The 72089-nt window shown below is 44.1% G+C and overlaps 4 non-coding genes and 1 pseudogene across 4 annotated transcripts; 3 read left to right on the top strand and 2 right to left on the bottom strand.

Moving 5' to 3' along the window:
• Positions 1-7434: 7434 nt before the first annotated feature.
• Positions 7435-14210, top strand: LOC144697997 (uncharacterized; annotated as a pseudogene).
• A 23458-nt stretch (positions 14211-37668) lies between these two features.
• Positions 37669-37742, top strand: trnan-guu (transfer RNA asparagine (anticodon GUU)). Its single transcript has one exon. It is a non-coding gene; the product is annotated as a tRNA-Asn (tRNA).
• A 2882-nt stretch (positions 37743-40624) lies between these two features.
• Positions 40625-40697, bottom strand: trnat-agu (transfer RNA threonine (anticodon AGU)). Its single transcript has one exon. It is a non-coding gene; the product is annotated as a tRNA-Thr (tRNA).
• A 4405-nt stretch (positions 40698-45102) lies between these two features.
• Positions 45103-45184, bottom strand: trnas-uga (transfer RNA serine (anticodon UGA)). Its single transcript has one exon. It is a non-coding gene; the product is annotated as a tRNA-Ser (tRNA).
• Positions 45185-54646: 9462 nt separating this feature from the next.
• On the top strand, positions 54647-54718 carry trnae-cuc (transfer RNA glutamic acid (anticodon CUC)). Its single transcript has one exon. It is a non-coding gene; the product is annotated as a tRNA-Glu (tRNA).
• The last annotated feature ends 17371 nt before the right edge of the window (positions 54719-72089 follow it).

Raw genomic sequence — 72089 nt, 5'->3', positions numbered from 1 at the left:
CGTTCCTATTCCATATGTTCTTATGGTGTCTCTCCAGTGTGAATTCGCTGGTGTGTTCGCAGCCTGGATGACTCAGTGAATTCCTTTCCACACTTGGAGCAGGTCTCATGTGGGATGGCTGAGTGAATCCCTTCCCACACACGGAGCAAGTGAACGATGTATCTCCAGCGTGAATTCGCTGGTGTTTTTGCAGGTGGGATGACTGAGTGAAACCCTCCCACATTCAGAGCAGGTGAACGGCTTCTTCCCACTGTGAACTCGGTGGTGTCTTAGCAGCTCAGATGACTGAGTGAATCCCTTCCCACATTCGGAGCAAGTGAATGGTCTCTCCTCAGTGTGAATTCGCTGGTGTGTTCGCCGGTTGGCTGACAGAGTGAATCCCTTCCCACACTCGGAGCAGGTGAACGGCCTCTCCCCAGTGTGACTGCGTCGATGGATTTCCAGCTGGGATGGGTAATTGAATCCTTTCCCACAGTCCTCACATTTCAACAGTTTTTCCATGGTTCAAGTGTCCCTGTGTCTCTCCAGGTTTGATGATCATTTGAATCTTTGTCCACACATAGAACACGTGTACAATTTCCCCCTGCTGTGAATGGTGTGATGTTATTTCAGGCTGTGTAACTGGTTAAAGCTCTTTCCACTGTCAGTTCACTGGAACACTCTCATTCGGGTGTGTGTGTGTCTCGGTGCTTTTCCAGTCACACTGATGTTTGAAATCTTTTCCCACAGACAGAACAGACAAATATTTCTCCTTCCACATTCAAAGATGATAGTATTCACGTCCTGATGAATCGAGTGACTCTGTCAGATCTTGATGTGATGTTTGGTTTGAGTTCCCCCTCTGTAAATCCTCCCCTTCCGATACCCTGTAAAAGGAGTTTACAAAAGTGATCACTGTAAGAACAGGATAGAAATTCAGAGCAGACAATTCTCAATTCTATGGAACATTACTTCCTGTCTTCTTCTCCCAAAGCTGCAAAACGCTGTCCCACACACTCTCCCTCCTCCCTGTGCTGAAGCCAGACAGAGTTTTGGATAATTCTTCCTGTATCTTTTTAACAAATTTGTCCAAATGAAGATAACAATATGTTTGATCATTCAATTCAGTCATTACTCATGACCAAATCATTAATCTGAAACCCCCTGTCCGACCATACAGAATAGCAGATGTTAACCTTGTGTCCAGTGTGGAGATTTAATGAGTGATTGTGAAGATGGTTTCTCCAAACCTCCCAGGGTTTCCTTCCTTCCTTCCTTCCTTCTCTCCCTCTCTAACTAAGTTAAACCTGGGATCAGTCTCACGGTCCATTCTGGTTACTGCTTCTCTTCCTGATGACTATTTAACTCCAATTGAACACTGAGAAGACTGAAGACACTGTTTTCAGTCCCTGCTCCAATCTCCAATCTCTGGATACCAACTCCATCCTTCTCCATGGGAACAGTCTGAGATTAAACCAGTCTGTTCATAACCTCGGTGTTACATTTGATCTCAATCTGTGCCGTCACTAAGATCGCCTCTGCAACATCATCCGCCCTCACCCCGTCTCAGTGCATCTGCTGCTGAAACCCTAATCACTGCCGTTGTTACCTCCAGACTTGAACGACTATCCCAACACACTCCTGGCTGGTCTCCCACATTCTAATCTCCGTAAATGTGAAGCCATCCAAAAGTCTGCTGTCCATGTCTTCACTCATAGCAAATCCTGTTCCTCTATCACCTATTTGCTTCCTGACCTGCCTTGGATCCCGGTCAAGCAACAGCTTGATTTTAAAATTCTCATCCTTGTTTTCAAATCCCTCCATGGCCTCACCCTTCCTTATCTCTGTAATCTCCTCCAGCCCCACAACCCTCTGAGATATCTGCACTGCTTTTCTCTTGTACTCATCAGGACAGACGCAAGAACATCAAATTTCAAAGATTATCAGTCGGGCTCATAGTGTGGCTCACTTTTGCTTGCTAGAAGCTACATATATTCATACACAGGGAACTGCCCACTGCAGACAGAAGGGACATGTCCAGGGATGGGACCGTTTGTTGAATTAAACAAAAGCATGGAGGATGATAGCTCTTTGGTGCATTCTCCATGGTAATGCCTTGACCAATTAGAGCTGACTGGCCAACCAGTCAACACCCTTTCCTTGTGCAGCATAAATTGTTGTTCGCTGAGAAATTTGGTTTTTTTGCATCTGTCCAGAGGAGTGCAACATGAAATATGAGCAATATGTCTCCCTTTTTCAGCAATACTTAAATTCTGTACTGCTGAGTGACTGTGGGTTTATAATTCTATTGTTGCTGATCTAAAACTCCTGGTGAACACACATTTTTTGAACGTCTCCCTCGGGCTGTTGCTCATTGTTCCCGTGAGGATGGAGGCCGCGCATGCGCCCTGTAGCACTTTGGCCAATCAAGATGGCCGCGCATGCGCCCATCCTCACATTGCCCCTATAAAGATGGCGGCCGATAACTCGGGCCTTTCTCCCACAGCGCCGAGCAAACCCAGGACCGGTGGCTCTTTATTGAGGGTTTGGGGCCGACACCGTGAGTTTATGAAGCTTCCAAAATCACCTGTCAGCCCTATCTCCGTTCACGGGTTCTGTATTCGCACTCGGCCTTTTTTAAACCCGCATTTTAAATTCGCTGGTTGGAGCTCCCTTACCGCCTGTCACCACGGACTGCGCATGTTCCGACTCCGAATGATTGGCGGCAGCTCCGGACCAATAGGAAGAAGGGGCGGGATTGGAGGACCGAGCGGGAGCAGCTGATCCTCCAGCCAATCGGAGTGAGAGGGGCGGAGCCTGCAGGGAGTGGAGCATGCGCCGTGTGGGCGGGGGACCGGGACGAAGGCAGTGGAATATTTTTCCCAATAATTGATATAGATTTTTCTTTTCCCACCTATTTCCATTATTTTTAAATGTATTTCCATCCATTGTTTTATCTCTAACTTTTAGCCTATTTCAATCCCTTCACCCCACCCCCACTAGGTCTATCTGTACCTTGCTCGTCCTGCTTTCTACCCTTAATTAGCACATTCCTTAGATAATATCACCACCTTCAACACCTCTTTGACCTTTTGTCTGTGACATCTTTTGGTTATCTGCACCTATCACTGGCCCTCTATCCAGATCGACTTGTCCCACCCCCCCCTTAAACCAGCTTATATTTCACCTCTTTTCTATTTTTACTTAGTTCTGTTGAAGAGTCATATGGATTCGAGACGTTAACTGTGTTCCTCTCAGCAGATGCTGTCAGACCAGCTGAGTTTTTCCAGGTATTTTTCTTTTTGTTGCGGTGGAATTTAAAGTCCAGCGGGTGAGAAAGGGCCGAGTGCAGGAGAGGAATGGAGCCGGAGGGTGGACTGGGAGGATTCACAAACACCCGGTGTAGGACTCCAAACCCGGATTAGAAACTCCCGGAGCCCAGTTTATACCGAGTGTTTGGAAACTCCTTTTACAGGGGGTTAGAAGGGGAGGATTTACACACAGCAAACTCAAACTGAGGGAAATATTTGTCTCTTTGGATTGACCTGCTGAAACATATTGAATTCTCACTGGCGAGAGGCTGTTCAGTTGCTCACAGTGTGGTAAGAGGTTCAGGACATCATCCCACCTGCTGGGACACCATTCACACTGACAAGAGACCTTTTAATTTAAGTGTGAGAAGTGCTTTAAAAGGTGTGAGGAACCATGCGTGGAAATTTGCTAGTGCTGTCGGTGGGCTCTTAAACTAATTTGGTATGGGGGTGGGATACTGAGTGGAGGTATAGTAGGGGGTGATGTACAGACAAGTATATAAGAAAAAACAAGTCAGTCTGGAAGGCAGAGTGTACAAAGTCAAGTTAAGGCACAAGGCAACATGGCAAGGCTGGATGACATTTATTTTAATGTAAGGAGTGTTGTGAGTAAGGCAGATGAGTTGCAGATGCTGATTAACACATGGGGATATGATATCATTGCTATCACGGTGACATGGCTGTGGGAGGGGCAGGACTGGCAGCTCAATATTCTGAGGTATAGAATCTTCGGGTGAGACAGGAAGGGGGCAGAGGTTGTAAAAGAGATGGTGGTGTCACAATATTGATCAAGGAGTCAATTACTGCAGTAAGGAGGGATGGTATCTTAGAAGGTTCCTTAAATCAGGCCGTATAGGTAGAACTTAAAAACAGAAAGGGGGCAATCACATTGTTGTGAGCATACTATAGACCCCCAAACAGTCAGGGAGAGATAGAAGGGCAGATATGTAGGCAAATCTCAGAAGTGTTAAAATAATAGGGTAATAATAATCGGGGATTTCAACTTCCCCAATATTAACTGGGATAGACAAAGTGTGAAAGACTTTGAGGTGGCAGAATTCTTCAAATGTATCCAGGCGAGATTTTGAAGCCAGCACATAGAAAGTCCTACAAGAGAGGTGCTGGACCTATTAGAGAACAAAGCTGGGCAAGTTGTAGAAGTATCAGTGGGGGAGCAGTTCAGTGATAATGACCATAACTCAGTAAGATTTAAGTAGTTATGGAAAAGGACAAAGATGGATAGAAAATAAGGGTTTTGAATTGGGGAAGGCCAAGTTCAATATGATAAGACGGGACCTGGCCAATGTGGACTGGGAGCAGCTACTTGTAGGAAAATCAACATCAGAGCAGTGGGAGTCATTCAAAAAGGAAATAGTGAGAGTACAGGGCCAACATTTTCCCACAAAGGACCAACAAGTCCAGAGAAACTGGGATGTTGAGGAATTGACAGGATTAGATAAGGGGGGAAAAAAAGGGAAGCTTATGGTACATACCGAGGGCTTAAAACAGCAGGAGCCCTTGATGGGTACAGAACGTGTAGGGGGTTAAAGAAGAAATTAGGAAAGCGAAGAGGGGGCATGAAAAACACAGCTGGGTGAAATAAGTTAAAATCCAAAGGCATTTTATAAGTATATTCAGGGCAAGAGGATAACCAGGGAGAGATTAGGGGCCATCAGGGACCAAAATGGCAATCTGTGTGAGGAGCTGGAAGATGTAGATGAGGTTTTAAATGAGTACTTTGCATCTGTATTAACTATACAGAAAGACGATGTAGGTATAGAAATCAGGGAGGGGAACTGTGATATACTTGAACAAATGAGTATTGAGAGGGAGGAGGTATTAGCGGTTTTATTGGGCCTTAAAAGTCTATTAATCCCCAGGCCCAGATGAGATGTATCCCAGGTGCTGTGGGGGGCAAGGGAGGAGCTTTCAGGGGCCCTGACATTAATTTTCAAATCCTCTCTGGCCACAGGAGAAGTACCAGAGGACTGGAGGACAGCTAATGTGGTATCATTATTAAAGAAGAATGGTGGGGATAAACAGGGAGCTAATAGGCCAGTGAGTCCAACATCACTGGTAGGGTAACTTTTGGAAATGTTCTGAGGGACAGAATTAATCCCCATGAGGAGAGGCAAGAATTAATCAAGGATAGTCAGCATGGCTTTGTCGGTGAGAGATCATGTCTAACAAATTTGATTGAATTTTTCGAGGAGTTGACGAGGTGTGTAGATGAGGGTAGTTCAATTGATGTAGTCCACATGGAATTCTCTAAGGCTTTTGACAAGGTCTGGCATGGGAGACAGGTCCAGAAGGTAAGAGCCCATGTGATCCAGGGCAATTTGGCAAATTGGATCCAGAATTAGCTCAGTGTCAGGAGGCAGAGGGTGATGGTCAAAGGTTGTTTTTGTGACTGGAAGCATGTGTCCAGTGGCGTACTGCAGGGTTTGGTGCTGGGTCCCTTGTTGTTTTTCGTGGACATTAATGATGTAGACATGAATGTAGGAGGTATGATCAGTAAGTTCACAGGTAACACAAAAAAATCACTAGTGTGGTAAATAGCGAGGAGGAAACCCTTAGACATCTCGACAGGCTGGTCAGATGGGCAGAACAGTGGAAAATGGAATTTAATCCCAGAAAGTGTGAGGTGATGCATTTTTGGAGGACTAACTGGGCAAGGGAGTACATGATGAATGGTAGGACCCGAGGAAGTACAGACCCTTGGTGTGCATGTCCATACATCCTTGAACATAAGAACATAAGAACTAGGAGCAGGAGTGGGCAATTCAGCCCCTCGAGCCTGCCCCACCATTCATTATGATCATGGCTGATCTCATTTTGGCCTCAACTCCAATTTCCCTCCCTCTCCCCATAACCTTTCAACCCATTACTAATTAAATCCATGTGGTGAAGGTGCTCGCACAATGCTGGTAGGTAAGGAACTACAGGTTATTCACCCAGTGATGAGGAAGGGACATTGATATATGTCCAAATCAACAACAACAATTTGTGTTTATATCACACATTTATTGTTATATAGTTTAGCAAGACATTTCACAGAAATGTTAGAAACCAAGGAGATACTCGGGCAGGTGGCCAATAATTTGGTCAAAGAGGTCGGTCTGAAGGAATATCTTAAAGGAAGCAAATGAGGTAGAGAGGCGGAGAGGTTTAGGGAGGGAATTCTAGAGTCTTGGAAACTGACAGAATGGCAACCAGTGATGGAATTATAAAAATCAGTTATTCTCGAATTCAAGAAGAGCAGATATCTCGGGAGGATTGTGAGGCTGGAGGAGGTTACAGAGATAGGAATGATCACAACCATGGAGGAAAACAAGGATGAGAATGTGAAAATTTAGGTGCTGCTTAAATGAGTGCCTTCAAATCATTTGTATAGTTTGTGAATGGCTGTGGGCCAAGCACTGATCCTTGCAGTATCCCACAAAAACAGCCTGTCATCCTGAGAATGAGACATTTATTCCGACTCTCTGTTTTCTGTCTTTTCACCAATTCTCAAACTATAACAGGATATTACCCCAATCCCATGCACTTGAATTATGTTTATTGACATCCTGTGCTTTGTTTAGTAACCTTCTTTCTCTGTCTCTCCCATTTCTCTCTCTCTTTCTCTCTCTGTCACATTGTATTCTCCAGCCCAGCGAGTTGTGGATGCTCCATCATGGAATATATTTCCGGCTGAGATGGACAGATTTTTGGGGTCTCAGGGAGTCGAGGGATATGGGGAGTGGGTGGGAAAGTGGAGTTGAAGCCCAAGATCAGCCACGATCGTATTGAATGGTGGAGCAGGCTCGACAGGGTGTTAGGACTTCTCTTGTTCCTATTTCGTATGTTCTTATAGAGGCCAGAGTCTTGTGTAGGCCCAGACCGGGTGGCAGGTTCCCTCCCCTGAAGGACATTAGTGAACCAGTTGGGTTTTTATGACGATCCAGCAGTTTTCATGGTCACTTTTTCCTAGTGCCGGCCCCACAAATTCCCAGATTCATTCAGCACAATTTCACAACCTGCCTTTGTGTTTTTGTGGGTTCTCTCTCACTCCCCTTTTCCTGTTTTAAATCAATTCCACAGGGGATTAGAGGGGGAGGATTTGCATTCGGGAAACTGAAACCAAACATCACATCAGGATCTGATGGAATCGCTTAATTTATCTTAAACTGAGTATCTTCAGATTTTCAACATGGAAGGAAAAAACACCGTTCACAATGGGGAGAAACCGTACACGTGTTCTGTGTGTGGACGAGGCTTCATCCAATCATCTGACCTGACGGAGCATAAATGCAGTCACAATGGAGAGAAACCATGGAAATGTGGGGACTGTGGGAAGAGATTCAAATCCCCATTGGAACTGGGATCTCATTGGTGCACTCACACTGGGGAGAGACCATTCACTTGCTTTGAGCGTGGGAAGGGATTCACTCAATTAGCCAACCTCATGGGACACCAGCAAGTTAACACAAATGAGAGACCTTTTAAATGCCCACAGTGTGAGACGTGCTTCAAAAGTTCTGTGGAACTAAAGTCCCATCAATGTTTTCACAATGATGAGAGACCATTCAGGTGCTCTCACTGTGGGACTGGGTTCAGGCAATCATCTCATCTCATCGCACACCAGCGAGTCCACACTGGAGAGAGACCGTTCACATGCTCCGAATGTGGGAAGGGATTCAGTCAGTCATCCGGCCTGCTGAGACACCAGAGAGTTCACACTGGAGAGAGGCCATTCACCTGCTCCGAATGTGGGAAGGGATTCAGTCAGTCATCCGGCCTGCTGCTGCACCAGAGAGTTCACACTGGAGAGAGGCCATTTACCTGCTCCGAATGTGGGAAGGGATTCAGTCAGTCATCCCATCGGCTAAGACACCAGCAAGTTCACAAGTAACTGTCGTGATGGGATTTTGCTCTTAATAACATTCAGGACTGAAGTATGTTCATTATAGTGTGTTTCTGTAGCCATTAATAAACTCCAGCCCGCTTTGATAAAAGTCAAATAAATCAGCATTGTGTTAAAAACAATGTGTTGAACCTTTTTACTATTTTTAACAAGTTAGTTGCTTTTTGATGTTAATAAACTCCAGCCCAGTTACAGATTCTGTATAAAATTGGAATAAATCAGCTTTTCGATGAACAGTTGAGTCGTTTTGATATTTCTAGCACAAGTTAGTTCCTTTTGAAGGGCTCTCCCTCTCCCCTGTCTCCTCCATCCTCACCTCCAGCAACAAGTGTGAGGAGCTCATGGAGCTTCTTTGTCACTAAGATGGAGACAATCTGATCAGCTGCCTCTGCTGCTTCCCTCCCTTCCACTAGCCCACTGGGACAAACTATCTGTAAAGATCCCCCTTGTCCGAGCCTGAACTCATGATTAAAGGACAAAGGGGATGATGGTGCAAGGCAGCATTGGGTGATAATGAGACAAGGAAATAAACTAACGGGACAAGTGGAGAAACAACACAGGCCCAGAGGAGGGATAAATGGTAAAAGAAGAACCATTATAGCACCTACTGTCAGAAAAAATGTGAGCAGTGGTTATGATCTGAAATTGTCAAAATGAATGTTGAGTCTAGAAGGATGTAAGGTGTCCAATGAAAGATGGGCTGCTGTTCCTCGAGCTTCCATTGATAATCATAGGAACAGTGCAGGAGGCCGAGGTCAAAGTGGGAGTGGGTGGAGAATAAACTGGTAAATGACCAGAACCTCAGGAACACACTTGGAGACTGAAAGGTGATGTTCCACACAGCAGTTACCCAATTGGGATTTAATCTCCTCAAAGTAGAGAAAACCGCACTGGGGTCAGTGAATAGACGATACTGAATAGCAAGAAGTACCAGTAAATCACTGTGCCCCTTGGAAAGTGTTTGGGGCCCTGGAATGTGGGAAGGGAGGAGGTGGACGGGTGCTGCTGCATCTGCTGTGCTTGAATGGAAATGATTCACACTGATGTTCATAAGAACACAAGAAATAGGAGCAGGGTTGGACCAAAAGGCCCCTTGAGCCTGCTCCACCATTAAATGTTCTTCCAGCTCAACTCCACTTTCCCATCCTATCACCATATCCCTTAGTGCCCAAATATGTTGGACAAGATGGAAATCCATAAATATCAAGATGGAGAACAACAGACTCAGTGCGACTATTAATCTGGGAAATGCACAAGCAAGGTGCATGTGAATTACAAATTCACCTCTTCACTGCTTGGTAATCATGTTAAATGAGCTTTACACTGGCCCCATGCTGAAATATAGTCATTCTCTGACAGGTATTCTTAATGGTATAATTAGCAAATTTAGAATGAAAAATACCCTCTGCCTCACTGTAAGGCTGAGAGACAACTTTGTAATTGATTCATCATGTCACAGACTGGCTCATTAGATCTGCTCATTTCATCTAATCTTATTTTCAGCTAATGGGAGAATGGCTGAAACAGGGGGTGGTGAATATCAGCTCGAAACCACATTCCCTCTCCCACTGCCAGAATGATCCTTACAACATACAGGAATTTGGGACAATGTGACTTTGATGCTCAGATTAGCTCTGCCTCCATATTATAGGAAGGAGTGAAGCACTGGGGATGGTGCAAAAATGATTTACTGGAATGATGCCAGAATTGGAAAATATGTCAAATTCACAAAGATTTAACAGATTGAAAAGTTTTCCTCTGGAAACGAAAGTGAGGGATGACTTGACTAAGGCCTTTAAGATAATGAATGGGGTTGACAGGGTAGACAAGTGGAAGAGTTTTCCACTTGTAGATGGTTGAGAATAAATATACGTTAGGCATCAATAAATCTAATGCACAATTCATATGCAACTTCTTCAATCAGAGATAAAAGCAGAAAATCATGGAAATACTCTGCACATGCAGGAGAATTTGTGAATTGAGAAATAGAGTTAAGTTTTCAAGTCTGCTCACTGATGCAGTGCAGTTCTGATAGAAAGTCACAGCCCTGAAATTTAAATACATCTTTCACTCTCCACAGACACTGCCAGATCTGCTGAAAATTCCAATATTTTGTTTTTTTATTTCAGATTTACAGCACCACCTTTCTCTAACTGTGGTTGAGAATGTAGAGCACATCCTTAGAAGGGTTTGAGATCCCAGTGTGAGCTGAAACTCATGTTGCAAAATCACACCATGAAATCACACCAGCTGAATGTGGAAATGGATTCACCTCGTTATTCCATTTTCTGACACAGCAGCACAGTCATACCTGTGGGAGACCATTCAGATACTTCATGTGTGCAACCCTTTGCTCACTGCCCACCTGCTAACACTCCAATTTGAGAAGGTCAAAGGATTAGATCCACAATTGCTACATTCCAGCTGACAAAACAGAGTTTCAGTAGTCAGAATATGGGAAGAAAAATCACTTGTCTGCGCCGTTGCTGAGACTCCAGTGAGTTCAGATCTAACTGTCAGGGTTTGTTCTGTTGTTAATTACACCCAGGACAGAACTAAGGTTGCCATATCAATATTAATAATTTTATTTATTGGCCCTATGGTGCCAATCATCATCGGATCATAAAACATAATTATCTTATAGAAAAGGCCTTTCAATGGCGGTACGTTTACCCAGCATTCAGTGGGGGGCAGAATGTGCTCTATCATCACGACAGGCGGTCTTCGCGCAGGCGCAGTAGCTGGCAGTGACTGGTACATGCGCATTGCGATCTCTGACTGGTGCATGCGCAGTACCATGTGTACCTGGAGCTGGTGGAAGACGCTGAGAAATAGCGAACGCAGGCGAGTAAAAGGAGTCGGTGAGTGGGGGAGGGATGGAGGCGGCGGAGTGGGCGGGGAGGCTTCATGAAGACCTTGTGAAGGTCTGAAATCTTGAATAAGAAGTTACCGGTCCTGCGGTTACACCGAATGGAGAGGGGACAACTCTGACCTCGCGTCTCCTCTCGGAGACAGGCCCGAGTTAACAACCGCCATCTTCACAGGGGTAATGTGCAGCAGGGCGCATGCGCGGTCATCCTGGTCCAGGTAGCAGGAGGAGAGAATATTGGGCATTTCTATCCTTGACTGACAGGGGTGGATTTTGGAAACTCCTTTTACAGGGGGTTAGAAGGGGAGGATTTACACACAGAAAACTCAAACCAAGAGTAATGTTTGTCTCTTCTCAATTTCTATCTTGTACTGACGGTTAGTGTTTTTGTAAATTTCTGATACTGGATCTTAGAAGTGGAGAGTTGACAGATGGGAAACTCAAATCAAACATCAATTCTGATCTGGCAGAGTCACTCAATTCGTGAGGATCTGAATATCATTGGCCTTTAAATCTGGAAGGTAAACAGTTTGCCTGTCTGTCTGTTGGCAAAGGTTACTTGTAGGAGAAAGAATAATTAACTAGGGAAAGCCAACTTCAAGAGGTTGAGAATGGATCTTACCCAGTGAAGTGGAATCAAAGGTTGGCAGGAGAAACTGTAATTGAGGAATGTGCTGCCTTAAAGAGGAAATAGATCAGACATAGTAATGACATATTCTTATAAATGAGGAAGGTGTGGCTAACATATCCACAGCTCACTAAATAAGAGAAGAGATTAAGATGAAGATGAATAAGTCTGCTAACAGAGATATCAGGTGGCTAATACAACCGAGAGACAGGATAAAGAAGAATATTCAGAGAGAAATTGGAAAAAGGAAGTAAGAGAAGCAAAGAGAGAGTATGAGAAGAGACTGGCAGCTAACATGGCAGGAAATCAAAATGCTTTCTTTGTCTTATACCTAGTAACAGTGTGGTAAAAGGAGAAAGGGGCTGATTAGGGATTTTAAAAAAGGTGATTTACCCATTGGGACAGTGGGTATGGATGAGGTATAAATGAATATTTGGCATCTGTCTTTACCAAAGAAGATGATGCTGCACAGGTCATGGTTAAAGAGGAGGTAGTTCAAACACTTGTGGTGTTTAATATTGATAAGGAGAAGGTATTATATAGGCAGTCTGATAAAGTTGACAAGACACCAGGATTGGATGAGATGTATCCAAGGATACTGAGGGAATTCAGAGTGGAAATTGTGGAGGCACTGACCATATTATTCCAAACTTCTTCGGACCCATGAGTGGTGACAGAGGACAGGAGAATTGCAAATCATACACCTTTGTTCAAAAAGGGTGTAATGATCAGCCCAACAACTACCAGACCAGTCAGTTTAGCCTTGGGAGTGATAATTCTGGACAAAATTAATAGTCACTTAAGCAAATGTGGGCTAATTCAGGAAAGCCAGCACAAGTTTGTTAAGGGAAAATCATGTTAAACTAACTTGCTTAAGGTTTTTCAAGAGTTAACAGTGTAGTTGATAAGGGTAATGCTGTTAATGTGGTGTACATAGTCTTCCAAATGGCATGAGGTAAAGTGCTACATAACAGACTTGTGAGCAAAGTTATAGCTCATAGAACAAAATGGGCAGCAGCAACATGGGTACAAAATTAACTGAATGACAGGAAACAGAGAGTAATGATTTTTCAGAATGGAGGAAGGTTGAAAGTGGATTTCCCCAGGAGTCAGTGTTAGGACTCCTGTTCCTATGACCTCGACCTTAGTGTTCAGGCACAATTTTGAAATTTATGGGCACAGACTGTGTAGAAGGTCCTTTCCCTGGTGGACCTTAGTGAACCAGTTGAGTTTTTGTGACAATCCAGCATCTTTCGTGGTCACTTTTTCCTCGTGCCGGCCCCACAAATTCCCAGATTCATTCAGCTCAATTTCACAACCTGCCTTTGTGTCTTTGTGGGTTCTCTCTCACTCCCTCTTTCTGTTTTAAATCAATTCCACAGGATATTAGAAGGGGAGGATTTGCAGTCGGGAAACTGAAACCAAACATCACATCAGGATCTGATGGAGTTGCACAGTTTATCGTAGCCTGAATATCATCGGATTTTGAACATGGCAGGAAAAAGCACCGTTCACAGTGGGGAGAAACCATACACGTGTTGTGTGTGTGGACAAGGCTTCAGCCAATCATCTAATCTGGCAGGACATAAATGCAGTCCCAACAGGGAGAAACCGTGGAAATGTGGGGACTGTGGGAAGGGATTCAATTGCATGGAAAGACATCGGTGCAGTCAAACAGCAGAGAGACCATTCATCTGCTCCGAGTGTGGGATGGGATTCACTGGTTCATCCTACCTACTGAAACACCAGCGAGTTCACACTGACGAGAGACCTTTTAAATGCTTGGACTGTGGGAAGTGCTACAAAAGTTCCTGGGAACTGATGTCCCATCAACGCGTTCACACTGACGAGCTACTGTTCAGCTGCTGTCACTGTGGGACTGGGTTCAGGCGATCATCTCATCTGACTATGCACCAACAAATTCACACTGGGGAGAAGCCATTTATCTGTTCCAAGTGTGGGAAGGGATTCACACAGTCATCCAACCTGCTGAGACACCAGCATGGTCACACTGGAGAGAGGCATTTCACCTGTTCAGAATGTGGGAAGGGATTCACTGATTCATCCCATCTGTTGACGCACCAGCGAGTTCACAGTGAGGAGAGACCTTTTCAATGTCCAGACTGTGGGAAGTGCTGTAAAAGTTCCGGGGACCTGATGTCCCATCAACGTGTTCACACTGACGAGAGACCGTTCAGATGCTCTCACTGTTGGACTGGGTTCAGGCGATCAGCTAATCTTATTTCACACCAGCGAGTTCACACTGGGGAGAGACCTTTCACCTGCTCCGTGTGTGGGATGGGATTTACTCCATCATCCAACCTCCTGAAACACCGAGTTCACACTGGGGAGAGACCTTTCACCTGCTCCGTGTGTGGGATGGGATTTACTCAGTCATCCAACCTCCTGAAACACCAGCGAGTTCACACTGGGGAGAGACCGTTCACCTGCTTTGAGTGTGCGAAAGGATCCACTCAGTCATCCAACCAGCTGAGACACCAGCAGGTTCACGAGTAACTACAGCGATTGAGTTTTGCAACTGAACCATGTTTCACTGGGGTCTGTTTCTGCTGATGTTAGTAAACTCCAGCCCAGTTATAGGTGTTAATGTTCTGGATAAAAATAAAATCATTAAGCTTTCTATTAAATAGATGATGTTGAATCTTTTTACTATCCCTAAGACATTAGTTCCTTTCGAAGGGCTCTCCCTCTCCCCTGCCTCCTCCATCTTCACCTCCAGCAACAAGTGTGAGGAGCTCATGGAGCTTCTTTGTCACTAAGATTGAGACAATCCGATCAGCTGCCTCTGCTGCTTTCTTCCCTTCCACTAGCCCATCGGGACAAACTTTCTCTAAAGATCCCCCACGTCCGAGCTCTGAACCCACATCTTTCTCCAGTTTCTCTCCCATCTCCCCTTCCTGCCCTCTCAGAGCTCACTTTGCCCATGAGACCCACCTCCTGCTCCATCGACCCTATTCCCGCTAAACTGCTGATCACCCAACTTCCCCATGTTCACTGATATTAACGGTTCTCTCTCTCCTGGTACTGCCCATCTCTCCTTCAAATCTGCCATCATCACCTGATCTCAATAAAACCAACACTTGACCCCACTATCCTATTAAACTCCCGCTCCGGCTCCCACCTCCTTTCGCTCTCCAAAGTCCTGATTACCTCCCAAATCCATTACCACATTTCCCAGAACTCCATGTTTAAATCCCTCCAATAAGATCTCTGTCCCTGTCACGGTATCGAAATAGCTCTTCCCAAAGTCACCAATGACACCCGATGTGAATGTGACAAAGGAAAACTCCCTCATTGTCCTTCTCGGCCTGTCTGCAGCCTCTAACAACATTGTCCAAACCGTCCTCCTCCAATGCCTCTGCACTGGTGGCCAGCTGAGTGGGACATGATGAAACAATGTACAAACAATTCAAGGGCTGACTGACTTCAAGAAATAACCGGGCAGACAGGGAATGTCACCGTTACAACAAGGAGAGTCCGTGGTTTCAGTGAATGAACCGACAGAAGGGTGTTGTGGAGTATCTTAGACACTCGGCATGAGTCAGCTGTGTGATGGAAAAGCAACACTAACAACAAATATGGGGATACAGGAGAGCCCCAAAGACATCTCATCAGTACAAGTTTCTCCCGTACGTTTGGAGCATTTTGTAGACATTACAGCATTGATCATGATTACAGAATGAACCATGTGCCCTTGTTTATAATTTCGCTCCTGTACATTCATGCCTCTGTAAAAATGGTCTGCACCCATACCTGGTTCCTCTGTTATTCCCCTCCCACCCCACACCACAAGTGCACTTCCTCTGACCTCCTTGACTTTCTAGCTCCTTCTCACTGTCTCTCTTTCCATCAAAAATCAGCAAATTGTTAAAAAAATGAATGTAAAAATAATGTCTAACCTTGTAATCCCGACATTAGCAAGAAGTCCCCTTATGTCCCCGTTGGACATCTGTCCATTTGACCATACCCTAATCCTTCTGTTAGTCCTAAATTAATTATGTCAGTCAGACTAAGCAGAATTACTAACTTGAAGCATATATTTGTTAATGACACATTCCCCCCTTTCAAGGGTTATGACAGGTTAGGAAGAAGGTTCATATTGTCATCATTCAGAACAACCCAGATTACAAAGGAACAACTGATCTCAAAGACGACCTCTTGTAGTATGTGTGGAGGAGGTGTGCTGAATCAGGTTTAAATGAGTTAAATGATATATGTTTTCTATATTAGACAATCACATTAAAATCTGGAACTCAGATGGGGCTATGGATTTGTGTTAGGTGGGAAGATCTGGATCAGTGTATTACTCCAGGGAGCCTGAAGATCAGAGGGACAGTATTTCAGAACTGATTCCTGTGATAGCAGCAATCCCATTGCTCTCTGTGAAAAAGACGATGGAAATATTTAAAGTGGAAACCATTGGCGTGTTGGAGGATGATGTACACAAGGAATTTGTGAATTATCTAAGGATAATGGTGAGAGGAAAGGAATGGATCTGGAAAGCAGCAGACACTTCATGTTGCTCCAGGAGAAGTGGGGCCTGGTTGTATAGATGTCAGGTTTTACACAGCACACAGTCAGCCTGTGGTTTCACCCTGGATGAAGGATCTCCGAATCATACCATTCACATCACTGGATGGGATTCTCAGGAGCCATGTTGTCTGCTTGGAGAGGAAGGTTTGTGTTATAGCTAATGAGAAGCAGCACAGACAACCACACACAGAGACTCATGCACACATTCTCCCTCTGTCTCACACACTCAGACAACATCTCCACACCCACACACACTTCCACACTCAGGGACACACCCGCACTCATACAAGCAGACACATGAGGACACATCCTGTCCTATCAGGTGGACAACACCGACCAAAGTGACTAATACTGGGGATAAAGTATTGGTGCCTATGAAGAACACTGTTTTTGGCACATTCAAGTCAACATCACCCTCCATAGCCTGTGAGCGGTTTTGACCATCCAATCTCACCTCTTTCTCTGAACATTAAATCTACATCGAACTACATCTGGGACAGAGGCTACAACACAATTAGAACAATGAGCTGTCTATTGCCAGCTTTGGTGACAGTGGGAGGTTGTAAAATTTCAGAACAACATCCCTGGATAATTACAGCCTCTAATTCCCTCTTGGAATGACTGAAAATGTCAATTCCTCTCATGTTGATGGTCTGTTTGATGAAAGAATTCTGAGACAGATCACATGGTGAAAGAATATAATGTTGTTTTGACTCAGTATCCAATATTCCGCTGTGTTTGTTCATTGCTGCCCCAATGTCCTGACACATGTTCCTATGTTCAAAAGGAACTAATTTGTGTTAGAAATATTAAAAAAGACTTAATACACCATGTGTTTAACACAAATCTGATTGTTATACAGAATATAAATCCCTATAACTGGGCTGGAGTTTATTACCATCAGCAGAAACAGATCCCAATGAACATGGTTCAGACCTGGATGTGATTCACAGCAAAATCCAATCACCTGTTAATTGTGAACTCGCTAGTGTCTCAGCAGGTTAGTGACTGAGTGAATCCCTTCCCACACTCGGAGCAGCTGAACGGCCTCTCTCCAGTGTGAATTCGCTGGTGTACAGTGAGTTGAGATGACCACCTGAACCCAGTCCCACAGTGAGAGCACCTGAACTGTCGTCAGTGTGAACACGTTGATGGGACATCAGTTCACTGGAATTTCAAAGCACTTCTCGCAGTCTGGGCATTTAAAAGTCCACTCGGCAGTGTGAATTTGTTGATGTGTCTGTAGGTGAGATGACTGAGTAAATCTCTTGCCACACTCAGAGCAGCTGAACAACTTCTCTCAAGTGTGAACTTGCTAGTGTCTCACAAGGTTGTTTGAATGGGTGAATCTTTTCCCACACTCGGAGCAGCTCAATGGCCTCCCCTCAGTGTGAGTTTGTTCAGGCTGGATAACTAAGTGAATCCCTTCCCACACTCCGTACAGGTGAATGGCCTCTCCCCGATGTGAGTGTTCTGGTGAGTTCTGATAAATATATGCTTTCTTTACCACCTGATCCACCTTTAGGGACCAGTGGACATGGACTCCAAGGTCTCTCACTTTATCTACCCCTCCCAATATTCTCCTGTTTATTGTGTATTCTCCAGCTTTGTTTGCCCTCCCCAAATGCATTAGCATGAATTTTCTTTCTCTTTTACAGCTGATTTAAAGTTGCAGATTTTGCTCCAAAGATTAAATTGGGATTGATATTCAAAGTTAACAATTCAACTGCAGCAACAACTTCAGCTGGGAGCCAGTGAATTCAGAGGTAAGATCCCAGCCAGTGGTTCTTCAAGGTACACTGCAGGCCCGACAGCTCACTCAGCTCCACTCTCAGCTCAGGAGAGCTCAACAACTCCACATCCTGTCCACAGGGGAGTTCTCCTGGTGCAGTGGGACCAACATTCGTGCTTTAACTAACACCACCAAGAAAACTAGATTAATCAGTTAGTCTGATTGCTGTTTGTGGAATCTTACTGTGCACAAACTGGCTGTCATGAAACAGGAACAACTTATATAAAACATCCCAAGGTGCTTCAGAGGAGTTTCATAAAGAAAAAACTGACAAGTCACAGAGGGCGATATTAGGGTCAATGGACAAAGCCGTGATTGAAGAGGTAAATTTTAACCAACATCTTTAATCAGGAGAGAGAGGTGGAGGGTTGGAGAAGTTGAGGGAGAGAATTTCAAAGCTTCACACCAGGCACAGCCATCAGTGGTGGAGTAATTAAAGTCAGGGATGCTAAAGAGGCCAGGAGGATGAGTGCTGAAATCTAGGAGGGTTGTAGGACTGGAGATTAGAGAGATAGAGAGGGCTGAGGCCATGGAGGGATTTGAAACAAGTATGCAATTTTAAAATGGAGACATTGCTTGACCAGGAGCCAATGTGGGTCAATGAGCACAGGGGTGATGGGTGAACGGGATTTGAGGTGAGAACACACAGGCACAGAGCTTTGGATGATCTCATGATTCCGTGTGGGACGGGGTGAATGTGAGAGCCCGGCCAGGAATGTATTGGAATCATCAAGTCTAAAGGTAACACGGACATGGATGAGGGTTTGAGCAGCAGATGAGCTGGGGGTGGGGTGGAGACAGGCGACATTATGGAGATTGAAATATCTGGTGTTAGTGATGGTGTGGATATGTGGTCAGAAACTCATCTTGGAGCCAAATATGACATCAAGATTGTGAACAGTGTGGTTCAGCCTCAGACAGTTCCCAGGGAGAGGGATGGACTCGGTAGTTAGGGAACGGAATTTCTAGTGGTGACCAAAGACAATGGCTTTGGTCTTCCCAATTTTTAATTGGTAGAAATTTCTGCTCATCCAGTACTGGATATGGGATAAGCAGTTTGATAATTTAGTAACAGTGGAGGAATGGAGAGGGATGCTGGTGAGGTAGAGCTGGGTGTTGTTAGTGTACATGTGAAAACTAACACGGTGCTTTTGGATGATGTCACCGAGTGGCAGCATGTAGATGAGAAATAGGAGGGGCCAAGGATAGATCCTCAGGGGTCACCAAGGACAAGGACTTTAGAGAGGAAAGGGAGGTTGGAGATGGGGCGGCAGTTTGTGAAGACAATGGGGGATCAGAGATTGTTTTTTTAGGATGGGTGATGATGGTGCATTGAAAGGTGAAGAGGGACAGTCCCAGGAGAGAGAGAGAACCATTAATAATATCAGCTACATGGAGAAATTAGATAATCAGTTTAGTGGGAATAGGATCGATGGGGCAGGAGGTGGGTCTCATGGACAAGATGAGCGCTGAGAGGGCAGGAGGGGAGATGGGAAAGAAACTGGAGGAAGATGCGAGTTCAGGGTTCAGACAAGGGGGATCTTTAGAGACAGTTTGTCCTGGTGGGTTAGTGGGAGGGAGGGAAGCAGCAGAGGCAGCTGATCGGATTGTCTCAATCTTAGTGACAAAGAAGCTCCATGAGCTCCTCACACTTGTTGTTGGAGGTGAGGATGGAGGAGGCAGGGGAGAGGGAGGGTCCTTCAAAATGAACTAACTTGTGTTAGAGCCACTAAAAAGATACAACTCACTGTATTTCATACAAAGCTGATTTATTTGACTTTATCATATGATATACTTTTTTAATATTAACACCTATAACTGGGCTGAAATTTACTAACATCAGCAGAAACAGACCCCAATGTACATGGTTCAGTCCTGGATGTGACTAACAGCAAAATCTAATCAATGTTCTGAGTTACTTGTGAACTTGCTGGTGCCTCAGCAGGCTGGATCACCGAGTGAATCCCTTCCCACACTTGGAGCAGGTGAACAGTTTCTCCCCAGTGTGAGTTCACTGGTGTACAGTGAGTTGAGATGATTCCCTGAACCCAGTCCCACAGTGAGAGCAGCTGAACGGTCTCTCGTCAGTGTGAACACGTTGATGGTCTGTCAGGTTCCCGGAGCTTTTGTAGCATTTCCCACAGCCTGGTCATTTAAAAGGTCTCTTGTCAGTGTGAACTCGCTGATGTCTCAGCAGATGTGATAATTGAATGAATCCCTTCCCACACTGGGAGCAGGTGAACGGTCTCTCCCCTGTGTGAAGTTGCTGGTGTTGATGCAGCCCTGATGATCGGGTGAACTCCTGCCCACACTCGGGACAGGTGAACGGCTTCTCCCCAGTGTGAACTCGCTGGTGTCTCAGCAGGCTGGACGATCGAGCGAATCCCTTCCCACATAAGGAGCAGGTGAATGGTCTCTCCCCAGTGTGAGTGCGCCGATGAGTTTCCAGCTCAGACGGGAATCTGAATCCCATTCCACAATCCCCACATTTCCACGGTTTCTCCCCACTGTGAACGGTGCTTTGTCCGTCCATGTTCAATAGGGCGACTCCGTCAGATCCTGATGTGATGTTTGGTTTCAGTTTCCCGACTGCAAATCCTCCCCTTCTAATACCCTGTGAAATTGATTTAAAACAGAAAAAAAGGAGTGAGAGAGAACCCACAAAAACACAAAGGCAGGTTGTGAAATTGAGCTGAATGAATCTGGGCATTTGTGGGGCCGGCACTAGGAAAAAGTGACCATGAAAACTGCTGGATCGTCATAAAAACCCAACTGGTTCACTAATGTCCATCAGGGAAGGGAACCTGCCACCCGGTCTGGGCCTACACAAGACTCTGGTCTCTTTAGGAGCATAAGTAGTGATCAAGAGAAGTCCTGACACCCCGTCGAGCCTGCTCCACCATTCAATACGATCGTGGCTGAATTTGGGCTTCAACTGCACTTTCCCGCCCACTCCCCATATCCCTCGACTCCCTGAGAGACCAAAAATCTCCCCATCTCAGCCTGAAACATATTCAATGATGGAGCATCCACAACTTGCTGGGCTGGAGAATTCTATGTGACAGAGAGAGAAAGAGAGAGAAGGGGAGTGGGAGAGACAGAGAGAGAAGGGGAGTGGGTGAGGTAGGGAGAGAAGGGGAGTGGGAGAGGCAGAGAGAGAAGGGGAGTGGGAGAGAAAGAGAGACAAGGGGAGTAGGAGAGGCAGAGAGAGAAGGGGAGTGGGAGAGGCAGAGAGAGAAGGGGAGTTGGAGAGGCAGAGAGAGAAGGGGAGTGGGAGAGGCAGAGAGAGAAGGGGAGTGGGAGAGGCAGAGAGAGAAGGGGAGTGGGAGAGGCAGGGAGAGAAGGGGAGTGGGAGAGGCAGAGAGAGAAGGGGAGTGGGAGAGGAAGAGGATGAGGGGAGGGTTGTTACAGATCTGCAACTAAACCAGAACTTTGACAAAACTTCCCAAACCCTCAACCTCCACCACCCAGAAGGACCAGGGTAGCAGGTGTATGTGAACACCATCACCTCCAAGTTCCCCTCCAAGTCACAAACCATCCTGACTTGTCTGACATCCAGTACTGGATGTACAGAAATTTCCTCCATTTAAATATTGAGAAGACTGAAGCCATTGTCTTCAGTCCCCGCTACAAACTCCACTCCCTATCCACCGACTCCATCCCTCTCCTGACAACTGTCTGAGGCTGAACCAGACTGTTCACAACCATGGTGAAATATTTCACCCCAAGATGAGCTTCCAACCACAGATCCACATCATCACCAAGACCGCCTTTTTCCACCTCAGTAACATCGCCCGACCCCAGCCCAGTCTCAGCTCATCTGCTGTTGAAACTCTCATCCATTCCTTTGTTACCTGTGGACTTAACTATCCTAACACACTCACTGCCGGCCTCCCACATTCACCCTCCCTGTAATCTTGAGGTCATCCAAAACTCTGCTGCCCGTGTGCTTACTCTCACCAAGTCTTGTTCACCCATCACCCCTGTGCTCACCGACCTACAAAGGCTCCAGGATAAGAAGCAAACTTTTTAATTTCTCATCCGTCTTTTCAAATCCCTCCAGGGTCTCACCCTCCCTATCTCTGTAATCCAGCCTCACAACCCTCTGAGGTATCTCAGCTCCTCTAATTCCGGCCTCCTGAGAATTCCTGATTTTAATCACTCCACCATTGGTGACCATTCTTTCATTTGCCTTGGCCACAAGCTCTGGAATTTCCTCCCTAAACTTCTCCACCTCTTTTTCTCCCCTTTGAGATACTCCTTAAAACCGACCCATATGACCAAGCTTTTGGTCACCTGCCCTAATATCTCCTCATGTGGCTCAGTGTCAAACCTTGTTTTGCAACACTTCTGTGAAATGCCTTGGAACATTGTGTTTCTGTAGCACTTTCCGTGTAAGACAAATTGTTGTTGATTTGGAGATATATCACTGTTCCTTCATCATCACTGGGTGAATAACCTGTAACTCCTTGCCTAACAGCATTGTGGGAGCACCTTCACCACACGGACTGCAGCGGTTCAAGAAGATCAAACATCATCTTCCCCACAGGCAACTGGGGATTGGCAATATTTGCTGGTATCTGTGGAGAGAGAAACAGAGTTATCATTTCAGGCCATGCAGAATGGATTACAGAGAATAAAAATTACACAGAATTTGATGGTCAATATAAGCTCAGAAGTGGAAGAGAAATGGACTATAGTGCAGGAAAAACTATTCCTGATTATGAAAGATGGGAATGTAAAGCTGGGAAGTCATCAGCACACCGTCAGGGTTGGGGAGTGATGGAAACTTCATTTAGACACTGTCGGCAGAAGTAACAGTAAAATCCTAAATGGAGCTAAAATACACCCATTATTAGAGACAGAGGAAGTTAGACAATGGCAGAGAGGTGATCAGGGAGGGCAGAGGTGAAACAGAGGAATGGATGAACATGGATTTAGATCCGCAGTAAAGAAGTCACACCAGCCCCTGAGGCATGAAACCTCTTACAGATAACAGGGCACAGCACTAAAGGTCTCGATTGTAGAAGAATGGTCAAAAACATGCAGCTCTGAAATAAGTTCAGAGTTTGCAATGTTAAAACTCTCCTGCTGGATCCTGCAGCTGGAAAGATATCAGAAGCACTGGAGTCAGAGAAAAATCTCCCAGTTGAGGAAATACATGGGGAACGGGGTGATGTCACCATGTAATTGTCGATGTGTGATGATGTCACAGTGTAATTGTTGATGTGTGATGATGTCACAGACAAACACAGAACATCTGGGTCTGTGCAAACCAGTGATCACCACACTTTATGAAGGATGTGGAGGGTCCTCGAGAGAGGGCAGAGGAGATTTACCAGAATGGGTCGAGGGATGAGGGATGTTAGTTGTATGGTTAGTTTGGAGAAACTGGGGTTGTTCTCCTTGGAACAAAGTAGATTGAGGGAAGATTTGATAGAGGTGTATCAGTTTATAATTGGCTTACATAACATAGTTAAAGAAAAGCTGTTCACAGTATCTGATTGTAAAAGGATTACAGGACTACAGATTTAAGGGATTACAGATTTAAGATCTACAGGGAGCTTGTGAGGAAAAAATTTTACACAGCGAGTGGCAATGACCTGGAACTCAATGCTTACCCTTAGAGGCCGATAATATCCAAGTTCCGATGAATCAAGTCATTCTGTCAGATTTTAATGTGATGTTTGGTTTCTGTTTCCAATCTGCAAATCCTTCCCATTTAATATACCAGGATGTTGCCTGGGATGAAACATTTAAGTTTATGAAGAGAGGTTGGATAGACTTGGGTTGTTTTCGCTGGAGCAGAGAAGACTGAGGGGTGACCTGATCGAGGTGTACAAGATTATGAAGGGCATGGACAGGGTGGATAGGGAGCAGCTGTTCCCCTTAGTTGAAGGGTAAGTCACCAGGGGGCATAAGTTCAAAGTGAGGGGCAGGAGGTTTAGGGGGAATGTGAGGGAAAACTTTTTTACCCAGAGGGTGGTGATGGTCTGGAATGAGCTGCCTGGGAGGGTGGTGGAGGCAGGTTGCCTCACATCCTTTAAAAGGTACCTGGATGAGCAGTTGGCACGTCATAACATTCAAGGCTATGGGCCAATTACTGGTAAATGGGATTAGGGAGGTAGGTCAGGTGTTTCTCACGTGTCGGTGCAGATTCGATAGGCGGAAGGGCCTCTTCAGCACTGTGTGATTCAGTGATTCTGTGAAAAAGGAGTTTACAAACAATCCATCACTCTCAATCCAGGACATAAATTGAGAAGAGACAAACATTTCTCTTGGTCTGAGTTTGCTGTGTGTAAATCCTCCCCTTCTAACCTCGTGTAAAAGGAGTTTCCAAAATCCATCCCTGTGACTCCAGTATCGAAATCCACAACATTCTCTCCTCCTGCTACCTGGACCAGGATGACCGCGCATGCGCCCTACTGCACATCCCCCCCACCCCCACTATAAAGATGGCGGCCGTTACCCCGGGCCTGACGAAGGGAGAAATCCAGACTTTTTCGGCCCGTTCTCTGCAACCGCAACACCCGTACCTTGTTAATTGGGGTCTCAAACCTGCACTGTGTCTTTATAAACCTTTTCTTCCCACTGCGCTGGCTCCATTCCTCCTCACACTCCCACTAACTCTGTTAGTTTGCTCCACTCTATAATTTCTCAACCACTCTGAGCAGCTTCAGTCACAGACCAGCAGTGCGCATGCTCATGAAGCAAACCGCAATGCGCACGCTCCAAGCACATACAACAATGCGCATGTGCCAGGAACTGCTGTCGTGAGAATAGGGCACATTCTGTCCCGCAGTGAATGCTGGGTGAGCACTCCGCCATTGAAGGGCGAAAATGTAGGCAATCAACCTATGTCCTGTAATCAGATACGATGAATGCCATTGAGGCAAGGCATAAAATTGTTCAATCAATTGATACAGCGACCAAATTGCTCTGGGCTCCACCATAATTCTCTCCTGTGTGCAATGAACAGCAGAACAAACCCCTGGAGTTAGATCTGAACTCAGCGGAATCTCAGCAGATGGGATGAGTTGGTGGCTTTTAAACCGTCCTTTGCCAGTAGCAATCCTCAGATTGTGGATCAAATCCTTTGAACCTTTAAAGATGGAGTGTTAACATGTGGGCAAACTGAATAAAGCCCTTTGCTCACGTGAATGTCCGCCCACCGGGGTCATGAAGCTATTATGTACATAATATTTTGGTAAATACTTTTGTTTTCAAATAGAGGTTTAGTCTATGGGTGAGTCTTATTTGGATTAAAGCCAGCTAGCCTGGGTGCTTTGATGTGTGCTAGTTTTGAGTTGTAAGAGGAATAACGTGCATTTGCATTTTTTAGTAGAGCATTCAAGAAGTAGGGTGAAAACGGACACCTGCCTAGCAGCTACCAAGCAATATATTTATAGTTTTAATAAAATTGGTATTATGAAAGGGCTTTCATTGTTAAAAGGTGGTGTTCAAAGAGGCTGGTGGGAAAATGAGAATTAGCATTCAATCAGTGATGGTAGGTATAACAAGACAACCATTTTGGGTGTGCAGAACAGAGGCAACATGCGATCAAAAGGCAGCTACAAGCCTCCAATTGACTCCACAAGGAACAAATGAAAAGAACCTCATTTTGAATTTGTACGGTGAAAATGCTTTGCCTGGTGTCTGGTTAAGTCAATGGGTTGCTGTTGCCTTAATGGAGATTAGTTTGGGAATTTGTTAAAATTTCTGAGAGTAATAATTTGTAGCCATGTGTATATATATTTTAATCTGTGTAAATTAATAAAATGTTTTATTTTGTTTAATTTAAAACTTCGAGAGCTGGTGGTCTGATTCCTGAATTTAGGGTCGCATCTCAAACATAACACTTAAAATCAGTGACAGTTGTTTAAGGTTTCCCTCTGGGAATTTAAATAACTCCGCTTTACCAACTGCATTACTCATAATACCAGCGAGACTGTGTTGCTGTGTTAGTAATTGCGATGATAGAGCGAATCCCTTTCCATTTCCACCTGGTGAACAATCTGTTTACAGTGTGAGCTTACCTGCACGTTTTCAGCTCAGACATGGATCTCTAAATCTACTGGTAATGGGTTTCACATTCTTAGCACTACATGAGAACAAGGAGCAGGAGTAGGCCATTAGGCCCCTCAAGCCTGCTCCGCCATTTAATAAGATCATGGCTGACCTGACAGTAACCTGAAATCTGTACCCCGTCTACCCCCGATAACCTATCACCCCCTTGCTTACCAAGAATATATCCATCTCTGCCTTAAAAATATTCAAAGACTCTGCTTCAATAGCCTTTTCAGGAGTTCCAAAGACTCACGAATCTCTGAGAGAAAAAACACTTTGCCTCTCTGTTTTAAATGGGTGACCGCTTATTTTTAAACAGTGACCCCTAGTTCTAGATTCTCCCGCAAGAGGTAACATCCTCTCAACATCCGCCCTGCCAGGTACGCTCACAATCTTATATGTTTCACTAATCTGGTAAAGAAAAGCAACATATTGCAGATGCTGGTCATCTGAAATAAAAACATAAATACTGGAATTCTCAGTAGACCTGGTAGCCTCTGTGGAGAGATAAACATAGTTTTCATTTTAGGTCTGTAATCTTTCATCGGAACTCCATTACATCTGAACTATAAATTATGCCTCTCAAATCAAAGATGCTGCCAGATGTAGTCAGGGAACTCAAGGAGAAGGGCGCTGTGGTACTTCTAAAATCTTGCTGCTTTCAAAAAGGAAAAAAAAAACCATCTAATCGCTGCAAGGCAGACATTCACCATTGAAAGCAACTGGCAGCATCTTTCATGGCAAATTCAAAGCACTTTCATGTCACATCTCTTTCTGCTTCTGTCCCTGTCTCGTGTCCTGCTCCCGGGTCAATTAGCTGCTCGATGCAGACAGAGTCAGTTGATGGGAATGTAAAACATAAGGCGATAAGTTTGCAGACAACAGGGTAAAGAGACACCAGGATCTCATCTTCCTGATCCTCCCAGATTCTGATTACAGGAATGTCCACAGTGCCGATTATCCACAGTCACACTCTCCTTCTAGTCCGTTTGTACTTGTACGAGCACGTTCTAGTACGTTGTTCAGCTTTGAAATTGTTCATATTTTCACACTGGGTTTCAATGTGAAGGAAGTGGAGCTGTGATAAGCTTATATTGTTCAGCAGATGCACTGCAAGAAGGCACATAACAAGCTGATGAGAACAGTGCTCTTTGGACGCAGTGAGCTCCAGTGAAGGATTGGCACCATTAATGTGTCGTTCAATTAGTCTCGTGACAAACTGGTACTAGAAATGACAAGAAAACTCACTGAATTTGCTCAGTGTTCTGGTTTGTTAAGAGCCGAATACAAGGTAAGAAAGTATATCTCGCTCGATTGGGCTATAAAATGGCAGAATGACCCGTGCTGTTGGGAACCATAAACTTATAAAAAGTTAGAGCAAAGAAAGAGCAGTTGTGATTGGTTGAATGATCAGGAGTGATCGCTGTGCCAGTACAAACAGTAGGGAGCAACATTTGTCCTTCTGCCACCCATATTTGGCCTTGCGCTACCATCTCTGGTCAGTGCTTTGCAACCAGCCCTACTCTTAGTCATTCCCTCACTCCGCCTCTGTGTTCTCCACCTGTTCCAAATGTGATTTTTCCAGCTCTGAGGCGATACTCTCACTCTTCTGCTTCTAGCAGAGCTGCTAAATGTTTTCAAGCAATAAGTAATCAACACTTGTTTAAACAATTTATCGAGATCCACAAACCTTTATTCCCTGACTGGCAATTAAACCCAGACCGTGGTGGGGAAAGCACCAAATCCTGACCACTAGACCACCAGGGAATCTGCCAAATTGTTTCTGGAGTTGACTTATCTAATCTACGCTGCTTTTGCCTCTTTTTGTTCCAAGGGGTCGGATATAAAAATTAAAGGCACAGGTAACATAGATAAGTCAGATTGTAAGGCTCGTGCACAGTTTCCCTAGTGGTTCGGTTTCGCCGCTTTCGCCGGGCCATGGGCCGGGTTCAATTCCTGATCAGGGAATGATAATTTATTGGCCTCGTGCAAACTATTAAAGCGAGACTGGATAATTTCCTGATTAAAGCGAGAAATGCAGACCACCTTTGCCACAATCAGTGGTGTGAGAGCGTGAGTTTTGGATCAGAGTTGGAAATGTCATCTGGTCGCAACGGCTCGAGAACAAACACAGAGGTGAAGATAGGGAATGAGAGAAGGGCTGTGATATGTTGCAAAGCACTGACTATAGAGATGGTGGCGCAAGGCAAAATATAACGGTAATAGGGGAGATTTTACTGTTTACACCGATACAAATATCTCCCAGATCTGGTTCCAAATCTCGTGTTAAATGAGAAGAAAACTTCTCGCTGAATCTTCCACTTCTTAGCTGCACCTCCTTCCAAACATTGCAAACTCCTCCTGCATCTTCCATCCTGATATTTTTCTCTGTAACATTTTGAGATGAAACTGCACAACTAATGTGAATAAAGTTTGTGATGGTAAAAATGTATTCACCCCTTCGGGAATTGAACCACATTGACACACACAGAGGAACAGACACAAAAATATACACCGAGAGTGACAGAGGGCAAGGGTTAGTCTCTAAGGAGAGACAAACGCTCAGAAAGCAAGCATAACACCAACCTGCCTCTGTTTATGTCCCACTATGACTACAAGTTTCGTGAATGTATTTGTGAATGAACGGAAATAGGAAAATCCCCTTGGAAGCTTTAGTGCTTGGATGGATTTGATTGAATCTAACCGAGAAATAACTTTGTAGACACAGAGTTAAAACCAGGAATAATGAGCAGCGGGAAAACCCAACTGATTTAAACTCCATCGCTTTAACCACACGACCACCGCAACTGGCCCTATGGACAGGTTAATGTTGCTGGTATATAAGATGGCTGCAGCAGAGAAGGCGGGCTTTCGGCCCATCTTCTCCATGCTCTGTCTGGAAGAACAACTCAACTATTTCCACTCCTGCACATTCTCACACAAGCAATTACTATTTGTATTGCCTCTCCTCCTTCTCCCAATTAAAATAAAACCCTATACACGCCCGCATTCTCTTTGAGCTGGCACTTTGATTTCAGAAGAGAGCATTCAAAATGGCCCACAAGTGAACCACCAATAAACTTGGCAGCGGTTCCACAAATAATGGAACCTGGACCCAGCACCTGAGGCCGTTCGGCCAGGCTACCTCTCTCAACCTGCGGTTTCCTGTCGCCTTGATGGTGTTTCCACTGAAACAGAACATTAAAAATTGGCCATAAGCCCCCTCGAGCCTCCGCTACCACTTAATAAGATCATGTCAGATCCCCAAACTCTACACCAATTTCCCACCTAATTCCAATAGCCCTTCATTCCCTTAATCGACCTCAGCCTTCAATATTCTCATTGGCTGGGGATCCACAGACATCCGGGCTACAAAATTCCATAGATTCACAAGCCTTTGAGTGAAGAAATGTCTCCTCACCTCAGTCCTAAGTGGCTGACACATTATCTGGAGAATGTGAGCCCAGTTCTAGACGCTCCAGCCAGGGGGAAACAGCCTCTCAGCATGTTCACTGTCAAGCTGACTCAGAATGTCAGCCTTTTCAATGAGATCACCTCTCATTATTCTAAACTCCAGAGAGAACAGACTCATCCCATTTAATCTCTCCTCCTAGGACAACCGTCTCATCTCAGGAATCAATCCAGTGAATTTTGGTTGCACACAGGCAGCGAGTGAATGGGGTGAACAAAGAGCACAAGAGTGAACAGAGATAGAGACACAGACAGAGAGACTGAGAGAGTGAAAGAGAGCGAGGCAGATATACAGAGGCAAAGGCAGACAGATAGAGTCCGAGAGTGGAGTAGACACTGGGAACAGATACACTTCACCATTTCATATGATTGTTAACTTAGATTGACAGACAGAAAGAAAGAATAGAAAGAAGGGCTTACATTTAAACAGAGCCTTTCATCAACTCTGGACAACGGGAGGCGCTTTAGAGCCAATGAAATCTTTCTGAAGTGTAGTCACTGTTGTAATCCAATGACAGAGAGAGTTTGATAAAAATGCTGATTCAGCAGATGACAAAATCTGATTTTAAGAATTCCATCTCAACGTAGAATCTTTCTTTCTATATATCTAAACATTTCATTGTTTGTTTGATGCAGATTCAAATGATGTAAATCTGTAGCTGAAGAAATAAATTGCACCTCGAATCTCTGAAGAAACAACAACAAAGCATCCCATTTCTATCAGGTCATCTCTCAGCCTTCTCTTTCCTGGAGAAAAGAGCTTCAGGCTGCTCAGCCTTTCTTGGTGATTATATCCTATCCGTTCCTGGAACATTTATTGTTGAACTTTTACGTTCCTGGTCCTTGCGACACCTGACAGCAGTAGAAATAGTTCCTAATGTCCGAGGGATTTCAGTTTGGACTATTTATATTTACAAATTCATTCTCCCGATGTGTTCGTTGCCTTAACCACCAAACCACAAAGACTCGGTGTCTGTCTGTTTAAATGTTGATCAGTGACAATTTCAATCAACCTCCACTTTGTACCAAACCGACCCTCAGAAGCTGAAAAGTCTCCATTCAAATAAGAGAAAGAAAATTCCTCTTGTATATTTTAAAACTGCTCTTTTTGTTCTCTATACCGTCTTAACATGAAGCCACACAACTAACGTGAATAATGCTTGAATGGTAAAAGTGAGGAACTGAAACACAGTGACGCACACAGGAACATACACAGACATATACACCGAGCGTGACAGAGGGCAAGGGGTTCTCTCTATGGAGAGACAAACACCCAGAAAGCAAGCCTGACACCAACCTGGCTCCGTTTTTGTTTCATTTCTAGCTGCAACTTTTGTGAATGCTTGCAGACGAATGGAAATCAGAGCACGCTGGAGATTTTGGGTGGTTTTTATTCAACTTAATAGATAATTAATTGTGCAGGTACATTGAAAATTTCAGGAATGATAAGAGTAGTTGGCAGGATTCCAGCCTACCTGTGGAGATCCCAAAGCATTCAAAACCCGACACCTTAACAACTCAGTGACGAATCCAGGCCCCGGATTTGCATTAATGACGTTTATATAAAACCATAAGCGGCTACATAAGACGATCATTCACCATGTCGTTCACATGCTGACTCTCTGGAAGAGCAAATCAACTACTGTAATTCCACACTCCGCCTTTTCCCACACAGCAATTCATATCTATATTGTCTCTCCTCGATCTTCCCATCAAAGTAAAGCACCACACTGGATTTAATGCGGGCTGGTATCTGTTGGTTCTAATGGGCAGCTGCAGACATCAAAGAGAAGACTAAACCCTTGGTCGCGGTGGGATGCGAACTCACGCCTCTATAGTGACTGGAGCATAAATCCAGGGCCTAAGACTGCTCGGCCAAGATAGAATAGCCAAAGATGTCAACCATCGTTTCCTTCACTGGTGTAGCCACCAAAATAGAACAGAAGCAAAGGAACAGGAATCGGTCATTGTGAAACTCGAACCAGCTCCGTCAGTTAATCAGATCATCCTCCACTTTGTAACATACAGACATCATCTCCAGTGGTAACTTAATTATTTCAATGTTTCATTATTTCGATGTTTCAAATGATGTTCCTTTTTTCCTGTGTGGCTGTGCGTGTTTACTCAATGAACTGTTGGTATAAGGTAATTAGATTGTGTTTTTTGACTGAGAAAAATGAGGAGGTGATTGGTCAGAATAAACTTTTTTATCGAATATTCGATTTGAAATGAACTATTTTTAAAATTTCCATAACTGTAAAAAATTAGGAAACCAACTCCTCATGTCATTGAGTCAGGGAAACTTTGTTAATTTTCCCATTAATTTTAACAGACTGCAGAAGCTCCTACACCTCTTTCAATATTGCTTTTCTCAACTCAGAGTTTTCAAAGGGAATTGGGCAAAGACTTGAAAGGGAGAGAATAAAATTAGGGTTATGGATAGAGATAAAGAAATTCAGATTATTTAGAAAGCTCTTTGTACAAAACTGATGTAGATCCGTTGGGCCAAAATACCTCTTACTGTGTTGTACCATTTGATGATGACATTGTTGATCAGTCTGTCTCCAGCATTCCTAATGAGAACAGCCGAATTCCATTTCTTCAAAACAAAGACCCGAAGTGCTGCTGCATGACGTCACAGCTTAACATTTCAGTGAAGCCCATTGAGCTTTGCGGCTATCTCCTGTTTCTGCAGTGCAGAGGTTGTCACATTTGCCTAACTCATGATAAAAACCCTGGTTCAAGACTGCACAGAACCATTATCTAAATCTGCAGATTCACGTATGTTGAAGACATTATCTTACAGCCATGTGGCCTGGTCACTGTTTATCCTTCAACCAAACACACATGATCTGCTCATTGTGACTGGTTAATCAGGAGTGACTTTTGTCCCAGTCGGAACAGCAGGAAGAAAAATCTCCACCATTCCCACCCACATTTTGTACCCTCATCCCTTTAGTCAGTTTCTTTCTCATGCCCTGTAACCTATCACACTCCTTCCCTTTTGTCCTTTCACCCCCCTCCCTCCGCCTCTGGACTTGTTTTCCACCTGTTACAACCCTGACTTTTCCAGCTCTGATAAAAGATCAACAAACTGGAAGGTAAACTCTGTTTCTCACTCCACAGACACTGCCAGGCCTACTTTCACTTGATAAGGAATCCCTGTTCATTGTGACAGTTCACACAGCGGAAGGGGAAAGGTTTTCCCTGACCAGAAATTGAACCTGGGCTGCGGCAGTGAAAGCACCAAATTCAAAGCAGTAAATTCTCCACCTTCTGTTGAAGCGGAGGCAGTTTCCACTTATAAACCCAGCAACTTTGATATTAACAAAGCAGGATGGAAAAAGAATCAGTTTGACCGTTGACACTGTCGGAGGAATGGAGTGCTGGGGCTCACCCATGAAAGCAGCAAAGTTTAAAATCAATGTCGCCCATCAAGCAGCTCGAACTCACAACCGACAGGTCCAGTGTCATTCACTCTGCCAAGTGATGATGTGTGCATCCACTTGCTCTGGTCTCCAACGCGCAGAAAGACAAATATGTTCCATTTGGAGCCTCAGTTTGTTCTGAAATTCAAAGTGTAGAAGGTAATCGACCTACAAAAGCCCCAAGGTTGCAATGCATTCCTCTCAATCATCAATAACATCATTCAACATAGAACCACAGAATTATAGGAATGTTACAGTGAAGAAGGAGACCATTCAGCCCATCATGTCTTCGCCAGCCAAAAAAGAGGAAAAGGAAACCAGCCGCTCATTATATTCTCACTTTCTGGCACGTGGTCTGTAGCCTTGCAGGTTACAGCATTTCAGGTGTTGATCCAGGTACTTTTAAATACTTTCAGCGTTTCAGCCTCAATCACAAACTTAGGCAGTGAATTCCAGACGCCCTCCACTCTCTGGATGAAAATGTTTTTCCATCTTAATTTTGCATTCACGGGATGTGGGCTTCACTAGCTGGGCCAGTATTTATTGCCCGTCCCTAGTTGCACTTGAGAAGTTGGTGGTGAGCGGCCTTCTTGAACCACTGCAGTCCATGTGGTATGGATACACTAACAGTGCTGTTAGGGAGGTAATTCCAGGATTCTGACCTAGCGATAGTGAAGGAACAGCGATATATTTCCAAGTCAGAATGGTGAGTAACTTGGAGGAGAACTTCCAGGTGGTGGTGTTTCCATCTATCTGCTGCCCTTGTCCTTCTAGGTGGTAATGGTCGTGGGTTTGGAAATTGCTGTCGAAGGATCTTTGGTGAATTGCCGCAGTGCATCTTGTAGATGGTACACACTGCTGCTACAGTGCATCGGTGCTGGAAGGAAAGAATGTTTGTGGATGTTGTGCCAATCAAGGGGGCTGTTTTGTCCTGGACAGTGTCAAGCTTCGTGAGTGTTGTTGGAGATGCACTCATTCAGGTAAATGGGAAGCAGTCTATCATACCACTGACCTGCGACTTGCAAAGAAAACTGGACTCGGTCTCACCTATTTCCGGTCACCCCACAATTTATATCGCTCCTCCTCATTCTTCCCATCAAACTGAAGCACTGCAGACATCGGCTTTCCCCAGCGCATCCTGAGGGATCCTGAAGAGACCGAAAGAAAGCGAATTAGCTGGAATTCTGACAGCGGTGCGATTTGAATATAATTTAAATCCAGTTTCTCAAACCACTCAACCACACTTACCACAGCGAATGTCCCTTTAACCATTGCTTTGAGTGCGACCAGCCCTGAATTAGAACAGAACAACTGGAGCAGGAATGGAACCATTTTGCCCCTCGAGCCCCCCATAGTATTGGAGAATCAGAGACAAGGTTACATTTGGCCCTGGCCTGAGGAACATAGGAGTAATGAACAGGAGGAGGCCATTCAACACTTCCAGCCTGCTCCAGCATTCAATAAGATCATGGCTGATCCGGTTCTGATCTCAACTCCACTTTCATACTCCCCCACCATAGACCCCTCCGCCCCCACCACCGTGCTTCCCCCCACTCCTGCCCCCGGCATAAGCCTTGATTCCCATGTCCATCAAAAATCTGTCTAATTCTGCCTTGAATAAATTCAGTGACCCAGCCTCCACTGCTTTCTGGGGAAAATAATTCCACAGGCCAACGACCCTTTGAGAGAGAAAAAAATCTCCTCATCTCCGTCTGAAAAGGGAGAACTTTTACCCTTATGGAAACTAACTGACCTGGTCCCACTCCCCCGCCTTTTCCCCAGAGACCTGCATTTTCTGTCCAATTCTCTTTTGAAATCCGGGATTGAATCTGCCTCCCCCACACTCTCAGATAGTGCATTCCAGATCCTAACCACTCGCTGGGTAACAGAGAAACCCCTTTAGAATTGTACAATTTATTTGATGTTGCCTCTCCTCATTCTCCTGACCAACATGAATCGCTTCACAGTTCCCTCGAGCAAATTTCAGTATTGTTTTTACAGTTTGCACGAGGAATCCCTGCCATTGTATCAGTTAGCAGAGCGGAAAAAACGGGGATTGAATCTAGGCTGGGGTGGATGAAAGCACTAAAGCTTTCCGACTTCCAGTGAAGCCGAAGGCAGTTTACACTCGCACAGTAGCAACTGTGATACTAACAAAGAGGATGGAGAAGGACTCAGTTTGAGCGGTGACACTGCTGGAGGATTGGGGAGCTGGGATTCACCCATCACAGCAGCAAAGTTTAAAAAACGGCGCTGTCCAGCCTGGGGCTTGAGCCCACGACCCTAAAATTAAGAACCGTCTGCTCTACTGACTAAGCCATGCATGATGCGGTTGTTTCACGTGCTTCCAACCCAACTGGAAATCAAAGAGTGAGAATGAAAAAGGAAGAGAAGTGAGGGGTTTTGTAGATCCCACAGGAAAGAGACTCCAGGATCAGTTCATTGTGACAGTTCACACAGCACCAAGAAAACAACATTCCTTGAGGAGGGCCAAAACCGGGCGGCAGGAGTGAGAGCGCCGAATAATAGCACGTTTAGCTCAAACACAGAAGACTTGTTCAACCAATAACAGTATCGAATGTGTTAGACATGAACACGAAGTGAACAGTGAGGTGAAATAGTGCCACAAACTGCGGATGTACAGCTTCCAATTTCCAAAACCCACCAAGGAATCAATGCGGCTCCTCTGAAACTTTCAAGGCAAATATTTATCCTTTATAAGGTTCCGTTCCCAGAACTATACACAGTCCTCCAGGTGTGACCTAACCAGGGCCTTGTATAGCTGTAGCAAACCTTTCCCTCTTTTCTATAACAGCCTCTGTAACAGGTTGAACAGCAAGAGGAATTAGATTGTCCATATCGACAGGGGAAAATAAGGAGATGCTTGGTCAGAATAAAATTCCTTTGCAAATTCCATTTGAAATGAACTTCATTTTTTTTTTGAAAGCTGTTTAAGAAGCCCCAGCCTAAGCCTTCATGTCATTGGGTCAGGGGAACTTTGTTAATGTTCACACACTGAGCATGGACACGGCAGAAGCTCCTGCACCTCTTTCAATATTGTTTTTCTTCACTCAGAGTTTTCAAAAAGGAATTCGAAAATGAATTGAAAGTGTCAAACATCATGGTTATGTAGAAAGAAAACGAAATTGAGACTAATTGGAAAGAACATTGTAAAAAGTTGTTATTGATTAGAAGGGCTGAATGGTCTCCTCACGTGCTATGTCATTTTATGATAACATTATCAGATTAATTTGACGACAGCATTTCTAAATCTGCCACCTGAATTCCATTTCCGTAAATCAAAGACCCAAAGTGCTGCTGCAGGACCTCACAGTTTAACATGATGTGTAGGTGCCTCTGGCTCTGTCAGGTATTGTTCTGTAGTGGAGTGGTTATCACATGTGAAAGGTCCCCGCTTTGAAACTGGGCAGAAATATGATCAAAATATGTTAATTTAATGGGAAGCAAATATCCAAAACTACACGTTTGATGCTAAATATTAAGGGAATACAGTGTCTCACAGCCACGTGTCCTGTTCATCCGTCAGTCAACGTCACAAAAACACATCATCCGCTCATGATGACGTTGCTGGTTGTGAGAGTTTGCTGAGCGCTAATTGGCTGCCGCGTTTTCTATATCACAACAATGGCGACACTTCAAAATGTCCTTCATTGCCTGGAATGCGCTTTGAGACGCCCGCTGGTCGGGAAAAGCGCTATAAGCATTGACCAGAAGGCAGGGCTGGAAGGTACTATATTCAACAAACGTGATTGAACAGATTGTGGTAATTTTTCTGCCCGATTTCGAACCACTTGTTAGGCAAACGTAATAACCACTACACTAAATGCAAGTCTGTCTTTCTTTAATTATCTTAAATTCCAGTCCTCTGGCTAGTGACCCCCGTCAGTGGAAACAGTCTCTCCCTATCTGCTCCATCAAACCGCCCCATCCCCGTTGCCCCCCACCCCCATCATTTTGAGCCGCTCCATGAATTCTCCATTTAACCGACATTGCTCTAAAGAGAACAAGCCCGGTCTCTATAATCTCTCCACAAAACTGAATTTCCTCATCCCTGGACAAGATGCAAGGCGGAGGATTGAGACGAGATTTTGGAAAATATTGTCAGTTGGCAGGTAGGAAAATGGAGAAGGAACCAAACCAGAAAACCCAGTCTCCAGCTTTGTGAATCTTTAGAAACTCTTTGTGAACCGGAATCAGAGGAGAATGAAGGGTGAACTGTCCGACTGACCAGAGACAGTCAAGGCACCTTTCCCTTCTTTAAGACGCTGGAACATTGACTCTGATGTTCTCAGTGAAATTAACTGATCTGAGACTTTGAAAGGATTCTCGTTACTGCACATCAGGAATTCAAACCTAATATCGGCTTCAGGACAATCAGAATACTTGGTAACAGACAAGACAGCGAAAGACTCAAAGGGAGACGGCACCGGTTGTACGAGAGCTGGTTCCCGGTGACATGGATGTGTCTGCAGTGGGTGGGATCAGACTGTTTTCATGTATCCACAATGAATGTCCCACTCTTTTATTTGGGAAGAGTAAAACTGAGAAAGAATAATTGTCACTCCAGTCGCGGCAATCTGAAGCTTTCACTCGCTGAGCCATTGGTTTAGGATATTTTATAGAGGATATGTTACCTCGTCACGTCTCTGTGGCGCAATTGGTCAGCGCGTTCGGCTGTTAACTGAAAGGTTGGTGGTTCGAGACCACTCAGGGACGAAGCTGTCACTGTTATCTCCCCGTCATTACTCATTAACGCTCTGGTTTGTTTCGGGCCTCTGAAACCACAAGAAAATCCTCCCACCCCCACCCACAAGTTGCAAACTCGGCTCCCACATCAAGCTTTGTTTATGGACATTCATTTCTGATATGACAAAGAAAATGAACGATCATGTACCCCCATCTAATTTAATACAGATCTATGAGGCTATTGGATTGAAACAAACCCATCAATTAGTCGCTCCACAGTAACTGAGACAGGAAAAAGTAGCAATATTCCAGCCCCATACTCTCCAATCACCCGCTGCCAGCAGAAACATATTCTTATTTTGCTGAATGTTATCTTCAGAAATGCTGAAGAGCGAATCTAATGTGGCTGCAAGATGTAGCATTCAGATCACATTCAACAACAAACAGGAATGGGATCGATGCAACTTTTCCACACAGTTGGGTGACAATGTTTTTCACGAGCATCGAATGGAGTAATTTGCACACGCGAAATGAGCGGGGTAACCACAAGGTTACAGAACCATTTCCCTGCCTGGATCGCAATGGAGCTGTCTGGAATGTTAAACGGTGACGTCATGCAGCAGCACTTTGGGTCTTTGTTTTGAAGAAATGGAATTCGGCTGTTCTCATTAGAAATGCTGGAGACAGACTGATCAACAATGTCATCATCAAATGGCACAGCGCGGCAAGAGGACCTTCCGCACATTTTATTTATACCAGCTTTTTACAAAAATCTTGCCAATTAATCCCAACTTCCTTCTCTCTTTCCATGGATCAGAATTTTCTCCCTTTCAACCATTGCCAAATTCCCCTTTGTAGAAGGAGTTTCTGCAGAATCCATGCACTTTGCCTTAATGAATGGTTCCCTTACCCAATGAAATTAAGAGTTGGACTAGGGTTCCTTCTCGAGTTTTCGATACAAGCATAAGCTATTTATGCAATTCCTTTCATGGTGAACTTTCAAAAGATGTTTATTCTGATCAGACATGTCCTCAGTATTTCCTCAGTCATGATGACTATGAAACTATCATTGATTGCCATACAAACCCATGTGGTTCACCAGTCCTTTAGGGAATTCAATCGGCCGTCCTTACCTGGTCTGACCTGCATGTGACTCCAGACGCACAATGGATGTGGTTGATTCTCAACTGCCCTCTGAAATGCTTTAACAAGTTACACAGTTGAAGGGCAATTCAGGATGGGCAACAAATGCTGGCCAGCGATGCTCATGAAAGAATGAAGATCCATGATGAAGCGCGATACAAAGTGATTTTCTACCATCTCTCCCACTCCCTCATGTTCAATCATTGTATCAGTTGCATCTATCTTTAGGATGACGCTAGTCTTTGGATCACACTGGTCGTCATCTTTCAGTCAGTAATTAACTGTGAATTTGCATTTGTAAACTCATTAATTTCTGTTGTCAACTAAAGAAACTGCTAGTTTTTGTGCCTAGTCAGTTTCATCCCTCTTGATTTTGGAGCGGGGAGGGTGGGGGTGGGGGCGGGGGGTGGCTTTTTGCGGCTTGGCGAAGGGCAGATTTAATGTGGCGGTGAGATACTATATTCAATTAATATTCAACAACAAATGTGAATTATGAAACTTTCCCTCACACTTAGATGTGTAAATCTCGATAATGTTTCTACCCATTTCCAGACAGGGGACCTTTTGCGTGTACGTAGTAACCATTGCACTACAGAAACAATGGGCAGAACCACATGGACTGACTTAGAATATCAAACCATGCAGTCTTACTGCACTTCCGAACCCTGTTTTGTGGAAGTACAATTCGGCTGAAAAACATAACCATGCGGCAGAGAAATTGACTTGACATTAGAATCATAAAATGACACAGCACATCAACAGGTTATTCAACACTTCACACACGTGTGAACTATCTTATTGCAATTCGTCTGACTTATTGTCTCTTTCTTACAACCATGCCTTTTGGAGAAAATCAGTCAAAGCCTGGGGAAGTGCCAATGTCACATGGCTGTGAGATAATGTATTCAGCTATTATTTGGCAACAAACGAGAATTGTGCAACTTCTCACAATTAAATGGCTCAATTTTAATAATGTTTCCGTCAGTTTTCGAACCAGCGACCTAGCACATGTGAAGTGAACGTGAAACCACTACTTGTTTCTCTAATCATTTATAGGATATGGACATCGCTGGCCAGGTCACTACACCACAGAAACAAGTTGTGAGAAAAAGCCAAAGGGACTTGTATGGAATGTCAAACTGTGTAGACATGCTGCACTGCAAGATCCTGTTTTACAGGTATTGAATTGGAGTGGGACATTTTGGAATGCTGCAGAGAAATTGATCTAATTGTAAATTTACACAGCTCATTAGGAGGCCTTTCGACCCATCGGGTGTGTGCTTTCTTCCACTTAGTTCCAATATCATTCTCTTCCTTCATAACCCTGCAGTTTTATTTTCCATTTCAAATAATTGCCCAATTCCCTTTTGAAAACTCTGATTGAAGAAAACCAATATTGAAAGAGGTGCAGGAGCTTCTGCAGTGTCCATGCTCAGTGTGTGAAAATTAACAAAGTTTCCCTGACCCAATTATATGGAGAGTTGTGCTGGGGATTCATATATGGTCTTCGAAATAAAAAGAAATAATTACAATAAAGAGTACTCCTTATTCGATATCTACAATCTAATTCCTCTTGCTGTACAACCTGTTACAGAGGCTGTTATGCAAAAGAGGCTTACTGCAGATACACGAAGCCCTGCTTAGATCGAACCTGGAGGACTGTGTGTAGTTCTGGGAACGGCACCTTTTCAAGGATCAATATTGTTTTGCAGCATTGTCCAACCAATCGCCCATTTTCCCACGGAACTTGGTTTCATCAGCTAAACCACAGGCTCCAGCAAGAGTTGAACTCGCGACCCCTGGTCTACTAGACCAGTGCTCTAACCACTGAGCTATGGAGCCAACTGCTCAATCAAATGCCCGGAAAGTCAACCATATTCAGTGGACGAGGACCAGGATGACATTTCAGGTAGATGACATTTGATAGACCTGGAAATGTCTGAGAGGGAGAACAGGAAGTTAAAAGATGCGACATGAAAGTGGCAGAATTTGATGCGTGTCAGTTACTTTCAGTGATGAATTTCTGCCATGTGTCGCCTTGTCAGTTTCACAGGAGCCGCAGGGATGAGGTTGGTGACATGTGGTTGAAATGAGGAATAATGGGAACTGTAGTCAGCAGGATTCAAACCGACAGGGGGAGACACCAGTGGATTTCAAATCCATCACCTTAAACATTGAGTTATGACCAACAGCTCCTCCGAGTTCAAAGGTGTTCTTATCAAATCAGAGATGGCGAAAAAGTAAGTCACTCGGCCCATCGCGCCTGTGCTGGCTCTTTGGAAGAACAACTCACCCGATTCCACACACTCGAATTTCCCCCGCAGCCATTTATATTTGTATTGCCTCTCCCCGTTCTTCCTGTCAAAATAAAGGAGCATTAAACCAGAATCTCCTCTTGCTCACCTAAAGGAACTTCCTAAAGTGCCTGAAAGGGGGAATGTGACTGAATATGTGGCAGCGCTGGGATTCGGACTAACTCCTCTTTTCACAAAAAAACAAGTATCAGTTGGAACTCGCTGGGTGACAGCAGAGGTGGCAATTTTTGTTATTTATTTTATTTTGTTTGCTACTGAAGGACCCAGTGACAGCCCGGAACTGCGTGACAATGAATGATGTTCCAGCTAACAGCAATCGCTGTTGTCATTGGCTGAGGAAGTCGTTTGTGTTCGATATAAACATGTAATTTTGTGGGAGAAACTTGTCTCCGGTGAGCGAGGTCTGGAATGAGAATAAAAGGCACAGGTAGCACAGATCAGCCGGTTGTGAGGTTTGCAAACAGTTTCTCTGGTGCAGTGGTTATTAGGAATTGGCGCTTTCGCTGCTGCGGTTCTATATATACTTTTTGACATAAACATAACTGATTTATGCAATTGATTCCATAGCGAATTTAAAACAACACATTTTTTCTTATCAAGATACCCTTGCTATTTCTGGACTGATATCTACAAGCTGATTCAATGTGCTCTAAAAATGGGAGAGCTGGATTCAGGTTCCAGTTTCTGGCGGAGTGGGCCCAAATCCCGCGGCTGCCAAAGTTTCAGATGCTTCCCCCTTTCTGGCACTTCAGAAATTCCGTTTGGGTGGACAAGGGACAACTCCAGTTTAATGCCGGACGGGGGTTGGGGAGAAGCGTGCGGATTGCGGTCCTTGATTTTGTTTGGAAGAACGGGGAGAGGCAATACAAATATAACTTGCTGTGGGGGAAAGGCGGGTGTGTGGAATTGGTTGAATTGCTCTTCCAGAGAGCCAGCACAGGCACAATGGGCCGAGTGACATATTTTGTCACCATCTCTGATTTGATATGAGCGCGCTTGGACTATGGATGTGCTGTTAGTCGTGGACGAGTGTTTAAAGCGATGGTTTCAAGATCTATCGGGCCTTCCCAATGTAGGTTGCAATCCTGCTGACTGCGGTTCTTATTATTCCCGATTCTAACCAGGTACCAACAGGATTAATTATCGGGTAAATAGAATAAAACAAAAACACCCCGCTTTCTTATTTAAATTAATCTGTATGGATTCACGAAATCTGCAGTCACAAATGGAACAAACTGAGCCAGTTGGTGACATCCTTTCTTTCTGGGTGTTTGTCTCTCCTCAGGCCTCTGTCACTCTCGGTCTATATGTCTGTGTGTGTTTCTCTGTCTTTGTCAATGTGGTTCCGATCCCCATTTTTCACAATCCATACTTCATTCATTAGTTGTGTGGCTTCATATTAAAATCGTAGAGAGAAAATAAAAATAAATTTAAAAGATTGAAGAGGAATTTTTTTCGGTATTTTTTTGAGTGGAAACTGTTCAGCTACTAGGTGTCTATGTTACAAATTGGAAGGTGATTGAAATTTTCACCAAGCAACATTTAAACAGACATTCACCTTATGATCGAGTGTTTAAGGAAATGGACGCTGGAGAGAGATAATTTGTAAATACAAATAGCCCAAACTCAGATCCCTCGTACATTAGGAACTGTATTTCTTCTCGAAGCTGCTCCACGTGTGACATTTGCAGCTCTGATGTGAAACTTCAACTCTCACTCCACTGTTTCGGGCGGAGCTGTTGTGTGTTTCGGTTTTCAATCGATAAGTAAATCAGGCCTGTTTTAACAGTTTGTACCAGGTCAATAAATCTTCATTATCTGACCAGGAAACGATCCTGGACCGCGGAAGCACAAGGGCCGAATCCTCACCTCTAAATCACGAGGACAGCTGTCTATAACTCTTGTAACGTGCTTTATCTGAGCCACATTTGCCATTTCTTCAGACAATTTCACCAGAGACAATTTTTTCCGACGGAATTTTGTGTTTAACTAGAACTCAAACGACATCTTCAGCTAATGACACCCATTCTTTTTAAGGGGTGAGTCCAGTGGAGGATTGGCAGCAATAAACTGTCGTTCAACTGGTCTGATTCCAAATCCCGTGCCAGAAATAACAAGAAAACCCCCTGAAATTGCTCAGTGTCTTGACTTCAAAAGCGCCGGATAGAATGTAAGAAAGTACATTCCCCCACAGTGTGCAATAAAATGTCGGAATGATAGTGAAAGAAGCAACAGTGATGCTGGAAAAAATAAAATTATAGACAGTTCCAGCAAAAAAAGAAGCCATTCGGCCTGGCGCGCTGCTTTCAAAGGGCAGTTGTGATTGATTAGCCTGGAGTGATATTTGTGTCAGTGTAAACAGTCGGCAGTGAAATCTCCCACATTACCATGGCAGACATTCATCACAGAAAGCAACTGACACACATCAAGTTCTGCCGCTTTCATGTCGCATCTTTTAACTCCCTGTTCTCCCTCTCAGACATCTCCAGGCCGATTAAGTATCATCCACGTGGAACGTTATCCTGTTCCCCTTTCCATTTATTATGGGGACTTAATGTACAAGGTGGTAGTGTTCCCATCTATCTGCTGCCTTAACCTCCTAAATGGTAGTGTTCGTGGGTTTGGAAGGTGCAGTCGAAGGAGCCTTGGTGAGTTCCTACAGTGCATCTTGTAGATGGTACACACTGCTGCTACTGTGCGTCGGTGGTGGAGGGAGTGAAGGTGAAAAGTGAGGTGTCAACAAGTGGGCTACTTTGTGTTGGATGGTTTCGAGCTGGAGCCAACAGTGTGTTGCTGGAGCCGCGCTCACCCAAGCAAGTGGAGAGTGTTCCATCACACTCCTGAATTGAGCCTTGTAGGTGCTTGGCGAGTTTGGGGATTCAATAGGTGAATTACTCTCCGCAGCATTCTCGTGCCCGTCTTACCAAAGAAATGGTTGGTAGGACATGAATTTCTAATCAAGAGCACACAACCGAATATACTACCAATGAATATTTACAGTATTAGGCGATCTGTAGTTACAGTTTGAATAAGAGAGAATAAAAACAAACGGAAACATTCTGGTGAAGATAAATCTTTTATCTTTGTGGAATGATGCAGCGTGATTTCTTTTCACACACACACAAAACAGGCGATGTCTCATCTGTAATACTGTTGGCTGTAATGAAAATGAATATCAGGAGCTGCGCAGAACAAAGGGTCAATGGGAAACTTCTACTTTTAGGCAAAAGTCAGAGGCCCATTTCGAGCTCGACGTCCACCTTATAGAGACATAGGCTAGTGCAGTAACAACAGAGACAGAGCCTGGTGTGATAATTAATGAGACAGGGCCTAGAGCAATTTAAGCAGAGACATTACTAGTGCAGTAATAATCGAAACAGCATCTAATGTTACTTAAGCAAAGACGGGAATTAACTGAGACAGGGTTCAGTTTGATACACACATGACAGGTTCTACTGGAGTAATAGCTGAGACAGAGTCTTGTGAAATGCAAATAAAAACATGTTCTAGTTTTCTATAACCAGCGACAAGCTCTAGTGCAGTGCCAACTGGGGCATGGCTTATTGTAACTTTAGCCGAGACCTGCTTCAGTGCAGTCATGACTGAGATCGTGCCAAGTGTATTGTGGCCCTAGTCCAGTACATAAACAACTGTGGCTGAGCCAATTACAGAAACAACTGAGAGATGAACTTCTCTAATATGATCAGAGACACGTCCTAGTGTGATAGAAACAGAAACAGCGTCTAATTTAATATGAACAGAGACAGTGCCAAATGCAGTAATAATTGAGACAGGGCCTGCTTCATGTGATGTGAGTAATCACGGTTTCACTGCCATCCACTGGTCAAGCTTTGCTATTGCAGGTGTTGAGAAAATGTCGATTCCATTTAGTGTTTCTGAGATCAATGGTTAAAATCAGAAATAATGGAAAACGTAGTCGGCAGGATTTGAACCTGCGTGGGGTAACCCCAATGGATTTCAAATCCATCGCCTTAACCACTCGGCCACGACTACAGACCTGGACAGTGAAATATATATATTTCATATATGAAATCATAGAATAGTTACAGCAGAGAAAGAGGGTCTTCTTCCCGCCCTGTCACTGCCACAACCCAACCTTTTCCCCGTAACCCTGCAATTTATACTGTCCCTCCTCGTTCTCCCTCCCAAACTGGGAATGAAAGAGTGAGAATGAGAGAGGAAGAGAAGTGATGGGTTTTGTAGATCCCAGTGAAAAGAGACTCCAGGAACAGTTCATTGTGACAGTTCACACAGCAACAAGAAAACAACATTCCCTGAGGAGGGCCAGGAGTGGGAGTGTGTTTAGTTCAAGCACAGGAGACTTGTTCAGCCAATAACAGCATCGAGTGTGTTAGACATGAACATGAAGTGAACAGTGAGGTGAAATAGTGGAATAGCTTCTTTACCCAGAGAGTGGTGGGAATGTGGAACCCGATGCCACAGGGAGTGGTTGAAGTGAATTATACAGATACATTTAAGTGGAAACTAGGCAAGAATTTAAAGGGAATAGATAGTTACAATTGAAGACTTAAATGAAGGAAAATTGGAGGAGTCTGAAGTGGATCATAAACCCCGGAGCGGACTGGTTGGACCAAATTCCCATTTCTGTTTCCTCCATCCTGTGAGGATAATACCAGATTCTGCCGTCTCTCCACATGATTGAAATAGCTTATCCCTGACACAGTTCATGTGAATACTGCCCGTAACCTCTCCAAAGACTTGACATCTTTCCCAAAATGTGAACACAATATTTCAGCTGAGGTTCAATAAATGGTTTACAAAGATTCAGCATCATTAGTTTGCTTTTGAATTCCAAGCCTCCATTAATGAAGCCAAGGACCACATGAGCTATTTTTAAAGAAATCAGAGAGATCAGCCTGTCCTGCTACCTTCGAAGATTTGTGTACACGTTACTCTATCCCTCTACTCAGTTCTCCACCAAACAACCTTTCACAGCCCGTGTGTGTTTTTTCCTTCACCTCCTCGTTCCGAACACTGTCCATAAGCCTTGCAGAATGGCTCGTCCACTCCAATTTTGCCATTTCCTCGCTTCAGACCCGCTTCACCAGGGATAACTTTGTCCTACAAAATGGTGCGTTTACTTGGAACAGGAAGGGCTTGCTCAATGGCAATTGTTCAGCCAATGAGGACAACGGTTTCTGGGAGCTGGAACACGAAATCGACAGTGAGGTGAAATAGTCCCACAAGCTTCTCCTGTGTAAATTTCAACTTCCAAAACCCACCAACCTCTTCACTGCGGCTCCTGTGAAAGTGACAAGGGAACACACGGCAGACATTCATCACTGAGAGTAACTGAGACACATCCAATTCAAAACACTGTCATGTCACATCTGTTTCTGCTGCTGTCACTGCCTCTCCTCCAGCTCCCTCTGCCCATCCAGCTCCCAGGTCAATTAGCTGCTTGATGCAGACACAGTCAGTTCATGAACACAAGCTTTCCCTGGAAATCAGAGACAGGGAATGGAAGTCCCAAAGCTTCTGGAAGGGATGGGTTTGCAGATGACAGAGTAAAGATAAAACAGGATCTCTCTTCCTGGTTCTCCCTCATACTGATTACATGAAAAGGACACAAGGACAATCCACTCTCTGTTTAAATGTTGCTCGGTGAAAATTTCTGTCATCCTCCGCTGTGTAACATACGGGCACTGAGTCAACAAGCAGTCTGCACTCAAAAATAAACACAGGAAGTGGCAAGCATATCTGGCAACATTTAAACCTGTTGTTATTCCCTGTACCATTTACCACGAAGATACATTACAAAAGTGAACAAATTTGCGATGGTAAAAATGTGTTCACCCCTCGGTGAACTGAAGCACACTGACACACTCAGAGGAAGACACACAGATATATGCACCGAGAATGACAGAGGCCTAAAGCGAGACAAACACCCATGTCACCAACAGTTTTCTTCCATTTCTGACGATTTGCTGAATACTTTCAGATGAACGGAAATGAAAGAGCGCGCAAGTGACGCGGAAAAAAAACACGGGAATATTTGGAAGCTTCTGATTTCATTTCACCGGCAATTAGCTGTCGAGACAGCGAAAAGGACAAACAGGGAAGCAGCGCAGTCGAACCTGCGTGGGGAAACCCCAATGGATTTCAAATCCATCGCCTTCACCACTCGGCCACGACTACTACAAAAGCATTAACGTTGTTGAGCTAAAATTGCAGAATGGTTACAGAGAAAAAGCTGGCACTTGGCCCCACCTACTTCCGGTCACCCTGCAATTTTTATCGCCTCTCCTCGTTCTTCCTACCAAAATAAAGCACCGCAGGCGTCAGCTGCCACGAGCGCATCCCAATGGATTTTCGAAGAAGACAAACTAATTGAAATTTCGATCGCAGTGGGATTTGAACTCGCGGTTGATAAGACCTGCGTTTCATAAAACACTACAACCGAATTTCGAGGCCTTGGGCCGCTCGGCCACACACATACAGAACAAACAGAAGCACCGTAACCATTGCCTTGAGTGATATCAGCGCTGAATTAGACCATAACAAATAGGAGTAGGAATAGAACCATTTTGCCCCTGGAGTCCCTCATAATATCACAGAATGACAGCTAATGTTACACCACAGATAGAGGCCATTCGGTCCGGGTCATTGGAATAGAGGGTTTAGCAGCAGGAGGAGGCCATTCGGCCCTTTGCAACTGCTCCACCATTCAATAAGCTCATGGCTGATCAGGTTATGGTCTCAACTCCACATTTTTGTTTGCCCCAAACCCCCATAACCCCTTCTCGATCAAAAAGCTGTCTAATTTTGCCTTGAATAAATTCAGTGACCCAGCCTCCACTGCTTTCTGGGGAAAATAATTCCACAGACTAACCACCCTCGGCGGGAGAAAAAAATCTCCTCATCTCCGTCTGAAAAGGGAGGCCTCTTACTCTTCTGGAAAATAACTGACCTGGTCCCACTCGCCCAACTTTTCCCCGAAGACCTGCATTTTCTGTCCAATTCTCTTTTGAAATCCTCGACTGTATCTGCCGCCCCCACACTCTCAGGCCGTGCATTCCAGATCCTAACCACTCGCTGATTAACAGAGAAACCCCTTTAAAACTGTACACTTTATGTGATGTTACCTCTCCTCATTCTTCCAACCAACAGGAAACACTTCACTCTCCCTTACAGTGAATTTCAGGTACGTTTTAAGAGTTGACACGGGGAATTCCTGTGCATTGAGACAGTTCACACAGAGGCAAGAAATAAGGTTTTCCCTGACTGGGAATTGAACATGGGCTGCGAGCGATGAAAGCACCAAACACTCTACACAAAACTCTCCGACTTCCAGTGAAGCCAATGGCAGTTTTTGTTCGGAAATCAGCGGTTGTGACATTAACAAAGTGGGATGGAGAGAGACTCAGTTTGAGCGGTGACACTGCTGGAGGAATGGGGAGCTGGGGATCACCAATGAAAACAGCAAAGCTTTAAAAACAGGCGGCGCCTAGCGAGGGGCGCGAACCCACGACCCTGAGGCTAAGAGTTTTATGCTATACTGACAGAGCTAGCTGAGCATTCACACTGCTGGCTTCCTATGCAAAAATTCAGGGAGATCAATATTGTTTTCCACCTGGAGCCTCAGCTTGTTCTGAATTTCAAAGTGTAGAAGGTAATCGGCCTACAAAAGCCCCAAGGTTACAATACATTCCTCTCAATCATCAATAACATCATTCACACCTTCCACTTCTTAGCTGCACCTCCTTCCAAACATTGCAAACTCCACTTGCATCGTTCATCCTGATATTTTTCTCTTGGACATTTTAATATGAAGCTGCACAACTAATGTGAGTTAAGTTTGTGATGATGAATGTGTGTTTGCCCCTCGGGGAACTGAACCGCATTGACACACACAGAACACACACAGACACATACACCGAGAGTGACAGAGGCCGAAGGAGAGACAAACACCCAGAAAGCAAGGATGTCACCAATTTGGCCAATTATTGCTCCATTTCAGACTCCAAATGCAGTGAATGTTTGCAGATGAACAGGACTAAGAAACACGGGGGTGTTTGGGTGGTTTTGTTTGACATTTGACGGATAACTTATTCTACAGACAGTTTGTGTCAATCAGGAATGAGAAGAAGGGAATTTGGCAGGATTGGAACCACGTGGAAAAACGCCTCAACCACTCGGCCAGGACAACTGGGTAAAGGCTGCATGTTGTTTAAAATAATAGAATGAATACAGGGAGTTCCAGTGAGAGAAGGTCTTCCAGTCCGTGCCATTGCCCCACCTTTTCCCAGTCACCCTGGGATTTACACAGCCTCTCCTTCAGTGCACGGAGAATTAGTTGGAAGCGCCTCAAATAATAAAGTACCAGAAAGTTTGGCAGAGGTGAGAGTGAAGCCCAAATCATCATAAAGATCGAAACTTAAACCAGCGGCTGAGCCCGTTCGGCCTCACTACCACATTCAGATTAGACACAAACATTGTCTTCACCAACATTGACACTAAATTAGAATATAAAAAAATATGATCAGGAATTGGCCATTCGGCCCCTCGAGCATTCTCAGCTGCTTAATAAGATCATCTGAAAACTTCAATCATCCTCCACTTTGTAACATCCGGAAGGTTAGTTGCTGAACAGTCTCCACTCAAAGAAAAGAGAGAAATGTCCTGTTAACTGTTTTTTTAAAAAAAAATTTGCTGATATGAAGTCATAAATCTAACATGGATAATATTCTGGGCGGTAAAAATAGGAAACGGAACCACATTAACACACAGAAAATCACAAATACGCACGTTGTTAAGATTTGAAATTGTGCTTATTTTCACACTGTCTTTCAATGTGCAGAAAGTGGAGCTGTGATCAGCTTATAGCTCAGAAGATGTACAGCAAGAGTGTATATAACAGGCTGATGCTCACGGTGCCTGTTTGGAGTCGGTGAGCTGCATCTTACGATTGAGACCATTTAAATATCGTTCAATGAGTCCGGTTCCAAATTCAGTGCTACAAATGATAAGAAAACTCGCTGAATTTGCCTATTGTCTTGAATTCAAAGCATCCCATGGAAGATAAGAAAGTTCATCTTAACCGCGGTGTTAGGAAACATAAAATGTCAGAAAGTTACAGCAAAGCAAGAGGCCATTCGGCCCTGTGTGCTGCTTTCAATGAACAGTGTGATTGGTTGATCTGAATACTCAAAGATATTCGTCGTTTAGGAAGAATGGGCAAAAAGGGAAACGAGGCAGGGTCGCGTTGATTATAAGGAACGAGATTGGTGCATTAGTGAGAGAGGAACTTAGATTGAAGGATCAGGATGCAGAATCAATTTCGGTGGAGCGAACGAACAATAAGATGCAGCAAACAGGAGTTGTTTATAGGCCACCAAACTGTAGAGGGAATGTTGGGCATGGGATAAATCAGGAAACTAGAGCTGCATGTGACATGGGTAATACAGGAATAATATTCTGCCTCGCACCACCAGCTCTATAGTCAGTGCTTTGTAACCTATCACAGCCCTTCTCTTTTATTTTCACCCCTCACTCCGGCTCTGGATTTATTCCCGAGTTTTGCCCTTGTGACATTTCCAGCTCTGATGTGAAACTTCCACTCTCACTCCACCAATTCTAGCAGAGCTACACCGTGTTATTTTCAACCAGCAAATCGATCACATTAATTTAAACAGCTCGCCCATGAGTAATAAGTTTCAACTCCCTCACCAGGAATCAAACGCAGGCTGTACCAATAAAATTACCGCATTTTAATCACTAACTCAGCAGCTTGGCACATGGAAGCTGCTTATCGCATTTTTCATTCCAGATCTCTTTCACCAGAGACAAGTTTCTTTCACCAAATGTTCTGTGTGGGATGACATCTTCACCAATGAGAAGAGCCATTGCTGTGAGCTGGAACATGAAATCGATAATTTCCTCCTTTAGGACAATTCTTTAAGCCTCCCCCTTTGACCGAGCTTTTAGTCACCTGAACGAATATGTGGCTCGGTGTCACACTTTGTTATATAATGATCCTGGGGAACGCGTTGTGACGTTTCATTAGGTAAAAGGAGCTTTAAAAATATGAGTTGTTGTTGTTGTCCATACATAGAAAGAGACAAACTCCTCTTTCCCCTTTCATCCTGATATTTTTCACTGTAACATTGTAATGTGAAGTTGCACAACTAATGTGAATACAGCTTGTGTTCGTAAAAATGTGTTCACCTCCTCAAGGAACTGAACCACATTTAGCCACACAGAGGAACACACTCAGAGATATACACCGAGAGTGACAGAGGCCTAAGGAGACAGAGATGCCAGAAAGCCAGGATGTCATCAACTTGCCTCAGTTTTCTTTCATTTCCGACTGGAGATTTGCAGAAGGCTGACATATGAATGGAATTAAGAGATCGCGGATGTGTTTGGAGCGCTTTTCCTTGATTCAAACGATAATTAGTTCTGTCTGCGTGCGGTCAAAATCCAAAATAACACGAAATGCAGTCGGTAGGATTCGAACCTGCACAGCCTAACACCAAGGGAAATCTAACCCATCGCCTTAACCACTGGGTCACGACTACACAACTGGGTGTAGGATTATTTGTATGAAATCATACACTCGTTACAGCAGAGAAAGCGGTTTTTCTGCCCGTCCAGTCACTGCCATTATCTGACCTTTTCCCCAGAACCCTGAAATTTATACTGTCTCTCCTCATTCTTCCTATCAAACTGGGAATGAAAGACTGAGAATGATCCAACCCGGCCAATTACCCCCCGCCCGATCAGTCTACTCTCCATCATCAGTAAAGTAATGGAAGGGATCATCAACAGTGCTATCAAGCGGCACTGACTTAGCAATAACCTGCTCACTGATGCCCAGTTTGGGTTCCCCCAGGGCCACTCAGCTCCTGAACTCATTACAGCCTCATTTTAAACATAGACAAAAGAGCTGAACTCCCGAGATGAGGTGAAAGTGACAGCCCTTGACAACAAGGCAGCATTTGATCGAATGTGGCGTTAAGGAGCCCTAGCAAAACTGAAGTCAATGGGAATCAGGGGGAAACTCTCCGCTTGTTGGGGTCAGACCGACCACAAATGGAGATGGCTGTGGTTGTTGGAGGTCAGTCAACTTAGCTCCAGGACATCCCTGCAGGAGCTCCTCAGTATCCTCGACGCAGCCATTTTCAGCCGCTTCACCAATGACCTTCCTTCCATCATAAGGTCAGAAGAGGGGATGTTTGCTGATGATTGAACAATTTTCAGCCATACCCGACTCCTCAGACACTCCAGCAGTCCATGTCCAAATGCAGCAAGACCTGGACAATATCCAGGATTGGGTTGACAAGTGGCAAATAACATTCACACTGCGCAAGTGTCAGGAAATGACCATCTCCAACACGAGAGAATCCAACCATCGTCCCTTGATGTTCAAAGGCATTACCATCACTGAATCCCTCACTATCAACATCCTGGGGGTTACCATTGACCAGGAACTGAACTGGACTAGCCATATAAACACTGTGGCTACAAGAGCAGGTCAGACGTTAGGAATCGTGCAACGAGTAGCTCACGTCCTGACTCCCCAAAGCCTGTCTGCTATCCACAAGGCACAAGTTAGGAGTGTGTGGAATTCTCCCCACTTGTCTGCATGAGTGCAGCTCCCGCAACACTGAAAAAGCTGGGCAGGACAAAACAGTCCATCTGACAGAGACCACATCCACATTCACCCCCTTCAGCATCAATGCACAGTAGCAGCAGCGTGTACTCTCTACAAGGTGCACTGCAGGAATTCACCAAGGTTCCTTAGAAAGCAGCGTCCAAACACATGACCATTACGCCCACATCGCGTGAATGAATTTAGAAAAAGATCCAAGTTAGCCTGAAAATTATATTTCCTTGTTCTTCTGACCAATGTAAAGCACTACAAACGTCAGTGTTTGGAGCAAGTCTGACGTATTTGCTCAAGTGAGGAACCAAATTAAGATTTCAATATTGGTTTTCTTAACTCCGAGTTTCCAAATGGGAACTGTGCAATGGCTTGAAAGTGAAAAAAAAACAAAGCTAAGGAGAAAGCGAAGGAAATTGTCATTAATTATGAAACCCTTGTAGAAAACGAACATAGACACGATGCATGTAAGGGCCTCTTACTGCGCTGTGCCATTTGATGATGACATTGTTGATCAGTCTGTCTCCAGCATTCCTAATGAGAACAGCCGAATTCCATTTCTTCAAAACAAAGACCCAAAGTGCTGCTGCATGACGTCACCGCTTAACATTCCAGACAGCTCCATTGGGATCTTTACAGCGCAGGGTTTATAGAGGCGAGTGGGGTCACATTCGCTTCACATATGATGGAGCTGCGGTTTGAAACCTGGCAAGATTATCCAAGTTTGTTTATTCGAGTGTGAGTGAAAGTTGGATAATTTACGTTTTTTGTAAATATGAACACAAGGGCTGGAATCCTGCTGAGTAAAGTTTTCACCATTTTTCTTTTTAACCAAATTAATTATCAGTTAATTTGAAGGAAACCCATCCAAATACGCCGTTATTTTCTGATTTCAATTCATTTGTCCGCATTCAGGAAATTTGCTTTCGGAAATGGAGCAAACATTGAGCCAAGTTGGTGACACCCTTGCTTTCTGGGTGTGTGTCTCTCCTTCGGCCTCTGTCACTCTCGGTGTATATCTCTCTGTATCTATTCCTCTGCGATTGTCAATGTGGTTCATCTCCCTGAGGGGGTGAAAACGTTTTTAACGTCGCAAACATGATTCACACTAGTTGTATGAATACATGTTAAAATGTCGCAGAGAGAAGTATCAGTGTGAAAGATAAAACAGGAGATTGGCCTTTTCTATATTTATCCTACAACAACAGCAACTTATGTTTATAAAGCGCCTTTAACCTGTTGAAACGTCACAAGGCGTCCCCAGGATCATTATATTACAAACTGTGACACCGAGCCTCATATTCGGTCAGATGACTAAAAACTCGTTCAAATGGGGAGGTTATAAGAAATGTCTTAAAGGAGGAAAGTATCGATTTCATGTTCCCGCTCACAGCAATGGTTCTTCTCAGTGGTGAAGAAGTCTCTTGTGTTCAACTTAAACAGACCAATTGGTCGGAGGAAGTTTCCTCTGGTGAAAGAGATCGGGAATGAAAAAGAAAATGTCAAAAGTTGCCTCCAGAATCCAAATGTCAAGCCTTATTTGTAGTTTCCCTGATGTCCAGTGACTGGGAATCGGCGCTTCCATTGGGCCAACAGCGAATAGGGTGGAGGGTTTTGGAAATTGAAAGTTACACATGTGCAGCTTGTGGGGCTATTTCACCTCACTGTCAATTTCATGTTCCAGCTCACAGCAACCGTTGTTTTCATTGGCTGACGAAGTCGTTTATCTTGAACCTAAACAGGCAGTTTTGTGGTGAAAGAGATCTGAACTGAAAAACAATCGGCAAACGCAGCGTAGATAAGCCAAATCGAATAATATTAGTCTAGCTTCCCTGATGGTCTAGTGGTTAGGATTCGGCGCTCTCACCGCCGCGGCCCGGGTTCGATTCCCGGTCAGGGAATGTGGAGTTATTGAGTTTTTTGAACGAGTGGTGTTTACTCATCGATTGGAAACGTTTAAAAGCTCCACCAGAATCAGAGAAGTGAGGGCTATACATTTCACCTCAAGAGCTGGAAAACATTACACTTGGATCAAGTGGAGTGAGGGAATGAAGGAAGAGGATAAGAGGTTGGTTGCAAAGCACTGACTGTAGAAATGTTGGTGTGAGGCGAAATATGGGTGGGAGAAGTACGAATTTTGCTGCCTACTGTTTGCACTGACACAAATATCACTCCTGATGGATCAACCAATCACTACTGCTCTTTGAAAGCAGCAAATGGACTCTTTCTGTGCTGTGACTTTCTATAATTTTATGTTTCCCAACAGTACGGGTCGTTCTGCCATTTTATAACCCACTCGAGCGAGATGTACTTTCTTACCTTGTATTCGGCTCTTTTGAAACCAAAACACGGAGCAAATTCAGCGAGTTTTCTTGTCATTTCCAGCACGAGATTTGTCACGAGACTAAATGATCGACACATTAATGGTGTCAATCCTTCACTGGAGCTCACCACGTCCAAAGAGTACTGTTACCATCAGCCTGTTATGTATCTTCTTGCAGTACATCTGCTGAACAATATAAGCTTATCACAGCTCTGCTTTCTTCACATCGAAACCCAGTGTGAAAATTATTTCAAAAGCTGAACAAATGGGAGGAGAGTGACTGTGGATAATCGGCACTGTGCACATTCCTGTAATCAGTATCTTGGAGAACTAGGAAGGTGAGATCCAGGTGTCTCTTTACCCACGAGTTTTATTCATCCCCACGAACTGTCTGTGTCTGCATCAAGCAGCGAATTGACCTGGGTGGTGAACGGTCAGTGGGAGCTGCAGGCGAGGCAGGGACAGAAGCAGAAAGAGATGCGACATGAAAGTACTTTGAATTTGATGTGTGTCAGTTGCTTTCAGTGGTGAACGTCTGACTTGTAAGTTTCACAGGAGCCGCTGTGATTAGTTGGTGTTTTTTTTTAAGCAACAATATTTAAAAGTTAAAAGATAAAAGCAAATTACTGCGAATGGTGGAAACCTGAAACAAAAACAGAAAATGCTGGAAAAGCCTCAGCAGCTGGAGGGAAAATCAGGGTCAATGTTTCCAGTCCGTTCGACTCTTATTCAGATTATTAAACGTTTTACATCGCCCAGCTTGGGGCTCGAACCCACGAACTTGATATTAAGAGCCACATGTTCTACCTACTGAGCTAGCAAGGAATGCGAAAAGCTGCTTCGTATCTCAACATACATGGTTAAAGCTGTTGCTTTCCACCTGATGCCTCAAATTGAACGGAATTTTAAAGTGTAGTGCGTAATCGGCCTACAAAAGCCCGAAGGTTGCAATGCATTCCTCTCAATCATCAATAACATCATTCACATCTTCCACTTCTTAGCTGCACCTCCTTCCAAATGCTGTGATCGATTTTCCTCCGGATTTTCTCCTGGATTTAATGTTTACCTGCTTTGTGACCTCATTTTGAAATCAGATTCGCATCAACATCCAACACAAGTTGAATTGCAAACCTGACGGACAAACGATGGAAAAATGTCACTCGGTAACACAAATCCCATGGTGCTCATTTTCAGATTCACAACAGTCAGCTTTTCAATAAAATGAAGGAATTTTACAGTGATAAGGTTTAGAAAGTTGGTGTGACTTTTATTTGTGACTCACTCACTCGGGTATTCTGTAAATGCTGCTCGGAGGTTTAGTGACCGGGATATAATCTACCTATGTTTTCCTGAGCTTGTGCTCGGTGTATTGGGAGGTTTGGCCCGGGTTGGAGTATCTTGTGTCCCAGGGATGGGCAGTAACCCGTTGATTGAAGCTGCAGTCGCCGCTTTCTGCTGGCAGCAGGTGATTGGAGAGTGCGGGGCCGGGATATTACTGCTTTTCTGCTTTTCCCTGTCTCACTCAGTGTGGAGCTGAGGAAGAGAGAATAGTTGATGGGTTCGTTTGATTCCAGTAATTTCATGGATTTCTAATGGGATAGGTGAAGGTACAGAGTAGGTCCAAATCTTTTCTCATTATATTTGACAGAAAAATGAATTTTAAAAAGAAGCTGTTTGTGCGGGAGCTCACTGGACAACAGTAGATCTGCCACCGTTTTGTTGATGTTATCTTGCAGCCCAAATATCCAATGACAACCCGGAACTGTGTGACAATGATTGGTGATGAGGGGGAAAAACAGTAAAAAAAAACTTCACCCCCTGGGTGGTCTTGAGTCACCAACTTTCAGCTAACGGGCAAACACGCTGATTAATTGCGCCACAGATACAAGCCCCGCCTCCAATCTATCCCAAATAGGGAGTCAGTGAGTCTAATCTTCAGATTGCCACGACCCAGATCGCTATCAGTTTTACTCTTCCAAAATAAAGGTTGGGACATTCACTGTGGATACATGGAAACAGTCTGATCCCACCCACTACAGGCACATCAATGCCACTGTGAACCAGCTCTCCTACAACCGGAGCCGTCTCCCTCCGAGCCTTTCGGTGCCTTGTCTGTTGCCAAGTATTCTGATTGTCCCGAAGCCAATATTAGATTTGAATTCCTGATGTGCAGTAACGAGAATCCTTTCGCTGTCTCAGATCAGTTAATTTCACTGATAACATCAGAGTCAATGTTCCAGTGTCTTAAAGAAGGGAAAGGTGCCTTGACTGTCTCTGGTCAGTCGGACAGTTCACCCTTCATTCTCCCCTGATTCCGTTTCCCAAAGTCTTTCTGAAGATTTACAAAGCTGGAGATTGGGTTTTCTGTTTTGTTTCTTTCTTCATTTTCCCTCCTGCCAACTGACAATATTTTCCAAAATCTCGTCTCAATCCTCCGCCTTGCATCATGTCCAGGGATGAGGAAATTCTGTTTTGTGGAGAGATTATAGAGACTGGGATTGTTCTCTTTAAAATAAAGAAGGTTAAATGAAGGTTTCACGGAGCTGTTCAAAATGATGGGGGTTTGGTCAGTGGGGACATGCGGCTTGATGGAGCAGATAGGGAGAGACTATTTCCACTGACGGGGGTCAGTAACCAGAGGACTGGGATTTAAGATAATGAAAGAAGTCAGACTTGCATTTTAATAGCGCTATTCCTGACCAGTGGATGTCTCAAACAACTTTCCAACCAATGAAGTAGTTTTTGAAATAAAAACAGAAAATGTTGGAAAAACTCAGCAGGTTTCTCTCTCCACAGATGCTGTCAAACCGGCTGAGTTTTCCCTGCATTTTCTGTTTTTCTTTCCAAATTTACGGAGTGTTTTGCTTTTATTGAAGTGCAGTCATTGTTGTAATGTTGGCAACACGGCAGCCAATCACCGCTCAGGAAACAGCCAAAATCAGGGACGTCCCAATGAGCAGACCATGTGCACTTGGTTGAGGGTTAAACCCTGACCAGGCCACGTGGCTGCAACGTGAATCCACTCGGCTCAAAGTGAATGCAGGTGTATATTGGGTTTGATTTTAACCGGAAGAAGAAGGAGAGGCAATACAAATGCAAACTCATTCTCTCGATGTGGCCATTGCCTTAACCACTCAACTACAAGGACACGGTATCTGTCCGTTTAAACGTTGCTCAGTGTAAATTTTCATCATTCCCCAATTTGTACCACGCCGACCCTTAGAAGCTGAAAAGACTCCAGTCAAAACAAAAGAAAACTCCTCTTGTATCTTTTAAATCTGCTCTTTTTGTTCTCTGTATCATCTTAATTTGAAGCTACACAACTAACGTGAATAATGTTTGAATGGTAAAAATGAGGAACTGAACCACATTGGCACACACAGACATATACACCAAGATTGACAGAGGGCAAGGATTTGACCCTAAAGAGAGACAAATATCCATGAAAGCAAGCCTGACACCAACTTGGCTCCGTTTTTGTTCCATTTTTAGCTGCAACTTTTGTGAATGCTTGCAGACGAATGGGAATTTGAGAACGCTGGAGATTTTGGGTGGTTCTTATTCAACTTAATCATTAATTAATTGTGCAGGAACACTGCAAAATTCAGGAATGATAATAAGTTGTTGGCAGGATTCCAGCCTACCTGTAGAGACCACAAAGCATTCAAAACCCGTCGCCTTAAACACTCAGTCACGAATACGAGCCCCAGATTTGCATTAATGTTTGTTGTATAAACTGTAGACGGCTACATCAGCAGGTCATGCAGCAGAATGTTCACATGCTGACTCTCTTGAAGAGCAAATCAACTGCTGTAATTCCACAACCCACCTTTTCCCGACAGAAATTCGTATTTAAATCGTCTCTCCTCGATCTTCCTATCAAAGTAAAACACCGCACTGGATTTAATGTGAGCTGGTATCTGTTGGTTCCAATGGGGCAGCTGCAGACACCAAAAACAGGACGGAGCACTTGGATTCGAACCCACGCCTCCAAAGAGACTGGAGCCTAAATCCAGCGGCTTAGACCGCTCGGCCACGCTACCTCATTGTGTACCGTTAATCATCGTTTCCTTCACTGGTGTTGACACCAAAATAAAACAGAAACAAAGGATCAGGAATCGGTCATTGGGAATCTCGAACCAACTCCGTCAGTTAATCAGATCATCCTGCACTTTGTAACAAACAGAAGCCATCTCCAGTAGTAACTTTTTTATTTCAATGTTTTATTAGTTCGATGTTTCAATGATGTTTTTTTTCCCTATGTGACTGTGCGTGTTTGCTCAATGAAATGTTGGTAAAGGGTAATTAGATTGTGTTTGTCGACTGAGAAAAAATGAGGAGATTGGTCAGAATAAACTTTTTTTTTAAACATTCGATTGAAATCAACTATTTTTAAAATGTTCACGACAGTAATAAAAATTCGGAATCCAACTCTCCGTGTCATTGGGTCAGGGAAACTTTGTTAATTTTCACACACTGAGCATAGACACTGCAGAAGCTCCTGCACCTCTTGCAATATTGTTCCTCTCAACTCAGAGTGAAAGGAGGAGAAAAAAAAATCAGGGTTATGGACAGAGACAAAGAAATTCAGATTACTGTAAAGCTCTTTGTACAAAACTGACGTAGATCCGTTGGGCCAAAATATCTCTTATCATTCTGTGCCATTTGATGTTGACATTGTTGATCAGTCTGTCTCCAGCATTCCTAATGAGAACAGCCGAATTCCATTTCTTCAAAACAAAGACCCAAAGTGCTGCTGCATGACGTCACCGCTTAACATTTCATTGAGGCCCATTGAGCTTTGCGACTATCTCCTGTTTCTGCAGTGCAGTGATTGTCCCCTCTACCTAACACATGATAAGATCCCTGGTTCAAGACTGCACAAAACCATTATCTAAGTCTGCAGATTCACGTATGTTGAAGACAGTATCTTACAGCCATGTGGCCTGGTCACTGTCTATCTTTCAACCAAAACCACATGATCTGCTCATTGTGGTTGGTTAATCAGGACTGACTTTTGTCCCAGTCTGAACAGCCGGAAGATAAATCTATTGTCACGCAAGCAGTCCCATGTTGTAGCTCTGGCAACTTTTAAACCAGTTGTTGTTCACTTTATCATTTACCATGAAGATAGATAACGAATGTAAATAAAGTTTGCAATGGTAAAAATATGTTCATTCCTCTGGGAACTGAACCACATTGAAACACACAGACAAAAACACCGAGAGTGACAGAGGCCTAAGGAGAGACAAACACCCAGAAAACAAGAATACCACCAACTTGGCTCAGTGTTTGTTCTATTTCCGACTGCGGATTTGGTGAGTGCTTGTCGATGAACGGAATTGAAGGAACGCGGAAGCGAAGCAGGACAAAACACACGGGAGTGATTGGAAGGATTTTATTGCATTTAACCAATAATTAATTTGGGAGGCACCTGAAAGACGAAACAGTGAGCAGCGCATTGGGAGGTTTGCGAAACTGCATGGGGAGACCCCAATGGATTTTAAATCCATCACCTTAACCATTCGGCGCGACTACAGTCGCTGGGCTAATGGTCATGTTGCTCAACCAAAATCATAGAATTGTTGCAGCAGTGAAAACTGGATTCGGTCCCACCTATTTATGGTCACCCTGTAATTTATATCACCCCTCCTGATTTTTCCAAACAAAATGAAGCACTGCAGGTGACAACTTTCCCCAGCACATCCTGAGGGATTTACTGAAGAGACTGAAGAAAACGAATTAGCTGAAATTTTGACAGCGGTGGGGTTTGAATACAGAATTTAAATTCAGTTCATCAGGCCATTTAACCACACTTACCACAGCCAATGCTCCTTAAACCATTATTTCGAGTGGGACCAGCTCTGAATTAGAACATAACAACTGGAGCAGGAATGGAAACATTTTGCAGCCCACCCCACCCCCCACCCCCCACTCCCTCCATTGGGCTGGAGAATCAAAGACAAGGTTACATTTGGCCCTGGCCTGAGGAACACAGGAGTTTTGAACAGGAGAAGGCCATTCAGCCCTTCAAGCCTGCTTCAGCATTCATTAAGTTCATGTCTGATCTGGTCCTGGTCTCAAGTCCACTTTCATGCTTCCCCACCACTCCCCCCTCATATATCCCATCAACAACCTGTTTAATTCTGCCTTGAATAACTTCAATGACCCAGCCTCCACTGCTTTCTGGGGAAAATAATTCCCTCAGCGGGAGAAAAATTCTCCTCATCTCTGTCTGAAAAGAGAGGCCTCTTACTCTTCTGGAAAGTAACTCACCTAGTCCCACTCCCCCGCCTTTTTCCCGGAGACCTGCATTTTCTGTCCAATTCTCTTTTGAAATCCGCGATTGAATCTGCCTCCCCCACACTCGCAGGTAGTGCATTCCAGATCCTAACCACTCGCTGTGTAACAAAGAACCCCATTTAGAATTGTACACTTTCATGTTGCCTCTCCTCATTCTTCCGACCAACATGAATCACTTTTCACTTCCGTACATTAAATTCCAGCTGCCACTTGTCTGCCCAAATGGGTTTGTTGAAGAGTCTGACAGAAGAACCGATTCAAACTGGGAATGAAAGAGTGAGAATGAAAGAGGAAGAGAATTTAAGTGTTTTGTAGATCCCAGGGGAAAGAGACTCCAGGATCAGTTCATTGTGACAGTTCACACAGCAACAAGAAAACAACATTCCCTGATGAGGGCCAAACCCAAGCGGCAGGAGTAGGAACACCGAATAATAACATGTTTAGTTCAAACACAGAAGACTTGTTCAGCCAATAACAACATCGAGTGCGTTAGGCATGAACATGAAGTGAACAGTGAGGTGAAATAGTGCTACAAGCTGCGATATACAACTTTCAATTTCCAAAACTCACCAACGTAATCAGTACGGCTCCTCTGAACTTTTCAATGCAAATCTTTATCCTTTATAAGGTGCCGTTTCCAGAACTATACCCAGTCCTCCAGTTATGATCTAACCAGGGCTTTGTATAGCTGAAGCAAACCTTTTCCTCTTTTCTATAACTGCCTCTGTAACAGGTTGTACAGCAAGGGGGATTAGAATGTACATATGGGCTGTGAAAAATAGGAGATGCTTGGTCAGAATAAAATTCCTTTGCAAATTCCATTTGAAATGAACTTCATTTTTTCAAAGCTCTATAAGAATCCCCAGCCTAATTCTTCATGTTATTGGGTCAAGGAAACTTTGTTAATTTTCACACGCTGAGCATGGACACTGCAGAAGCTCCTGCACCTCTTTCAGTATTGCTTTTCTTAACTCAGAGTTTTCGAAAGGGAATTGGACAATGAATTGAAAGTGTCAAACATCATGGTTATGGAGAAAGAAAACGAAATGGAGAATAATTAGAAAGAACTTCGTAAAAAGTTGTTATTAATATGCTGGGCTGAATGGTCTCCTCACGTGCTATGCCATTTTAGGCTGACATTATCAGATTAATTTGACGGCAACATTTCTAAATCTCCCACCCGAATTCCATTTCCGCAAATCAAAGACCCAAAGTGCCGCTGCAGGACCTCACAGTTTAACATGATGTGTAGGTGCCTCTGGCTCTGTCAGGTATTGTTCTGTAGTGGGGTGGTTATCACATGTGAAAGGTCCCCACTTTGAAACTGGGCAGAAACATAATCAAAATCTGTTAACTTAATAATAAGCAAATGCCCAAAAATTCACGTTTGATGCTAAATATTAAGGGAATACAATATCTCACAGCCATGTGTCCTGTTCGTCCCTCAATCAACGTCACAAAAATAGATTATCCGCGCATTGTGACGTTGCTGTTTGTGGGATTTTGCTGAGCGGTGATTGGTTGTCGTGTTTCCTACATCACAACAATGGCGACACTTCAAAAAGTCCTTCATTGGCTGGAAAGCGCTTTGAGACGTCCACTGGTCTGGAAAAGCGCTATCTAAATGCAAATCTGTCTTTCTTTAATTATCATAAATCCCATTCCTCTGGTTCGTGACCCCCGTCAGTGGAAACAGTCTCTCTCTGTCTGCTGTATCAAACCGCCCATCCCCACCGCTACCACCCCTATCATTTTGAGCAGTTCTATGAAATCTCCGTTTAAACTACTTTTTTCTAAAAAGAACAATCCCTGTCTCTATAATTGCTCCACAAAAGTGAATTTCCTCACCCCTGGTCATGAAGCAAGGCGAAGGATTGAGACGAGATTTTGGAAAATATTGTCAGTTGGGAGGTGGGAAAATAGATAAAACAGAAAACCCAGTCTCCAGCTTTGTGAATCTTTAGAAACACTTTGGGATTCGGAATCATAGGAGAATGAAGGGTGAACTATCCATCTGACCAGAGACAGTCAATGCACCTTTCCCTTCATTAAGACGCTGGAAAAGTGACTATGATGTTCTCAGTGAAATTTACTGACCTGAGGTATTGAAAGGATTCTCGTTACTTCACATCAGGAATTCAAACCTAATATCGGCTTCGGGACAATCAGAATACTTGGTAACAGACAAGACAGCGAAAAGCTCGAAGGGAGACGGCACCGGTTGTAGGAGAGCTGGTTCCCGGTGACATGGATGTGTCTGCAGTGGGTGGGATCAGACTGTTTCCCATGTATCCACAATGAATTTCCCAACCATTTATTTTGGACGAGTTAGAGAACAATTGTGATTCCGGTATCAGCAATCTGAAGCTTTAACCCGCTGATGCCTTGGCTTAGGATATCTTGCAAGTTGCGTCATTATCAGTCTTGGTGATGCAATTGGTTAGTGGGTTCGGCTATTTGACCAAAGGTTGGTGGCACGAGACCACCCAGGGACGAAGCTTTCATTGTTTTCTCCCCATCAACATTTATTGTCACTCAGTTCCCGGTTGTTATTGGGTACTTGAGCTGAAAGGAAAGATTTCCGAAATGTTGCCAGTTCCACTGTTATCCAGGCAAGCGGCTTTTTTTCGAATATCCATTTCAAATATAATGAGAAAACAATTAGACCCACCATGTACCGATATCTAACGCTTTTGAAATATATGCAGATATTGGGTGCAAACAAATCCACCAATTATTCTCTATTCCTCAGTTCCACAGTGAGTGAGACAGGGAAAAGCAGAAAAGCAGCAATATTGCGGCCCCACACTCTCCAATCACCTGCTGCCAGCAGAAAGCGGCGACTGCAGCTTCAATCGGAGGGTTACTGCCTATCCCTGGGACGCAAAATGCTCTAACCCGGGCCAAACCTCCCAATACACCGAGCACAGGCTCAGGAAAACGCAGGTAGATTATATCCCGATCACTAAACCTCCGAGCAGCATTTACAGAATACCCGAGTGAGTGAGTCACAAATAAAAGTCACACCAACTTTCTAAATCGTTTCACTCTAAAATTCCTTCATTTTATTGAAAAGCTGACTATTGTGAATCTGAAAATAAGCACCATGGGTTTTGTGTTACTGAGTGACTTGTTTTCCATTGTTTGTCCGTCAGGTTTGCAATTCAATTTGTGTTGGATGTTCAAGCGAAACTGATTTCAAAATGAGGACACAAAGCAGCTAAACATTAAATCCAGAAACAAATCCTGAGGAAAATGGATCCCAATGTTTGGAAGGAGGTGCAGCTGAGAAGCGGAAGCTATGAATGATGTTATTGATGATTGAGTGGAAAGCATTGGGGCCTTGGTCAATCATCGTAGCCGAGTGATGAGAATGATGCTTTTAAAATCCACTGGGTTTTCCCCAGGAAAGTTCACATCTTACCGACTGTGCTTCTTATTGTTGCTGATTTCAACCAGGTGTCCACAGAACTCTCCGATCAATGGAAGCAAAAACATCCAAAAACTCTCCTAATTTTTGGACTCTAAGGGAATGAAGAGCTAGCGGGATCGGGTGGGAAATTGGTGTTGAGTTTGGGGATCCACCATGATCTTATTCATTGACAGAGGAGGCTTGTGGGGCCTTATGACGTGTTGCTGCTGCTTTGCTTCTGTTCGATTTCAGTATCAGTACCAGACAAGGCGATGGGAAGTATTATCCTGAGCTCGGTAGCGCAGCTGAGTGGTTGTAGGTGGCTGAAGGTTTCGCTCTTTATTCTAATCCCACTGCTGATAAAATTGCCCTATTGGTCGGAAAAGTGCTAGCTCACAGTTAAAGCATGTGTGAGCGGGTTTTAACTTTAACAGGAAGAACCAGGAGATTCATTAAACATATAAATCCCTGTGGAGAAGAGACGGGGCTGTTGAATCAGCTGGATTCCTTTTCCATTGGCCAGCACGGACACGACGGGCCGAATGTCCTCCTCCTCTGCTGCAGCCATCTCTGATTTTATAACAGCCATGTTAACTTATGTATAGGGTCAGTCATCATGGCTGAGTGGTTTAGGTGATGGAGTCCAAATCCATTGGGGTTTCCTGCTGCCCATTATTCCTGGTTTTACCTCTGTGTCTACAGAGTTAATTATCGGTTAAATTGAATAAAATCCATCCAAACACTCGGGGGTATTCCTATTTCTGTTCATTCCCAAAATATTCACAAAACCTGCAGTGGAAATGAAGCAAAATTTGGTGTCATGTTTGCCTTCTGGGCGTTTGTCTCTCCTTAGAGACAATCGCTTGCCCTCTGTCTCTCTCTATGTATATGGCTGTGTGTCTTCCTCTGTGTGTGTCAATTTGACTCAGTTCCCCAAGTGGTTGAACATATTTTTACCATCACAATATTTATTCACATTAGTTGTGCAGCTTCAGATTAAAATGTTACAGAGAAAAATGTCAGGATGAAAGATACAAGTGAGAGTTTGCAATGTTTGGAAGGAGGTGCAGCTAAGAAGTGGAAGATGTGGATGATGTTACTGATGATTGATAGGAATGTATTGCAACCTCGGGGCTTTTGTTGGTCAGTTACCTTCTACACCTTGAAATTCAGAACAAGCTGTGATATCAGGTGGAAAGCAACATTTGTCTCCATCTATGTTGGGATATGGACCACATAGGTTATGTGTGCTGGGCTAGTTCAACTGGCAGAGCAAAGGCTCCTAATTTCAGGGTCATGGGTTCGCCGCACGTTAGATGCAGCTTCTTTCAAACAAATAATCACCAACCTCATCGCTGCGGTTCCTGTGAAACTTGCACACGACGGATATTCACCACTGAAAGCACTTGATGCACAATAAGTTCAAAGCATTTTCATGTCACATCTCTTTCTGCTTCACCTCCAGCTCGCTCTGCTCTTCCATGAGCTGCTTGACCAAACACAGTCAGTTAGTGCGAACATAAAACACAACGTGATCGGTTTACAGATAACAGGGTAAAGAAACACCTCGATCTTCCTGATTCTTCCAGATACCGGTTACAGGAATATGCACAGTGCCGATGATCCACAGTCATACTCTCCTTCCAGCCTTGCCTACGTTGTTTAGCTTTGAAATTGTTCGTATTTTCACACTGGGTTTCAATGTGAAGAAAGCAGAGCTGTGATAAGCTTATATTGTTCAGCAGATGTACTGCAAGAAGGTGCTCTTTGGACGCGGTGAGCTCCAGTGAAGGATTGGCATTATTAATGTGTCGCTCAATTAGTCTCGTGACAAATCTCGTGCTGGAAATGACAAGAAAATTCGCTGAATTTGCTACTTGTTTTAGTTTCAAACGAGCCGAATAAAAGGGTAAGAAAGTACATCTCGCTCGAGTGGGTTTCAAAATGGCAGAATGACTGTGAAAGAAGCACCCGTGCTGTTGCGAATCATAAAATTATAGAAAGTTACAGCATAGAAAGAGGCCATTCGGCCTCGATGAGCTGCTTTTAAAGAGCAGTTGTGATTGGTTGATTCGTCAGGAGTGATATTTTTGTAAGTGCATAGTAGGCACCAGAATTTGTCCTTCTCCCACACATATTTTGCCTAGCGCCACCATCTCTGTGGTCAGTACTTTGCACCCAGTACTCCTTTCACTCCCTCACTCCGCCTTTGTCTGTGTTCCCAACTTGTTCAAAGTGTGACATTTCCAGCTCTGAGGCGAAACTTCAAATGTCACCCCACTGATACTGGTGGAGATGTTAAATGTTTTCAATCAAGAAGTTATCCATACTCCATTTTTCACAAGATCGAAAACGTACATCCCCTGACTGGGAATCGAACCCCGGGCCCCGGCGGTGAAAGCGCCGAATCCTAAACCACTAGACCACCAGGGAAGCAGTCAGATTTCTTTCAGTTTGGTTTATAGACGCTGCTTTTATCCATGTTTCCATTTTAGATCTGACGAATTCTTCAGTCAATGACAACGGTTTCTGTGAGCTGGAACATGAAATTGACAGTGAGGTGAAATAGTCCCACAAGCTGCTCATGTGTAACTGTCAATTTCCAAAACCTACCACCCTCATCACTGCGGCTCCTGTGAAACTGACAAGAGAACACGCGGCAGAAATTCATCACTGAAAGTAACTGACACACATCAAATTCTAAACACTTTCATGTCACATCTGTTTCTGCTTCCGTCCCTGCCTCGCCCCCAGCTCCCTCTGCCCGTCCAGCTACCAGGTCAATTAGCTGCTTGAGGCAGGTACAGTCAGTTCATGAACCCAAGCTTCCCCTGCGCATCAGGGGCAGGGAATGTGGGGCCCAAGGATTTTAGAAATAATGAGTTTGCAGTTGACATGGTAAAGATAATCTGGGATCTCATCTTCCTGATTCTCCCAGATACGGATTACAGGAATGTGCAGAGTGCCGATTTTCCAGTCACAGATTCCTTCCAGTCTTGTGCACGTTGTTAAGCTTTGAACCCACTCGCAAGAGTGGATTATAAAATGGCAGGGTGAGTGTGAACGAAGTCACCGTGGTGTTGGGAAATATTAAATTATAGAAAGTTATAGTGTGCTGCTTTCAAAGAGCTCTGAAGAAGAGTCATACGGAATCGAAACACTAACTCTGTTTCTCTCTCCAAGCATACTGAATTTTCCCAGCATTTTCTGTTTTTATTTCAGATTTCCAGAATCCACAGTATTTGGCTTTTATCGAAAAATTCTCGTGGTTTTTGGACTCTAAGGGAACGAAGGACTATCGGGATCGGGTGGGAAATTGGGTTTGAGGCTGGAGATTCGCCATAATCTTATAAAGTGACGGAGGAGGCTTGTGGGGCCTTATGACACATTGTTGCTGCTTTGCTTCTGTTCGATTTCAGTCGTAATACCAGCAAAGGCGATGGTAAGGAGCAGCCACAGTATTTTGCTTTTATCTCTGGATTTCTAGCCCAGTGACAATGCCACTACGCCACCTCATGAATGCCGACAAATGAGTAAGAAAACACGGGTGTGTTTGGGAGAATTTTCTCCTATTTAAAATGATAAATCCTCAGGCGGCAGGATTCAAACCCATGTGTTCATTTTTAACAACAAATGTAAATTATTGAACATTCACTCACACTTAGATGAACAAGTTTGAATCATGCTCTCGTCCGGTTTCAAACCGCTGCTCTGCCACATGTGAAATGACCGTGACCCCCACTGCCCTGCACAAACCCTGCGCTGTAAAGATCCCAATGGAGCTGTCTGGAATGTTAAACGGTGACGTCATGCAGCAGCACTTTGGGTCTTTGTTTTGAAGAAATGGAATTCGGCTGTTCTCATTAGGAATGCTGGAGACAGACTGATCAACAATGTCATCATCAAATGGCACAGAACTATAAGGTATTTTGGCCCAACGTACCTGCGTCAGTTTTGTACAAAGAGCTTTCTAGTAATCTGAATTTCTTTGTCGCTGTTCATTACCCTGAATTTTTTCCTCCTCCTTTCAAGTCTTTGTCCAATCCCCTTTTGAAAACTCTGAGTTGAGAGAAACAATATTGAAAGAGGTGCAGGAGCTTCTGCAGTGTCCATGCTCAGTGTGTGAAAATTAACAAAGTTTCCCTGACCCAATGACATGAAGAGTTGGATTCCGAATTTTTATTACGGTTATAAACATTTTTAAAATAGTTGATTTCAGTCGAATGTTCTAAAAAATAAGTTTATTCTGACCAACCTCCTCATTTTTCTCAGTCGACATACACAATCTAATCACCCTTTACCAACATTCTCGAACTCCCATTCGTCTGCAAGCATTCACAAAAGTTGCAGCTAGAAATGGAACAAAAGCGGAGCCAGGTTGGTGTCAGGCTTGCTTTCTGGGTGTTTGTCTCTCTTTGGAGTCAAATTCTTGCCATCTGTCACTCTTGGTGTATATGTCCATGTGTGTTCTTCTGTGTGTGTCAATGTGGTTCGGTTCCTCATTTTTATCATTCAAACCTTTTTCACGTTAATTGTGTAGTTTTAAATTAAGACGATACAGAGAACAAAAGGAGCTGTTTTAAAAGATACAGGAGGAGTTATCTTTCTTTTTTTTTGACTGGAGACTTTTCAGCTTCTTAGGGTCGGCGTGGTACAAAGTAGAGGATGATGGAAATTGTCACTGAACAACATTTAAACACACAGACACCGAGTCCTTGTGGTTGAGTGGTTAGGGCAATGGACGCATCGAGAGTATGAGTTTTTAAATACAAATAGACCAAACTGAAATCCCTCGGACATTAGGAGCTGTTTCTATTACTGTCAGTTGTCGCAAGGAACAGGAAAATAAAAGTTCAATCCCAAATGTTACAGGAACGGATAGGTTATAATCACCAGGAAAGCCTGAACAGCCTGAAGCTGTTTTCTCTAGAAAAGAGAAGGCTGAGAGATGACATGATAGAAATTGAATGTTTTATCTCCGTTTCGTCAAGGATTCGAGGTGAAATTTATTTCTTTGGTTTACATCTTTTGAATCCGCATCAAACAGAATCACAGAATCACAGAATCACACAGTGCAGAAGAGGCCCTTCGGCCCATCAAGTCTGCACCGACACGTGAGAAACACCTGACATACCTACCTAATCCCATTTATCAGCACTTGGCCCTAGCCTTGAATGTTATGACGTGCCAAGTGCTCATCCAGGTACTTTTTTAAAGGATGTGAGGCAGCCCGCCTCCACCACCCTCCCAGGCAGCGCATTCCAGACCTTCACCACCCTCTGGGTAAAAAAAAGTTTTTCCTCACATCCCCCCTAAACCTCCTGCCCCTCACCTTGAAATTATGTCCCCTTGTGACTGATCTTTCAACGAAGGCGAACAGCTGCTCCATTTCCACCCTGTCCTTGCCCCTCATAATCTTGTCCACCTCGATCAGGTCGCCCCTCAGTCTTCTCTGCTCCAACGAAAACAACACAAGTCTATCCAACCTCCCTTCATAACTTAAATGTTTCATCCCAGGCAACATCCTGGTGAATTAAATGTTTAGATATATTGAAAGAAAGATTCTACATTGAGATGGAATTCTTAAAATCGGATTTTGTCATCTGCTGAATCAGCATTTGTATCAAACTCTCTGTCATTAGATTACAACAGTGACTGCACTTGAGAAGGATTTCATTGGCTCTAAAGCGCCTCCCGTTGTCCTGAGTTGGTGAAAGTCTCTGTTCAAATGTAAGTCCTTCTTTCTCTTCTTTCTTTCCGTCTGTCAATCCAAGTTAACAATCATATGGAATAATAAAATGTATCTGTCCCTTTCAGTGTCTACCCTGCTCTCTGTCTCTATCTTCTCTCTTTGTCCCTGTACATCTGCCTCGCTCTCTTTCACTCTTTCAGTCTCTGCTTGTGCCTCAATCTCTGTTCACTTTTGTGCTCTTTGTTCCCTCCATTCACTCGCTTTCTGTGTGCAACCAAGGCTCACTGGATTGTTCGTGAGATGAGGCGGTTGTCCTAGGAGGAGAGATTAAGTGAGATGAGTATGTTTTCACTGGAGTTTAGAATAATGAGAGGTGATCTCATTGAAAAGTCTGACATTCTGAGCCAGCTTGACAGTGAACATGCTGAGAGGCTGTTTTCCCCTGGCTGGAGCGTAGAGAACTGGGCTCACATTCTCCAGATAATGTGTCAGCCGTTTAGGACTGAGGTGAGGAGACATTTCTTCACTCAAAGGTTTGTGAATCTTTGGAATTCTGTAGCCCAGTGGTCTGTGGGTCCTCAGTCGCTGAGTATATTGAAGGCTGAGATGTTTAGATTTTTGGTCTTTAAGGGAATGAAGGGGCATCGGGATTGGGTGGGCAACTGGTGTTGAGGTTGAGGGCCTTCCATGACTTTATGAACTGGATGAGGAGGCTCGAGGGGGCGTAAAATTCCTGTTCCTTTTTTGATCATTTCAATGTTATATCTCAGTGGAAATACCATCAAGACGACGGGAAACAGCCACTTGAGCGTGGTAGCCTGGCCAAACGGCCTCAAGTGCTGGATTCAGGTTCCAGTCTCTGTGGAACCGCTGCCAAAGTTATAGGTGGTTCACCTGTGGGTCATTTTGAATGCTCTGTTCCTACGAAAAGGTTCCTTCTCAAAGTGAATGCAGGCATTTATTGGGTTTCACTTTAACCGGAAGAAGGAGGAGAAGCAATACAATTATTAATTGCTTGTGTGAGAATGCACGGTAGTGGAAGTAGCTGAGTTGCTCTTCCGGAGAGCCGGCACGGACACAATGGGCCGAATGCCCTCCTTCTCTGTTGCAGCCATCTATGCTCAGATACCAACAATATTAACCTATCCATAGGACCAGTCATCGTAGCTGAGTGGAAAAGGCGATGGAGTCCAAATCCATTGGGGTTTCCCGCTTCCCATTATTCCTGGTTTTAACTCTGTGTCTACAGAGTTAATTATCGGTTACAGTGAATCAAATCCATCCAGAAACTCGGGAACTATTTCCGTTAATTGCTGAAAGCATTCACGAAATTTCAGTCGGAAATGGAACAAAAACAGAGCCAGGCTGATGCCAGTCTTGCTTTCTGGGTGTTTGTCTCTCCTTAGAGACAAGCCCTTGCCCTCTTTCACTCTCGGTGCATATGTCTGTGTGTGTTCCTCTCTGTGTGTCAATATGGTTCAGTTCCCCGGGAGGTTGAAAACATTTTTCCCATCACAAACTTTATTCACAGTAGTTGTGCAG

Source organism: Cetorhinus maximus, chromosome 23 (assembly GCF_964194155.1).
Source record: "Cetorhinus maximus chromosome 23, sCetMax3.hap1.1, whole genome shotgun sequence".
Classification (NCBI taxonomy): domain Eukaryota; kingdom Metazoa; phylum Chordata; class Chondrichthyes; order Lamniformes; family Cetorhinidae; genus Cetorhinus; species Cetorhinus maximus.
Note: the sequence above shows the minus strand (reverse complement) of the source record. Positions and strands in the feature narration are given on the sequence as shown.